Source organism: Poecile atricapillus, chromosome 1, assembly GCF_030490865.1.
Source record: "Poecile atricapillus isolate bPoeAtr1 chromosome 1, bPoeAtr1.hap1, whole genome shotgun sequence".
Lineage (NCBI taxonomy): Eukaryota > Metazoa > Chordata > Aves > Passeriformes > Paridae > Poecile > Poecile atricapillus.
In genome coordinates, this window is record NC_081249.1 from 128,365,384 (window position 1) to 128,437,472 (window position 72,089).

General features: G+C 42.5%; 2 protein-coding genes across 3 annotated transcripts in view; one reads left to right on the top strand and one right to left on the bottom strand.

The window, feature by feature from the left end:
• LTO1 (LTO1 maturation factor of ABCE1) overlaps positions 1 to 970 on the top strand; it is a 4,630-nt gene extending 3,660 nt beyond the window's left edge. Inside the window, exon 5 of the mRNA XM_058840625.1 lies at positions 1 to 970. This exon is cut by the window's left edge and continues 472 nt beyond it. The gene's annotated coding sequence lies outside the window, so the exon portion shown is untranslated.
• Positions 971 to 8,891: 7,921 nt separating this feature from the next.
• CCND1 (cyclin D1) lies at positions 8,892 to 25,779 on the bottom strand. 2 transcript variants are annotated; one of them, XM_058840605.1, is made up of 5 exons: positions 25,194 to 25,779; positions 23,278 to 23,493; positions 22,683 to 22,842; positions 17,456 to 17,604; positions 8,892 to 12,402 (listed from the first exon to the last, which is right to left on the bottom strand). In XM_058840605.1, exons 1-5 carry the CDS (start codon positions 25,389 to 25,391, stop codon positions 12,247 to 12,249), a joined length of 879 nt encoding a protein of 292 aa, XP_058696588.1. In that variant the 5' UTR covers positions 25,392 to 25,779; the 3' UTR covers positions 8,892 to 12,246. The 2 variants fall into 2 exon arrangements, with proteins under 2 accessions (XP_058696588.1, XP_058696597.1); XM_058840614.1 differs by lacking the exon at positions 25,194 to 25,779 and adding an exon at positions 24,578 to 25,187.
• Between the last annotated feature and the right edge of the window lie 46,310 nt (positions 25,780 to 72,089).

The window sequence follows — 72,089 nt, forward strand, 5'->3', positions numbered from 1 at the left end:
TGCAGCCTTTGCAGCAGGAAAGAATTATGTAGGCAGGGGATAGAATGATAAAGGAGGTCAGAATGCAGAGGAGAAGGATGAAGATAATCTGCTCAGAATATGGAATTTGCACCTGGATTTTCCAGTAGTTTTGCAGACTGATGGAGGGAAGGGAGCAAACTCCACAAAATCTAACCCCAACAAGTTAACAATTTAAATGGTGGGTGAGATAAACATGACTGCCAGAAGAGTTATGATTCTCATTGACTGCATTTATTAGTACCTCTTACAGAGACCAGCATTTTATGTGCCAGCCTTGTAAAGTGACCTCTTTAGTTTCATTTCAAATCAATGGATGCTGCCAGCTGCATGTATTTAACTGTGTCAGTTGAGAGAAATACCTGGAACAGGCTTTGTCTTGGGCTGCTGGATGTCTTTGCATTTCAGTTCTGTAAGGAATTCCAGAATTCCTTTATCAGCTGTACCCTGTGTGTGTCTGGCTTTGCATGCATGGCACAGTGCAGCCTCATAAAGACAGATTTGAGGTTTTTGGTTTCTTTAATTGTCTTACATGTGAATTTTGATACATACAGGCAGTGTCAGAGCCATCTAGTGGATGTGTGGGATTGTAGGAGCTCAAAAATATTTGTATAGGTGAAGTTGTTAAAATAAACAGTACAAAACATACATGCTCATGAGAATTCTAATTATCTGGAAAAATCCTTTGAAAAGAGTAACACTGAGATAGGAATTCGTTTGTACTTGTTTCATCATTTGCAAAAATGTCTGTAAAAGCAAGGACAGGGTTGTGAGAGCTCCAAGTAGAGCATTTGTTTAATAGAAGTGTGTGATACGTGAGTGACAAGCCAAGGTGCTGCTCCAGAGATTATATCAAACACAAGTATTTTTGTTCAGCTCAGGAGAGAAAGGGTCTTTTGCAATCAGTTGGTGACTGTTTTTGGAAAATTGGTTTGGTGGCAATAAAATAAAGCTAAAGCAATACAAGAAGATTATCTTGTATTGCTTTAGCTTTATTTTTAATAAAATTATATAATAAATTATTATATAAATACATGTGCATATACTGAGCTGTAAGTATTGCATCAACCAGGATTTCCAGCTGGGATGTACCAAGTTCAGGGTTATCTATTAGGTCTTTAATTTTTTAATTAGGTCTTTAATTAAGTTTCATATGTGTGTACACACTGATGGAATCGCTTCTCCCATGAGTCTCTATTTTTCTGACTGTCTGCTGTTTCACACCTTGTGTGGGCCTGATTTGGTTTATTAAATGAGGCAGAGTTCAAAACTCTGTTGGATGTTCAGTTGTGTGCTTTCTTCAGTGCCAGTGTTTTTGTTTCCTGCAGTGAGTTGTGGGGGTTTGTGTGCCGTTCAGGGCTGTGACAGCGGAACATTCCCCGTAGCGTTGCGCACGGGTGACAAGGTGACACCACCTTCCCAAAAGCACCTCCAGGGAGGAAGGCATCTGAGCAGGTCAGGAACACACTCACACTCACAACACACCACAGGTAGCTGCTCGGTGGCGGGGAGTCAGGAAGGGTCTTTATGTGGAGCTCCAGTGGGGTTTATTGAAGCCACACACTGAAGTGGTCCAGGGACAAAGAAGGCTACGCTGAGGGTACAGGATTATATAAGGGTCCAAGGGGGTGGATCAGAGGGTCAGGGTCCAAGAGGGATAGAGTGAAGTGGTGCATAGGAGGGGTTAGGGAGAGGGAGAACCAATGGGGTGATAGGGGTGGAACACTGTACCAAACTGGGGCCAATGGGGAAACAGGGGAAGGGAGGCTTCTATAAAAGGTGGAAAGGGGTGGGACGGCCAACAGGGTATATAGAACTGGGGTACATTAAAACGGCAGTGCAAAGAGCTATGGGGGAAGGCTTTTTTCTTATTATACCTCGGAGGCTTCCCTCCATGCCATCACTAACCTTGACTCTGGAGCCTCCACAATTCCCAGCATTCTGTAGAGGTGTTTTTTATGTCTGATTTACAGCTGAGGTTTTGGGTATGCCTGATTTAAAGCCCAGGTTACATCAAGAATATTAATTTGTCTTTGTCTCAGGGTCAGAAAGATATAGAAAAATATGCAGCCTTGTACATTATGATATTGGTTATTAATAAAGCAGGACATAGAGATTGTGGCTTGGTGCTGATTGTCCAAGAAGTTTGAAATTTTGCACAAGACTTAAGAATATTATCTCTGTACTCATTCACCACTCCTAGTTATAGCTCAGTAGTTAGAGAGGAATGTTTGAAACATTTCACTCACGAATTTCTGACTTGCCTGGACTGCTTCTTTTGTCTCTACGTGATCATCTTTCAGCTGAGCCTGTGGAATATGGATTTTTATTAAATAGTGGATACACAGCTCATTATTTCTAGGCTGCTGAAGTCATTACAGTCCAGAAGAGTTGTAATTTTCCTTTCTGCAATGTGTGATGAGTACAAGATATAGTGAATTTTGAGGCATCAGCAAAGAGGTAAACTTTGAATACCATTTGGTTAAGTTCCCAAGTACAATTCTTGTTCTGTCTTAATTAAGCAACTTCCTTTCCATTTCTTATCAACCGTACTAAAGGTGATCAATTTCAGCTTTGAATGAATATCTGTAATCAACAGAAATGGGTGAAATAAATCAGCAAAAAAAAAAAAGAATCTGGGTGTGCAAGTGTTTGTTTCAAAACCAACCCTGTGGAGGTACTCTGGCTCGTTTGAATCCTATTTTTATGAAACAAGGTTGTGATAATTTCCATGTGAGATTAAATTTGGAGTTTTAATTTTCCAGTAAATCAGTTTCAATGTTTATATAGGTTTGGGTTTTTGAAGAGATGCAGGACAGAGTTTGAGCCTACCCTGTTTTTAGGAATGCTTATTTACACTTTGACTGGAAATACAGCTTCCTGCACTGGAATAAAGAGAGATCCATCTGTTAAAAGTCTGCCTGCACTCTAATATCCCACAGTGCTTTAGAGTAAGAACTTAATATTTCTGGTAATGTTCTAGTTCTTTCTATTCTTGGTGCCTTTTGAATAGGTCCTTTGCAACTTATGACCATGGCTTCTGGTCTAATTTTAGCCTAAAACTTCAGCTTTCATAGTTTGGCAAGTAACCGTGAAGATTCTCATTTTGCAGTCTGCAAGAGTTGTTTTTTAAATGGATAAAGTTGTGACAGTACACATTCCCACAGAAATGGAGATCTGGGAAGTGTGAGAGGAGTTCAGCAGGTTCCCAGTTGCAAGTTGTGTCTGATCTGCAAGATGTGTAAAGGCCAACTGTAGCAATGTACTGCTGAAGCACTTCAGTGTGTCCCAGGGTTTGGAACTGCAGAACCAGCCTAGCCTGGGGTGATAATAAGAATAATAATAAAAACTCTGTGTGCTATTTTGAAAGCTTGCACAGTGAGTTCATTTGTAGCTAATCTGAATATCTCTTTGACATCACACTGTGAATGCTCCTACCTTTATCACTGGAGTGTTTATTCCCTAAGTGTGATGATCAAATTTTTTCAGCATTTTTTGTGCTGGAGTTCTTTAGTACTACTTATCAAATGCTGCACTACTGTGTGGAAGGAGATATGGTCACTAAGCTCATCTGAAATGTGTGAGACTTCCTAAATCCATGGAGTGTATGAAAGGTGAAAAAAAATCAGACGTTGTTCCACTTGATTCCAAAGCAGCTTGCTGCACAATGTTTTAAGTTATTTTATCCTACTCTATAACCATAACTAATTGAACACTAGCACAGCATTTTGTGTATCTGGTTTTGGGAAGATTTCTGAATAGGAATAAGAAATGGCATAAAACTTTTGTCTTGGAAAAATTAGCTATGTTCTAGTTGTATGGAATTTGTTTGGGTGACATCTGAAATAGTCACCCAAACAAATGTCTGAAAGAATTTAACTGATGCTTGTTCCTAATAAAACCATGTAGTCTTATTTTAGCAAAATATTCAGTAGGAGGTTGATTATTCAGTCCCTGCATTCTGACTGTGCATCACACAGAATCAACTCCACATTTGTCACTGTCTTCCATACCTGATTTTTAGCCCCCTATTTCACTGCTTTACCTCAACACTTTTTAACTTTCAGCATCTTCAGGATTCTGGGGAATAATCAACACTATGTGGAATCTTGATAGTAGGAACTGTGAGTCAGCAACCCTTTAATTTTTTTAGTTGCAGCCATTGTTCCAGCAGCAAGCTTTGCTCCTATTGTCCACTGTTTGTCCAGCTCACGTTTACTGGACTGTGGGAACGGATTAGGGTTTCAAGGCTTTTTTTTTCTTCTTGCATAAACTCTTGATCAAAGACATTCCTTGGATGACAAAACACTGTATATACTGTGTCACACAGCCCTGACCAGACTGCACGAACAGTAGTTTAAAAACACATGCCTACATTGTTCTCTAAACTGGCCTGCTTTTTTTTTTTTTGCAATGTATGTGCAGACATTGAACTTTTGAGACCCTGTTTACCTCTTTAAAAAACACACACACATACAGAAGTTACTGTTAATAAGCACTTGACAGTTTCTGAAATACAAGTGAAAAAGCTAATTACTCAGACTAAGAACATACAGAATAGAATATTATTTCTAAGCAGAGCTAGGAGTTACATCTGCAGTGTATTTCCTTCCTGAGGAGACCTTGGTTGTGGGGCAGGTAGTCAGGTACACTGGAAACCCAAACCCACGTGAATTATGGCATGATTTGATGTGTCATAGCCAGAATACCTGATTAGGGTAGAGAATGATTGGACCACAATTTGGGAGTTCATTAACCTGCTTCACCATAAGTACATTGTTAGAACCACATTTTGAGAACCTGGCTTACTATAGCTTTATATCTTGGTCTTTTAAGTTCTCTTATGCAGTAGGAGGTCAAATTTCAGAAAATTCCAGTAGCATCATTATTCCTCAGACTAATGAGAAAGAAACAAATGATGTTAGAGAAAAGCATGGAGACACTTTTCCAAGGAGCCTTGCCTTCTTATTTGCCTGAAATACTCCTTCAGCAGAAACATGGGGGAAAGAGATTCCTGAGAAGGTTTACAGGGGGATTTAAAAGTACCGGAGAGCTGAATTTTGGTGGTTGGAAAGCTGTTTGTAGAGGAGAGAAACAATGTTGCACAGGCGTGAGGCTTTGCATTGTTTGACTCTGCAGCACTGTTGAGCACCATCATGCAGAACTGAAGGCAGATGAAACTTCTTTCACTGACATTGAAAAATCATATCCATAAGGGAAGAACCCTTCTGATCCTTTGCAGTCCAAAGGTTTCCATGGAAAGAGAAACCCAAAAAGTATGTGTCTGATGGATATGTTGCCTAAAAGGAATAAAATGGTCAGAGTGAGTGACTGAAATGGCTACAGAAATACTGAGTCAAATCCACAAAATAAATGTATTACACTTAGAAGAAATAATGTTTACTTATGAGTAAATAATTCATTATGTCTTCTGGAAATTTAACAGTATACATTGCTTGAAGCTTTGCTCTTCATATGTTAAATAGCCAAATGTAAAGAACTTTGGCCTGTGGGTGTTCAGGGAGGAAAGCAAACTGTTAAAAATAACACCCATACTTGAACAATCTGGAGTGATACAATCTAATAAAGGGGAGAAATGAAACATCAAAAAGCTCAATTGCCCATTGCAGACAGCTTGCCCTCAGAGCAGTGGCTCAGGACAGGAGGTCACTGCCTCAGGCTGGCTCAGGTGTGTTGTCATAATGCCCTGCTGGTGCTTTCATGGGCCCTTGGGTGAGGATCTGCCCCTCTCAGCCCAGCTGCTTGGAGACTGCTGCTAATGTCACAAATCACATCCCAGCCACAAGCAGCAATGCGGTGGCTGTCACGGGAGACCAGGCATCTATGGAATATGGCTTGTGAGGGAATTAAGCCAAGTGTCACAAAGCTGCTGCCAGGTGGGATGGATGAAACAAAACCACTCTGCAACACAGAATCTAAAATCTATTTACTCAACAGGGAAGGGTGAGTGGGTAGCAATTTCCATTCTGTGATGCACATGCTACTAGTGTGACTCAGAGCTCTAGACCTCTGCTCCCTACACGGATCCAGAGGAGGATTCCTTTTCTGGTCGGTCGACATGTTAGGTCCTGGCTTGGAGCTTGGCCCCTGCATGGCACAATTCCTCCTTTGGTTCAGCATTCCTGATGCTGGTAGAGATCCGTACCTGGAGCTCTCTCCAGCCCTGAGGATTGCCCTCTTAGCCAGTTCTTCCATGTGTCTGTCAGCACAAGCACTCCCGGGCCATTCTTTTTCCACACGTGGTGTCTTGCCCTCTTGTCCTTCTGTAGTCGAGGTCCTGCACCAAGCAGAGCCCCCACAGAGTAAAAATGCTGCCTATGTGCCTTATTCCCCATTTGCCATGGACACAGCATCCTTCTGCTAGTAATTCCTTCTTCATGAGAGAGCCCTCAGGAAAATGATGCCTGTGAATACTTGGTGAATTCCCTGAAATATGAGATGTTTGAATGCCTGGTCTTCAGACAGGCAGAAGGGAGGACAGGTCTAGGTAGGGCTCTGCAGGTGCTATAGGATCAGCAAGGAACTATTTGTTTTCATTCTTATATGTTTATCACATTTAAGACGCAAAAGAATAATTTTTGCCTTGTTCCTACATTTGGTCCTGCTTGGCCATAAAGAACAGAATCAGAGGTCTGGCAAATGTCACTGTGCAATCAGTGCAATCCCATTGACTAATTTTTAATCCCTTTCTCATCACTTGATTGGAATATGGTGAGGAACTCAGTCAGAAGCCACATGGAATCTATGCTGGCCGTGCCAATGCAATTACTATGAGCAATTGTATTTGTGGGATCATAAAAGTACCTTATTTGTCTGAAGAGATACATTTCTCATAAAATGATGCTGACAGGAATTCATTAAAATGTCATAATTTATAGCTTTACTGCCATTGTCCCAGTGTAAGAATCTCACAGTATGTAGCCCACGTGCATGGACCATTCCTGTGACTCGTAAATTAAAACAACAGTTCCAACCTTCTCTCTCTTTCTCCTCTATCTTCTAGAGTTTTCTGTTACTTAAAATGCCAGCTGTACTTGAATGCAAGTAGATTATGAGTTTTTTCATTTGCTAGTTCTTGTTTATTCTTTAATAAAGAGCATTTGAATTTTAAGTGTTCATAAAAGGTCCAAGATTGTCAAATGGCCTGAATGCAGCAATGGAACTGGGGAGGTTTTTGGGAGGCCTGTTAGAGGTTTTTCTTCATACATGTCTCAGTTTGATACAAAAAAATACAGCAGTTTTCCCTTTAATAAGCTATAGCATAGCCTAGCTGAATGTGAATATTTTTTACAGCCTATAGTAAATTGTTTTTCTTGCTACATTCTTGTCTTTCTGCCCTTTGCAATGTGAGTAATACTGGCATAGCTCACCCAACATTCAAGTTTAGGAGTCTGCATTTAGAGATGATGTTCAGAAGGAAAATGTAAATAATAGAGCTGACTATGTGGGCTTAAACCTACTTAAGTCACAACACTCAGTCAGCTTAACAGCATTTGTAAGAGATAGGAATGGCAAAACCTACTTAACACATTCAGCCAAACACAGGTTTACATTTCTCAATGAATCACTGCAATGTTTTTATCAGCACAAGATTTTTGTCAGAGGTCAACATCCCCTGTGTCTTCACTTGGTTTTCAAACACTTAAGATCAGAGGGATGAGCAATCAGCCATACAGAAGTAAGCTACTTGTTCCTTCTGGGGTCTTTGGGGTTTTTTTTTAATATGCTGGGAAAAATGAATAATTTTTGGGCCAGAACAGTTTAAGCTTTGGCTTCATGTGTTTTTGAAGTCCTTGTGAGTTTAGTTCAGGTCATCTTTCAGTGTTTTACACCTCCCAGGGTCACTCACTGTACAGAGGAGCTGCCCATTTCAAATGGAACAAACCACACCCCATTTGTACTGGTTTTACTTCACCCACCTGATCTGGGATTTTACAGTAGGCCACACAGGCTTCAGGTTTCTGGCTGAAATGACTAGGAAACCACTGAGTTCATACAAGCTCATCTGGGATTCTTCTGATGCAGGTGGTTTCCCATCTAGTGGTAACTGCCCTGAAAGGAGCTTATTCTGCACTAGACAATGATTAACATGTTAGAAGTTAGCTCTGGAGTTTCATTTTTCATTTCCTGTACTGCACTCGCTGCACAGAATCAGTTGTAACATGAAGTTTAGTCAGTGGGAAACTCAGAAGGCAGATACTGAATTTCTAATTCGTGACGGGGAGGACAAGCACTTGGCCTTTTATATAGATTTTTTTAAGGCAGAAATAATTTCACAGGATAAATTATTTTGGCATGTGTATTAGAACACAGGCTGTAATTTTTTTCTCATTTTACTTTGTAATAATATATAATTCTTGCCCTAGGTCCACTTCTTTCTTTACATACTTTTAGTAGGCTTTAATAATTCCTTATTATCTTAGCTGTAAAAGCTGTGTCTAAGGGGAAGACACAAAAACTTCCACTGATGAGAAAATACCAGCAAGCATTCTGTGCTATCCAACATATACTATGTTTTACCCTTTATTCACGTGAACCACCAAAGCACATTTTACTCTGACTAATTTCCTTTGATCTTAAAAAATAAAGTCTTCAGGCAGGAAAAAAATATTTTTCTTCTTTAAAAAGACACGTTGGTGTGACAGGCAGACCGTTACCTACCCACAGCTCAAAACACCCACAGTTTCCTAAAATAACAACAAGAAGTCTTCAGCTTTTAAAATGTGGAGAGTCAAACCTAGAAAATGACATGTGCTTTACTCACAGCACCGGGGAGTTGCAACCATTCAGCATTTTCAAGGCAATAAAAAAAAAAAAAAAAAAAAAAAAAGTAAATTAAAAGACTACAACAGTTGGGTTTTACCAATTTTATTTCTAGACTTTAGATTTTTTTGCTGGAAACTTGTCTGTTACAGGTCTGTTGGTGAAAATGTGCATTTCAGACCAGTGATGACAATAAGTACAATTAAAAATGTACAAATCTGAATTGCTTTTGCTTACTACAGATTGTTATAATAACGTGACAAATAAAGCATCTCTGTTGGCACATGAACCCACTTATCTGGATTTGGCCTTTTTCAGTACATACAATATTTTAAAGAAATTTGCAGTACACACTGCCACTCAGTGTAACACATAATAAAACCAACAAGCACTACACTCAATAATCATGTTTGGTTCAGAGACACAGAGATGCCACGAACAGAAGTGTTTTATGAGGTAAGCAGTAAGAAATGTTCCTGAAATTTGGACAGAATGTATCCAGTCCTCCTGGGTCCTGCGACTGCTAGTAGCATTGCAATGCTTATTTATGAACTATGTAGGATCTTAACTGCATTTGCCTCAAAATGAGTTTTAATTCTGTTTTGGTTTAGCAGCATACAGGCAACAGCTAGATTATTCTTCAGCATACAACTCTGTTAGCTGGCTTATTTATGAGATTTACAGGCTTTTTTTAAATTAGCATTATGCTATAATTAAAAAAAAAAAACCAAAACAAACAAAAAACCCTAGTATATCATAACAGATTAAACACACAAAATACTTAGAGTTCCAGAAGATAACCTATCATACCAAATGATGTGTCCCAGCTGAGGGAGAACCACATCAGGTGGCACACAAGAGTTATATTATAATGCACCTTTCATATATCAATGTGGCTAATAACACAGCTTAAAACTACTATGATAATAAACCCCAGATCAGACAAAGAATCCAGCTTTATAAAATGCATAATAAAAAAAAAAAAACAAAAAACAAAACCACAAAAAAAACCAACCAAAAACAAAAAACAACCAACGCTTGACATTACTTGATCTTCTGAAATGTCTGCTGGTTTTTAAATTAATGCAGAGACCCATTCAGAGCAATGTTCGATGCATTTCCATTTGCAGTAGAACTATGAGGCACTGTAAGAACATCAAAACCTGGTCTAGACACGGGTAACTGAAGTATGAGGTATTGTGAAACAGGAACCTTTTTTGGAATAGAGCAGTAATCACATTAAGTAAAAATTGATCACATAAAAAAATCTACAAAAAAAATGATGTCAATAATATAATTTTCTATGAGAAAATTAAAACCTATTACATGGCAGTATATGACATTGTATAACAAAAAAAACCAAAAAACTGATCCACAAAATAGCAGCAAAACACAATGACAAAGATACAGAAAAGCAATGTTAATTTTTTTTCAAACCATGCTGGGAATTTATCCATAGCAGCTCAATAAAAATGGAGCATCCACTCCTTTTATCTTTTTCTTTTTTTTTATCTTTTGATTTTTTATCTTTTTTTCTTTTTTTGTTCTTTTATTTGTTATTGTTTTTTTTTACAATCAACACCTTAGTGGCAGTTTTCTCACATACATTTCACCATCATATTCTCCTCGAGCATCAACTTCAACAGCTATGTCCACGTCCCTTCAGCTACTTTCTAAAATAATAATAAAAAGATACATAGCCAAGATGTGCAAATTTTCTATTTGTAGCTAAATAAAAAAAAAAACAAAAATGGGGCATATGCTGGAATAAGAACTTCTTTCAAGTACTCCAATTTTCATATCTATTAACTATGGCGTTTTTTCATGGTTAGACTGCTTTTGTAAATGTATAGGAAGGGGCCAAATAGACTGCTTGGTTTTGGGTTTGTTCTTTGAAGCGTGTCCTTTTTTTGCTTTAATAAGCTGGGTTAAAACTGCAACATCAAGGGTAGAAAGATTTTCTTTTTCAAAAGGGGCGATTGCATTAATTTACAAATGATACTGGCCTTACGAACATCCTCTGCAATAAATATTCTTTTTAGCCTTAACTATAAATTATATATTTTAGTGTTTAAAAACCTTCAGTTGTAAAAACATCTAGCGATAATCCTTAAAACTATGTGTCCTATATGTGAACCTTTAAGGCCCCTAATTTATAAAGATGAGTTGGCACCAAAGGATTCTAAACTTCAAACTTTTCTATAGAAAAGGAAAGGAAGATATCCTGGCAATTTGTGAATGCAATTTTCTCTCACTGGAACACAACCTTCGGAAAAAAAGAATCACCTCTCCTCTAACACCATAGTTAAATGCACTTGCTTTGCAATTCCAAGTTTGCCAACAAGCACTTAATATATTTCCAAACCATTCCATTAAAAAAACAAACAAACAAACAAAAAAAAAACCTCCCACACAATAAAAGAATGTATTTCCTATATCTAATGGACTGAAAGTGCTTTGAATGGAATGGTTTTAGAATATTACAAACGAACGAAAAAAAAAAAAAAGACTGAACCGTGGATTGAACCTGACCATAATTAGGCTGAATATCTGTGGGGTTAGACCAGCATTTTTACACAGGTAACTACAAAAATAGGAAGATTACAAAAATATAATATATTATGTCACTATTTCGGTTTCTCTTTATAATAGGGTCCTGTATGAGTAGTACATTGGCCTTTCCCAACCACGCTAAGCTGGAACCCTACAAATGCCTCAATGCACAGGCAATCCACAGGCACAAAAAAAAAAAAAAAAAAGATTAACATATAATAATGCTGCATACTAACATACACTAACTTATGGGTTATGTTAACCATTTATAAGGTGAAGAGGATAAAAAAAACCCTAAGGAAGTAAAATAAACATTTACAGATGAATTATAAAGTGACTAAATGCATAAGCAAGCAAGATATAGAAAAGCCTAGAGCTGCGTTAAAGCTATGCTTTTTAAAGAAAAAGAATATTTCATTTACTAGCTAAAAAAAAAAAAAAAAACAAAACCCTCTTCTACTTTAAAAATGGTTGGTTGGTTTGTTTTATATGTAAGAAATCAAATCTAATACCTCCCCTGGAGACATTTCGTGTGTTAATGCCTATTTTTACAACATACAGACAAGAACACTTTAATATAAAACTAGTTGATTATTATTGTATAAAATCCTCTATTTTTGTAGCACAAACCCCTGGGGGTAATGCAAATACTATTTTTTTTCTATTTTTAAGACAGTTTTTGGGGTATTTTTTGTTTATTTGTTTGTTTGAAGTCACAGATGGAAGGGAGAGCAAGAAAAAAATATAACAAGACTGGTTTTCCCTTCTGGTATAAAAATGTCCTGGAGAAAAGGGTTTCTGGGGGGGAGATCCTGATGCCGATTCCTTCTCAGATGCCCTTTCTTTGTCTGCTTTTCTTGCCAAGCAAATCCATTTAAGAAGAAGTCCTCTTTAAATGTTCACGTCTCGCACATCAGTAGGTGTGCAGGAGAGGTCTGCTTCGTCCTCTACAGTCTTTGTTTCTGAAGATACATTGTGCTGCTGTGCCTGGCGTAGACTGGACTCGAGGAGGGACTCAATCTGTTCTTGGCAGGCTCGTAAACAATCCTGCAGGAGGGTGCAATGGAAGGGGGGAGAGAGACCCAAGAGTCCTTTAGAAATATCATAGGCTAAAATACCAGTTTCTTGACAAAGCAAGAGAAACATTATCAGCTTATCTGGAAGAGCAGAAGGCTGGAAGGGAGGGTGGGAAGAGCAGGAGAAGCACCCAACAGTGAAAGGAGTGGATGAGCAAGCCTGTTTTTCTGCAGATTGTACCTTGCACTGCTGTTTCTCTGTCTGTGCTGTTAACCGTTCTGTACAAGCCCATTGCTCACAACTGTGATTTCTACATTTACTCCAGGAATCCTTCAGCAGTAGAGTCTGCTAGAAGTGATGCTCACAAACAGTAACATTTGTTCCCCAGGCTAAATTCCAGTAACAGGAAGTTCTTAGAAATGCCATACATATGTTGAGATGCCCATGCCCTAAGCTGTCTGCCAGCTGCTGCAATATCCAGCTGTGGGCAGCTGATAAATCCCTAACCCTCAAAGCATCTCCAGAGACCGACAGAACGGGACTGTACAACCCCAAACTGGAGAGGTCCCTCAGAAGCACCACGAAGCACCTCCCTAACCATGCACTACCAAGTCCATCCAAGCTTTCCGTGCGCTACCACATCCACCTGGAAATCTCAGTCAGGGTGAGAAGTTTTTCTCTCACTTCCAAAGTGTTTTCTCCAAGCTGGATGTGCACACAATCCTTTTGGGGGTTCAGGAGGGAGCATAGGGAATTAAAAAGCCATAAAGAACTAAGATCCTGTCTGTGGTGGGGAAAGGCAACTTCCCCCAGGCATCATGCCATACCATGAGGAGATATATCAGATTCCCAGCAAGCAGAAGGCCTTTTAGCTCAACCTGCACAACTTCCTGCAGGGTGTGGAGGTCTGTACACCCACTGCAGTGGCACAGAAATGGTGCCATAATTAGGCCAAATAACCCCACAGCATTTTGCCAAAACTCTTCCAGCATGCTGTTTACCCTTATCTTTATAACAAACATTGTAAGCTTTCCCCCCCAACATCTTTAACTCCGTGTATTAAGGACTTTGAAGTTTCCTTTCAGCATTGCCTTTTCTGATTTAACCTATGACATGTGTTAGCCCTTGCGGTGAACCCAGTCTTCCATGATAAATTGCCGTCAAAAGTGTTAGGATGTGCATGACTGAGAATGAATGTTGTTTTCCTGAGAGGGTGACCTGCCTGCTGTTTTCTTTATTTCCCAGTTTCAATTCTGCCTTCATTCAGAGGCTTCTTGTGTGATCTACCAGCTTTTCAGTGATTCCACTACCACAAGAATCTCCTCTGCCACCAATAAGGGCACATGGCATTTGGGGTAAAATAAGATTAGAAATCCAAGCAAACAATTCCCTGCAAGTCCTTTCTGAGAGAGAGGGAGGTTAATCCTACCTCTAAGCAGATCAGACCATCAGTTACAGCTCACTGAAAACACATAACCTATGACCTTTCGTGGTTTAAACCCTAGTGTAATATTTCCTCTTGACAGAGACACATAGTGTTTTAAATGACAAAAAGAAACACCTCATATCCTAAAGTCATCATGCCTTTGGCTCCTGCATACCTCTCACTTCCACAAAAAGGTCTCTGTGAAGTCCCTGCACCCAGCCCTCCTCCAGATATAACAGATCAATCCTGACTGTAAGGCTCCCTCTTGTACCACGAACCTCCCTAGCCCTTGAAGTCAGACACATTAAAGAGGAGCACACCAACACAGTTTTAGGTGTTCCTGGCTTTACAAAGCCACTTCTGAGGATAATTCTCTTTTAGCACGTTCAGTGTTCCAAATTGAATGCGTTTTTCTTTTTCAGAGCAAAATTAATCCTCTTGGGTTTTGTTTTGGGGTTTTGTTTTCAGGTAAGACTGGATTTTATGGTGAGTTTTGATGAGAACTTTGTGGGTTTTTTCTCTAGTCCTGACCATTTGCATATAGTATGTCTGAGCTCTGAAAACTAAAACCATTCAAAAGAATTTCTATAAATATCTATTCTTCTCCCTCTGGAGTCCAGTTATGAATTATTACATAGGACTATGTACTTTAAAGGTACTTTTTGCCCACATATTTTTTTTTCATTTAAAATTCTCAGAGTGCAGCTTGCTGTAACATTTAAAAACAATTTTTACAATTTATTATGAACAGATTGTCTTAAGCTACAGTTGAATGGAAAGTTTTTTTTACTCTTTAACATATTTTGTCCATGTCTTATTCAACCTGACTATTAGATAAATAGTTTGCCTGTAGGAATGTGTTAGAGTTAGCGAAAAACAGCTGCTAAACATAAAATTCACTGTGAACAACCTAACCAAAGCTTTTTTCATTCTCAGTACTTCCCAGCACTGAAAAGCAAATAAAAAACTTGTGCATTATTCTGATAACTTCTCCCAACAACTTTTCTGCTTCACTACCCAAATTTTCAATGCCCACAAGTTTGTTCAAGGTCATAAACCTTTCCTGGATTAATTAAGCTCCTCAGTGGAAAAAAAAAAAAAAAAAAAGAAAGAAAAAGAAAAAAATACTTGGTAGCTTAACTGATGTGGTCAAATACTTTTAAGATCAGACTCCAGGGTCAGATAGGAAAGGAAACAAACAACAACAAAAAAGGAACTGCTTGGAAATCCTTTGTTCCTGCCTGACCTGTTCTGGATAACAAGCACATGTTTGAAGGTGCCTCTGAGAAGTGGCAGGCAGGAGGCGAATTCCAATGCACTAACAGACAGCATGGAGACCCAATCTAATCTAGTTTAGCAAATTTCTGGCCTGGAAATGAATGTCAGGTAAAATTCCATCTGTTTGAATGATGGGGTCAAGAATAGAATGATGGAAGACAGCCCAAGACTTCTAATTGTGATTATCTGATTTCTAATTACCCCTGACCAAAGGCAAAATGGGAAATTGGACTCCTACCAACATATAAACATGAACCATGAAGGAATTCCAATCAGGTGATATTAATTTTATTTTAGATTCAGTTTTCTTTGAGACTAAAGGTAAAAAAGTATAATTATGTAACCTGAAAACCAACAGATCTGCTGCTCCAGCATCAGGGGGAATACCAGCCCTGCTCTTAACATTCCAAGACTATCCAGAACATATCCAGTATTTATATCCAATATAAACATGCTCCCTAACAGAGGGAACCATCACTGGAGCATAACACTCTTCATACAAATCCCTGTGAAATGGGATAGCAGGAATGGCATTTGATACCATGGGTTATACAGATAGGTATTTTGGGAAAGTCTCCCTGCAGGGCAATCATGCTGTGTAGGAAACCGAGCAGATTCCTCTCTCAAAACAACTGCAGTAGAAGTTGCTGTTCCCTTATTCCACTCCAAACACAACAATATACCTGTACATACACAGAACTTTATGGATTGCTAATTTTCTGTAGCAATCCATTCAAAATCCTTATTTCTACCTGACTCATGAATATATTTAGCACTGGAAGCTGGAGGGGAGTTACTCCCTTTTCAAGGTGTTAACTAAGCCCAGGTTAAACACTGAAAATCACTCAGGCCTTGAAGTCACTCAGGACAATTAAAATGAAATAAACAAAAATCCTCTTTTTTGCTAAAGCAACTTTTTCAAGAGCTCTGTCATCAACTAATTCAAGTTACATAAGGACAGGCCTTTCTGCACGATGTGAGAGAATCCACTTGAGTGCCTGGTATCAGGAAGTGAATCTTGTTTGAATCAAGATGCTGCCTGAACAGATAGCAAGTATTTCCCCTCAGTACCTGCTTCAAACATCTCAGCCTGGACAGTGGCCAAACGCACACTGGAATTATCTGCATTGTTCACAAACTGACAAAAAGCATCACATACCAAACTGAGCAGCCCATTATTTCAGCATTTTTTAGAGTATTCAGCATTTCAGGTTTTTAGAGAATGTAACACTTCCACACTGTATTACCTCAGCTGCAGTGACATAAGTGGCAAAAATAACATGCTCAATACTGAGGTACTGTTCAGTTGATCAAAATAACACAATGAGATACCACATTTTTCAGCAATTGTTTCACACAGTCTATCAAAAGTAAAATATTATTTTGCAAATAATTAATTGCAATGCATTCATCTTTCCAGAAACCACTCAGTCCTCTCAACAAAGTCCAATTACACAAATCCAGTTTTGGACTGGGACAGTTTTCTATGCATTTAAATTATTAACTTGTAAAATAATTTAACAGCATCTCCAAGATTCTGCACCCTAACCAGTTGTCTTTATTTGACTCATTGTCCAGCGCTTGGAGACCTCACAAGAACCTTTTTAAAGCATCTATTTATTGGTCTCCCACATTGTTACAAAACAAAGCTCAACTCTGCCCCAACTTCACACACCATTATGACATGGATCATTGACTTTAGGTCTTCCTTGTAGGCTCCCTTCCTGGCCCATTCACTTATGAAAGGTTTATTGCCCACTAGTTACTGATGTGCATCTCCTGGAAGCTGCAGGGCAAAATGAAGAGTCCTATGAGGACCATCTACCTTGTCAGAAAGTAGTGGGACAAGCATTTGTTCCAAAAAGGAATTCAATACCAGCTACTGTGCTGGTCTAGCACATAATAAACCAAATTAGATCATTAGAACTCTTTTAAGAAGAGCTTTTTCACACCACTTGGCACAATAAAAGCCCTCAAGAATGGTCAAAGATAAGGTCAGAGATACCACAAGATCTCAGTAACTGTTTTCGGGTCTTATTCCCCAAATTTTGTTTTAGCGGGGCTCCTGGTTTAATTACCCCCAGCCAAACACAGCCTCTGCCACATCCTAAGGCAGTGCAGGGCTTCCTCCTCTCCCAAACACCAGATCTGGATGTGCCATTCCCATCCAGGAACTGCAACAGCATCATCACACATCATCAGTGGGCATCACGACAGCCGAACAAGCAGGCTGTGCACAAGAGAACACATTGAGAACCCCCACTCTGAGGCTTGACCTTTCCCAAGATTTACTGTCAGATTAGCTCCCATGCAGTAAGCAGGCATTCATTCTTAAAACCCCTTAATGCAGGAGATCAACCGAGAGAAAGAGTCACTTACCGGATCACATTTGATAACTTGTGATAGGAAATGTGTGAGGCATTGATAGGAGAGGAAAGTGTTAGTGTTCCCCAGATGCAGGCCTTGCACAGCTGCTACCACACTGCCAGCTGCGATCATGGAAGGTGGGTTTGAAATAAATTTAATATCTGTATGAAGAAAGGAGAGAAAAAAAAAAAAAGGGAAAAAAAAAAAAAAAAGACTGAAATGATTGCTTTAGGAGAAGCCTGTCCATACCCATACACTCTTTGTACCAGCATGGCTTTCAGGTGCCAACTATTGCATCCGAAAAGGCAGGGAAAATGGTGAGCAGAAAGGTGTCTCCTGCTCTAAAACTCTTACAGGTCCAAACCTGCAAACATTTATCCACGTGAGCAACTGCTCTGCAGAGACTGGCCCTTCCTAGCACTGGACCTGGGAGGCCATTCATCACTTTGAGGTACTTTTATCATAAGCAGGGCCCCCATTCTTCCAGTGTTAAAATATTTTGCTCCTGTGAATAATTCCACGGAGGTCAATGGCACTGCACATCTGAGAAAACCTGTTCACATCCTGCAGTGTTTTGCATGGTCAGATCCAAGGTGCATTCTAATGATGAGTCCTGGGGCCCTTTAAAGCAGAAACCTTTGCTCTGACACGCAAAGGAATATTGCCTTAATGAACAACATCAACGAAAAGAAAGAAAAGAGAAAGAATGCTTAACCCTGTCAGGAGGCAGATAATCCATATTTAAATTAAGGTTTCATCTTAAAAATGCTTTGTCTCAACCTAGTCTCTTGTCAGTGACTGCCATCCATCCTGGCAACAGGGATTTAATGTAAATGTGGCATAACTAAGTGACGGGGGTCCCAAGAATTGGCGGACAATCAGTTACATTCTGATGTGACACCATGCTGACAAGAGGCTGGGCCCCCTTCCAGACTGCATTGCTGTAGGTCTCTCCACAAAGCCACTCCCAGGATCCCTTAAGGGGCTATCTCTGCCATTTAGCATGTTTTTCCTTTGGGTTTGTTTGGTTTGGTTTGAGTTTTTCTAATTTTTTTTTAATAATAATAGTCGACATTTTAATGATAAGACTCTTTTATACTGAACAGGAATGCATTTGATCTGTGGCAGTGAACACCTTGGAGGAGAATCAGGAACAAAGATAGTAAGTGGCACAAGTCAAGGTCCAGTTTTGTGAGGGAGAAAGGAAAATGCCACAATGTACACCAGAACCTGAGATACATTCCTTCAGCTTTTATCAGAATAAAACTTCCTCTAGGTTGGAAAAATATAAACCATCTGTCAAACCCCTGAATGAAATCAAAGGAATGGACAGCTTAGAGGGCTCAGTGGAACAATTTAAGTATTAAATCATGCATCTCCTTTATTATGATAAAATAACTTTTGTGTAAATGTTTTACCAGTGGAACTAAAGCCTTCAAGACTCTGTGGAAGTCCTGGCTCTGAATCTGTTTATTCAGACACTTCTGACACTCCACTGTGGCCCTGACCAACACCCACCTTCAAAGGGGCACTTCACCCAGCATCCTACAAACCTCCAAAATTAAACTGATACACAAAATTCTGGCCAAACTTTAATGATGCACTGCCAGCGAAAAGGCAAACTCGAGCTAAAGTAATTTAATTTATGTCAAAATAAACATATCAAAATAAATTTGGTTTTCCCCTTTTCCTAACCTGCCCGTTTCCAGGCAGACATAAACACACGCATCTTCTAGCAAGCTGCTGTCATTCCCAAAACAGAAAAAGCAGCAGTCCAGACTGCTTATTGGCACTGTACCCATTCCAAAGCCAGTCCTGAACTAAAATACTGACACAGAGCTGCAGGTGGACTTGGGAAACGGGGGATTCCCAGCATGGATCCCACCAGGATGGGGTTGCTCAGAGGGGTAGGGTGGCAGTGCCTTTCCGACACTGTTTACAGAGCTCCACAAACGGGACATGACCAAAATGTGTCACTTTAATGAGCCCGTCCTGACAGGATCACGTTTGGGATTAATATTTGTGTTCTTCTTTTAAATGGAGCAGTAAACAAGAACATGAATTCATAGTCACACCCTCATTCTTTCCAAGGTGGAAAAGTGATAATGAAGTTTAAATGACCAGTTTGTGTCTGTCCCTATAACCACTCCAGACAAGCAGCATGGACTGCCTTTTTGTTGCAACTCAACAAGGAATTATTTGTGGCAGAGGCCACTAATTTCAGCATATTAATCAGGGGGCCCCTCTAGCCTGTAATTGGATGCCCCCAAGTGAAGAGTGTGGCATCATTGTCAGCCTCCATCGCCTCATCTTGCGCTATTGAGCGCTCAGGAACAAGGGGGCTTCGGTGAGATGAATTAGACCTGACACAGCCACAATGGGGTAGGGGGCCCCATCAATTGAAGCACACATCCCCAGTAGCCTATCTGAGACTTCATCCAAAAAGAATAAACAACTTCAGCGTTGTTAAAAAGAGAGAGAGGGAGAGAGAGAGGAGGGGGAGGAGAGAGAAGAATGCCAGCCACCCTGAAGGGAGGACAAAGCAGGCATATAGGCGCTGCAGCGCTTTAAAAAAAATTCCTAACAAGGCGAGTCACCCCTTTTCCTTTTTAAATGGAGCAGCAATTCCATCCGTCTGGAGAGCTGGGGGCTATGAATGAAAATCTTTTCATTGAGGCAAATCAAAACTGTGAACATAAATCACTTGCTGCAAGATGCAACAGGTTCCAACTGGTCACATACCTTGAGACTTCCAATTTTATAAAGGCTGGAGAATGGGAGAATTGTAACACACTCTTTTCAAAGGGGGGATCTTTCTTTCTCCTTCGGAGAGGACCAAAGCAACAACAATAATAATAGTAATGATGATGATGATGATGATGATGATGATGATGATGATGATGATGATAACAATAATAATAATAATAGATGATAAAAAGGAGCCTGGTATGTTTTGATAACCAGAGAAACATAATGAAATGCTGAAGCTCCAATATTTGTTGCTATTCATTGTTATGCTTGTATAGAGCTGCAGTTCTCCCTCAACACTGGTCTTAACTTGGGCCAAAAGAGGCCTGCTTCCTTTTGAGCTCTCCCTGCCTTGCTCAGCCATGCCAGAGCCCCATTCATTAAGCTCAATTATGTGTTAACTTCAAAAAACCCCGGTAATTTTTTTTCTTTCTTTCTTTTTTTTTTTTTTATTTCTTTTTTTTTTTTTCTACTTTTTCTCCTGAACCTACCACAGCACAAAGGCATCCTTTGGTGAAAATGGATTTTTCAAAACCAAACCAAATCAAACAAACCCACTTCTACTAGCCAGACAACTGGAGAAGGAGCTTAGGAGGAATTCCCCTCAACTTCACCTTGCAGCGTAACCTTCTTTTTCTGGAGCAAACACATACACCCTCACCTACAAACACTTCCACAGCCTTCACCTTGGTAAGCCAACTGGCCAAGGGTTTGTTTTCTAAGCAAGCACTATTTCGCAGTCTCTTCCTATGAGAACCTCCTTTACAGAAGAGGACACAGGCAAAGGAGAGACTGCACTTGCCCCTGAGGCCACTTGAGTGATCTGTCAGTGTTTCCAGTGGACTTTGGATCAGGCCCCACAGCATCCAGGCAGCACAAGGCATTTGCAGTCCATCTAGGTTCATTTTGGCAAGGGGAAATGCAGCACAACCCAGCAACAGCAAAGCAAAGTCCAGATGCTGCTTAAGCCACATGTGATCTTCACTAGCCAACAAAAGAAGTCATGAGAAAAGCGAAAGGTAGAGAAACCCCTGACATCCAAAAATAACAATAAAAACACAGAGCCTAGTGGCAGCCTTCCTGAGAGCTTTATATTCCCCAGGCAATATTCCCAACTTCAGTAGGGAGCTGAAGAGGGCCTCAACTCTGGTGAGCTCAGCGCTGGTTTTTTTATAAGCTAAGTAAAACTCCCAGAACATGGTTCTCATTTACTGATCCATTCTCCAGCTGTGGTGTGTAGTAGTGTTAAATAAAGGCTCTGGATGTGCTTCCTAAAAGAAACATAACAACATCGACAGTAGATCAAAGTACTGGACTCTTAGCAAGTCTCCAACCTTTGAACTACTCTTGTTTTCATCCCTGTCATTGCCAACACAACAACCCAGGTTAAACATCCCCACATCCAAAGGGGAGCCCGGGTGGCCGTCCTTTTTAGCTTCAAACTTAGCAAATCATGCCTCCAGAGTTGCAGCAGCCTCGCAGCTGGTAGAACCTGGTGTGGAGGGACATAGTGGACTTTCCCAAAATGTTGCTGCCGGTGGTTTGAAGGTTGTGGCGTTCCCAGCACCAAGCATTACTCCAGGCAACCTCACCTATGAGCTGCCCCTCATGCTGATGTTAGGCCCAAGATGAAGAGCAATGCCAGTGTTTATAAACTTCTCTTTTATGGCTTGGTTGTTCTATCTTTAGGCCTTGCAGTGGGGCCAGTTCTGTGAAATAAAACTTTTTTTTTTTTTTTTTTCCTTCTGAGTGCGTGCCATCTTCCTTCAAATTTTATACCAAATCCAACCTCTGGAAAACAAGCTACTCGGCATTAACGGGTGCTACCGGCCGCACACATCCCACCGAAGTTTTGGAGCGTGGATACCACGACTCTTTGGCATCTTTGGAGGCTGGCCCTGCTCATGGCTCCAGCACAGCACGTGGTCAGGAGGGTGCAGATGGCAGCGGCTAGGTCCTGTGCCAGGAAAAGCCTCTGTGCCGCGTGGCGCGCCTCCAATCCACCAGACACTGAGGAGGGGGCCAAGAGGCAACTTGAAGAGGGAAGGTTTAAAACCCCACGCAGTGCTATTCACAGGGAAAATCTCCCTCCACCTTTAAAAACTCGTCCTAAAGAATGAATCCACACGGGGAGGGGTTCCCAGCATGGGCAGTAAGCCTTTTGCAGCCCCCACATAAACCCGGTGTGAGGAGGGGAGGAAATCGTGCCACGCTGAGCTACAGGCGGGGGAGGGGGGGGGAATTGTCCCTCTCCCTCCCTGACAACCACACACAACTCCGACTCAGAAGCGAAATATCTTCTGAAAAGAAAAACTTACCTCTGGCAAAGTAATCCACCTTCTGCAAACAAGGGGCAATAATCGGGGCTTAAACTACCTCCCCGCAGCTCTGCGAGCGCGCCTGAGACCAACAGCTACGGGAAGCTTTACAAGCCGGGGGGTGGGCGCGTGTCGGGGAGCAACGCGCTTTGCGCAACGTGCAGGGCTCATACCTGTAGCGCACAGAGCCACAAAAGTCTGAGCATGTTTACGGATGATCTGCTTGGTGTCCTCTGCCAGAGGCATTTTAGTAAGGAAATGTTCAATGAAATCGTGGGGGGTCATTGCAGCCAGATTCCATTTCAGCTTATTCACCAGCAGCAGCTCCATTTGCTGCAAAGAGAAGAGGGAGGGGAAGGGGGAAGGAGAGGAAGAGGGGGGAGCGTAGTTAGAGCCGCTCGCACACGGTGCCGGGGGCGCAGCGCAGTCGCGGGGTCGGGGCGGGCTGCGGGATCCCCCCGCGCTGGGCAGCGCCCGCCGGGGCCGGCAGGGGGAGCCCGCGGGCCGCCCAGCGCCCCGGGCCGCCCGGCGCGGGGGGGTCCCGCTCCCGATCCCGGCCCCATCCCGGCCCTCTCCCAGCTCCCGCCCGCCGCCAGCAGCCCCGCAGTCACCACCGGCGCTTCCCAACGTGCGGGGTTGCCGTTCTCTTTTTTTTTTTTTTTCTTTTTCCTGTATTTTTTATATATGTATTATTTTTTAAAATGTTTGTTTCGATTTTTTTTTTTTTTTTTTTTTTTTTATTCTTGAAGTGATTGAACATGAAATTACCAGTAATTCGTCGGGTCTAATGGAGTTATCTGTATAAATGCACAGTTTTTCTGCGGTCAGAGGAATAGTTTCCTTCATTTTTGAAGCCACAAACATGCAGGTAGCTCCGAGCAATTGCAATCGGCTTTTCTTGAGGGGTTCAAACGACAAAAATCTGTCCAAATAATTCATAGCCAAGGGGAAAACTTCCTCTTCGCACTTCTGCTCTTCGCAAACCTGCAAGAAGGAGAGAGATCGTTGAAGAGTAATTTAATTGAGGCGAAAGGCAGGCTTGTCCCGCTGCTCTCGCCCTCCCTCTCCCCCAGGCTTTGCAGGGCAAGGTTGAAGGAGACGAGGAGGAAACGCAGTTGGGGGAAATGGATAAATATGGGAAAAGCAGCGGCATCAAAGAAAATGAAAGTCACGAGTGATAAAGTGGGGGGAAATGTTGCGTTAGAAACCCGCAGGCGATTCATGGCAAAAGGGGAGGGGGTAATCGAAGAAGAGATCTGTGCCCAGTTTTCCAGCCCTTAAGAACAAATTTTTAAAAAGGGAAGAAAACGAAAAGCGGAGGAAAATGTGAACCCCCGTGGCTGGTAACGGGGTGCAGAGCCGGGCTCGGCCCCGGATTTATTTATTTCGCTTTTATTTTTTCATCTAATTTGCCGTTGTGCTGCCGATTCCCCTCTCTGGTCGAGACACAAAGGTGGCGTCCAGCCTCATTTCCCCAGACGTCATCTTTTCAAAAAATATTTAAAAATATTTAAAAAATTATTCGAGCTCTCAAAAAAGGCTGAAAATGAAGCGGTGGGGGTCCTTTACCGAGCCTCGTGCCTCTGGTCCTTCTGGGGGGCTCCAGGGGGATCCCCCGAAGTGAAATTCACCGCCTCCCTCTCTCGCCCTGAAGCACAGCCGGGCGCAACATTTCCCAGAGCAAGGCAGGGCGCTGCGGTTTCAAAAATTAATTAAAAATACATCGCGGGCACCCAGAGCTTCCGAAAAGGCATGAAAATGTAGCCCAGCTCCTGGGGCTCCCGCTGAGAGCCCCCCCAGACGTGTCCCGCCAGGGACGAGGCCCTTTCCAACTGGCTTTTCCCAGGCGACCTTGCCGCTCGCCGCCGCAGCACAAGCGTGCCTTTGAGGGGTGACCGCAGCTCCAGCCTCTCTTCGCGCTGAACAAAGAAACTTTCACCCTGCAACTCCCCCAGAAACGCCGGAGCCCCTCCGGCCGGTCCCCCTGCCCGCAGCCCCAGCGGGGTCCCCCGGCCCCCGACCTTCCTCCCCCGGCCCCTTCCCCCGCTCCCCCCTGCCACACACACACCCTTGGCTTTGCTCCCCGGGACTTTCTTCGTTTTTCTCCCGATTAATAAACACTTTTGCTTTGCAAATAAAAGAACAAAGATGGCGCATAATACTGGCACGGGCAGCCGCTTGCATACGTGTACAAGGATATTAATTTAAAATAAAATCCCCAGAAAACACGAGCTGGCAGGGGCAGGCGGCGGCCCCGCGCGGCCGGGGACTCGGCGGCCGGGCCGGGGCCGCTCCCCGCCGGGCCGGGGGAGCCCCGGGCCGGCTCTGCCCCGGCTCCCAGCGCCGGCACCGCCTCGCTCCGACGGCCGGAAAAGGTGCCGGGCACCCCCCGACCCCCGGGGCCACCGGGCAGGGGCGAGGGGGGCTCGAACGCCGCCCCTCGGCGCCGGGACCCGGCTGCGGCAGCGGGGACACGGAGCCGGCGACAGCGGCGGCAATCACCGCCACCTCGGGCCGCTTGCCCTCGATCCACGCGGGCGTCTCCGAGGGCAGGCAACGTGTGCCGCGCCGGGAAAGCGATCCCGGGGGAGAGGGAGAGGGGGCAGGAGACGGGGCAGCAGCTCCCCGGATTAATTCGTTTCGGTGTCGGAGCTTGCAAGGAAAAGTCCCCGAAAAATACAAACCTCCAGCATCCAAGTGGCAACTATTTTCCTCATATATGGCAAGATTTCTTTCTGCACGCACTTGAAATAGGAGACGGAGGGCGAGCAGGTCTCCTCCGCCTTCAGCATTGTCTGCAGCACCCTGTCATTGAGGAGGTTGGCGTCCAGGTAGGCTCGTCGGATGGTCTCCACCTCGCAGCACAGCAGCTGATGTTCCATGTCTGCCTTCGTCGCCTCGAGTTAGTTCTCTGCAGCAGGACTGAGTCAGTCGCTCGCTCGCTCTCTCTCTTCCCCTTCCAGGAGTCCCTTGGATGCTGCTTCTGCTACTGCCGCTACAGCCCTCTGGAGGCTGCAAAACTTTCTAACTTCCAACAAAACTCTCCTGGTGTAGTCCCTGTGACGTTACTGTTGTTAAGCAGAGATCAAAGCACGAGAGAGAATGAGAAAGAGAGAGAGAGCCAAAAGCAAGGGGCAGAGCCCTAAAGCCATCCCATAGGCTTCAAGTCCTTCCCCTTTGCTTAGCTTATAGAGAGCAGGGTTTTAATGCAAATGAGACAAGGGCTCGCTTTCTTCAAGGGCAAGGGAGAGGTGGGGGAAACCCAAATTGTCTCTTCAGTGGATCATGCATAATTTTAAAAATGGAGCGAGTTCTGCACTGGGAGCCAAATGATGAATGGGGCTAAGGCCACACACAGACCCTAGGGAGAGATATGCAAGGAGACTTAGTATTATTTTACGGGGGCACCGGGGAGGGGAGCAGAGCAGCACCAGTGCCTTACTGTTTGATGATGATGATGATGATGATGATGATGGTGATGATGGTGATGATGGTGATGATAATGATAATAATAAAATAATAATAATAAAATAATAAAATAATAAAATAATAATAATAATAATAATAATAATAATAATAATAACAACAACAACAACAACATTGCTGTCACCAGCGCGTACTTGCCATACTGTCCTTTAAAAAGGTGCACTCCCAATCTGAACACCTACTCTTTGTAGCTGATCCCAAGGGAAAACCTTTCTCCTGTTTCCTCAGTCCTGTTTTTCCCAGCCAGGATGGTTTTGCTGCACACCAAAATTTTTAAACAATTGGGGTTTCCACCCATCTGCCAAGATGGTTCTTTTTCTAATTTTTTTTTTTTTTTGTAAGGTCTTTCCTTTCACTTTAAAGGTTTCACCTTCCCAGAGGAGCACGGAGGTGGCAAGGGACAGGGCGAGAGCTAATCCGAGACGCAGCCGGTGGCAGCACACACCGGGGAAGGCCACGCTTGGCACCCCACCCCCACGGCTCACTGCCACCCAGGAAAAATATCCCAGCGGAGCAGCAAAATGGTGGCCAGGGATCCCTCCAGCACCTATGGGGAGACGAGCTGGCGGAGTGGGAGGGAGGTGTCGGCAGCTGCCGGAGCCTGCAGGGGCCTCATCCACATCTCCAGGACATTCTGTCCACGCGTGATGGGGCCCGGCCGTAAATAACTCCCGCTCCCCGCCGAGGCGCCTGTACCTGAGAAGGCTGTGCATCGCGCTGTTTTTGTTAAAAAAGGACATCTCTTAAGGGCTCCCTTTCCGAGGGGCTGACAGCGCAGCTTGAGGCCCGCTGGGGAACACCGGAGGTGAGGCGATGTGTGGGAGAAGCGATTTGTCCTGCACTAAAATGGCAAAGGGAAGAGCGGGAAGGCCAGAAATTGTGGTGCACGGAGTAATCTCAGCCTCAGTGCTTTAGCATAAGCCGGGTGCTGCCTGCGTGTCTGGAATACCTGCCGGTGGTGCAACACTGATGGCATAAACTCCAGCTGGTGGCAGGGGCTGCTTGCCTTGGAGGACACAGCATCTCTCCTGCGTGACCCGCGGGGAGAGCAGTGCCAAAGATCACAGGGCACGTTGTTGCACATTTGTGTGTTTATGTAATCTCTTTACATGGACCGTCTGCCCATCTTTCTCGTTTACTCGTTTGCTTGAGCATTTGTCTCCATTTTGTCTCCGTCTGTCAGGAGGAGGAGGAGGATGTCGGAGGCCCCGCGCTCTCAGTTCCCCTTGCACGCCACAGCCCACGGGGTGACTCCAGAAGGTCCTTCAGCGAGGAAGCTTTCCTCTGTCCCTCTGCCTGTCTGTTGTGCTTCACGCACGGGACGTGTACTTGTGTTTTCACAGCTTTAGCTAGCCGGGGAGGTTTTAATATTAAATGAAGAAAGACGCGACCCTGCGCTCCTGGGTCGAAATAGGACGTGCCTCTGATGCACATCCGGGGGGACCCTATTCAAATAATAACCCTGCACCCCCAACACCTTTCTGGTGAGCAGCTGGTTTGGGGATGCAGGGCGAGCCCTCGGGGCAGCCGGTCACATTCCATTGGATCGTGCCAGCTCTTTCATTCCAAACATTTGTTCCTGGCCACGCTGCCCAGGCACACGGGTCCCTCTCCCTGCGCGGCGCAGCACCCACGCCTGAGCATCCTCCCGGTCGCTGCCGCTCGAAGCGGGCTCTCCGAGCTGCCTTCCCCCCGCTCGGAGCACGCGGCCACGGCTTCATTCATAAAAGCAGCGCGGCGGGGCGCGGGGCCGCGCGGCGGGCGGGGCTGGCGCGGGGCCCGGGGAGCCCCGCGGGGCGGCGCGGCCGCAGGAAGCGGCGGCGCGGGAGCCAATGGGGGCGCGGGGCTGTTACCGGGCGGGCCGGGCAGATCTCGGCCGGGGCTCGCCCGGTCCCGCCGACACAAAGGGGACGGGCCGGGCGCAGCGCCAGAGCCGCCGCCGGGCCGCCCCCGCTCGCTCCGGTGGCAGCGCCGGGCGGTCCCACACCTGCCCGGGCCCGGGGGCGGTGCCGCCCGCTCGAACCGCCGGGACCGCCCGAGCCGCCGTGCCCGCACCGGAGCCCCGGGGCGCGCTCCGTGCCGCCCGTCCCGCTCCCGAGCCGCTCTTCCTCGGATGCGCGCTGCGGCCGCTTCCGCCGCTCTCGCCCCCGGGGGCTTCCGACGGCGCTTCCTTCCTGCCCGCTCTCCCCGGCTCCCTCCCTCTCCCCCCTCTCTGGCTCCCTCGCTCGCTCCCCGCGGCGCCCGCCCGCTGCCGGCGACGCCGGGGCCGGCCGCCACTTTCTCATGATGTCATCTCACCTCCGCCGCTGCGCGCCGCCGCCGCCCGGCCCCGCCGCGGGAGCGCGCATTCCTGGCGTGCCGGTACCCGCCGTAATGTCGCGAACAGCGGTGTAGCGGGAGCGCCGCCGCGGAAGAGAACACCTCCCCCCAAAAATCCCGCTCCTGGACCGGACTCCTCTGGACGAGAAAGAGAAGGAACTGCTGGAGAGAGTCCGGCAAACGATGACGGATGTGGAGCAGCCCTCCTGTGAGGAGAGGCTGAGGGAGCTGGGGTTAGTCTGGGGAAGACTGCGAGGGCATCTCATCAATGCCTATAAAAATCTCCAAGAGGTGCCAAGAGGAAGGTGCCAGACTCTTCAGTGGGGCGCAGCAGCAGGATGAGGAGCAATGGCGGTAAACACAAAACACAAGAGGTTTCACCCTAACGGGAGGAAGAACTTGTGTACATTGAGGGTGGCAGAGCTCTGGAACAGCTGCCCAGGGAGGGCGTGGGGTCTCCCTCTCTGCAGACGTTCCAAACGCACCTGGAGGCGTTCCCGTGTCACCCGCGGTGCCCAAAAACCCAGTGCAGCTGTGTGGGGCCCGTGAAGTGAGGAATTTGATGGAGCAAAACTCAGAGAGGGTTTCTGTAGGGGAACCATCACCAAACTGGGGAGAGGCAGGAGTCCGGGTCGAGGGGAAGGTAGGGATGGCTGCGGTGTCCCGAGATGAGGAGGTGTCACTGATGGGACCAAACAGGCAGGGACAGACCCAGAGCTAATGGGATTTAGCCCAAATTTGTTCTGGGGGTAACAAAACGCAAAAGGCCTAAGTGAAGAGGGAAAAAAAAAAAAAAGGAGGGAGCAAGATTTTCTTTCCGCATCGAGGGAAACCTCCTGTTAGGCCATGCCAGAAATGAGCCAGTGGAGGGAGAGGCACCAGAGAAAGCCTGGCAGACAGTAACAAGGTGAATAAACAATGTATTTGAGCACCAGCATCCTCAAAGTGAATGTATTTTAGTGGAGAACATTTTGATTTTATAACCAGCAGCTACAGTTTCTGTTTTGCTCACTGACAGTATGTTTTAGTAATATATCAGCATGCAAATGGCCAACACAGACAGTGGAGTTTGATATGGATACACAAGGTAAAAAAAGCACATCTTGGCCACCTAGAGCATTTACACTTGATTTACAAAGTAAAGAAATATTTTCTCTATTCCCCAAACTGGCGCTTGCTCTAGTAGCATGGCAAGGCTTCTCAAAGGCATGTAATAAATACCATTGGAAATTTGTTGTTGAATTGCTTATTCAGAAGGTTTTGTAGTATAATGCTATTATTTTTCTTTAAAAAATAAAAACCCAAACAAACAAACAAAAAACCTGCCAAAAATCCCAAACAAACAAAAAACCTGCCAAAAATCCCAAACAAACAAAACCAAAAAACCAACAAAAACAAACAAACAAAAAACCACAGGGAGATGCTTTGTAGCAATTTTAGGCATAATTCCCCCATAAGTGAGAGTAAATCAGTATGGATCACATATGCTGCAGAAATGCTCTCTCAGAAAAGATGGTTTCTCATTCTTTCTGTTGAGTTAAAGTGAAGTGGTGCTGTTGGGAAGACGCTGGAAGCTGGGTTGCTGTGGTCACCTGCAAGATGTTTGCATCCCTCAGACGGTTCTGAGATCCTCAACCACACTGCTCCTTGGTTGTGGATTGGCACCTCCCTGAAGGACAAGTATGCATTCTTTCAAGCTTTAGTAAAAATAATTTGGCTCGGAATCAAGTCTAAAACACTTGATTATAGTTTTGACCTGAAGCATAGATGACAAAATGATAAATTTGCAAAACTCAGGCATTTTTCAGAGCACGTGAATTCAATGGGAGTAATACCACCATCTTCAAAGGGAGCAGGACTGAACCCGTAATGTATAGCACTAATGACTACAATCAAATAAACTCACTTTGCCTGGGCTTTCTACCACCATTAGCCTCATGCATGTGTGCCTGTGCACTTTTATGTTTGTGCCAGAGGAATGGATTCAGGGTGCTGCTACCTCAAACCTGTGGCACCCGTGCTAAATTGATGACAATATAAATAATTATGCAGGGTGACAAGATCTGGGGACTCTGGTCCACTTGCTTCCAGAAATCAGTAAAGGAAGTAAAAAACTGAGAACCTGGAGAGATGAGATTATAGTACTAATGAAGTCTTCAGAAATATTTATACTTAATTTTAGCTGTTTGTGGCAGCTGGTATTTTCTTATTTACTTGAGGTACAGCCCAGTTTGGTTAAAAGTGAGAATGGAATAGCATATATTTGGGGAAAATATAATCTTAGAATTGCATCTTTGTATCCTATTTATTTTATATTCTTTTTGCTGTGTCTGGAACACTACACAGTAGCTGCTTTGTCCCCTCTGGTTGGTCCTTAACCTGACTCACTCTCCATGGAGTTACAGAAGAGGATGCAAGGTATGATAATAACCCCCTATTTAAGTCAAGTGAATTTCTTATGTTGGCTAATTTTCATTTGTGTTTACATCATTGACCAAATTGCTCAGATTTTCAGCCTTGGACTGTGAATGCTTCTCTTCTCAGAGAAGAAAAATAACAAGAGGAATTGTCTTTCTGAGTGTGTATTCCATTTCAGAGGGTTTAAAGTAAAATATATATATATATATATATATATATATAAAGAAGAATGTCAGTTTTGATCAACAATTACATTAACCCAAAATACACACAGAGGTCTCCTCTAGCCACAAGCTGGTGGTGTCATGGTGTGAGTGCTGACCACCAGCATGTCTTGAAGTGAACAGGTAATGTCCCAGAATACTGAGCTGGGAAAAAGGAGGATCTGGAAAAGTGGAGTGACTGCATTTTTGCTTGAAGTGCACAATAAAGCTATGCCCCCACCTTTTCTCTCCTCTTTAAAATCTGTATGTAGTTGGAGCATATTCCCTTCACAACCAAAGTATTTCATCAAATCCCAGCTATGCCTTCGAGTTCAGGCTGGAAAAGGAAACCGGTTAAAAAAACCAAACTCCCAGCCAAATGTTGGTACAAAAGCAGGAAATTTTTCTCAAGAGATTACCAAGAGTACTTCTTCCTATTTCTGCAGTAATCAAATGATGTAGCACAATGACTTGCACTGATGGAAATGAGGCTAAATTGTGGATAGTTCAGAAGCTTATTCAGGGAAAAAACTGAAACATGTGCCTAAATTTAAATAAGTAAGTACACTGGAATTACTCATGTGCCTAAAAATTAAAGATATGTTTAAATACATGGCTAAACTGGAGCCTAAGGGTATAGTTTAAAGTTAACACTAAACTAGTCTAGACAGTAGCTGTTGCTGAAAGTGATCGTTCTTCTCCTGGTTCACTGCCCTGAAATGCCCATCCTGGAGTAAAACCAACACAGCTTGTTGACAATAACATCTACTTCCTCAACAACTTTGAAAAGCACACATTTCTCATAAAAATGAAACTAAAAGTCTCAGTTAATGCTGAAATCCATGGATTTTAGCTAGAGTCAGCTTTTGTGCTAACATGCAGCCCCTGTTTGATTTCACAAGCTCCAGCCTGTTGGAGACAGAATAGAGGGGAGCAGTTCTCATGCCAACTGGGATGCTTTTATTTCCTGTGCTTGTGGGCTCTTCCATCCTGCCAGGGATATCCAGGGGTAAAGGAACAGCAGAGAAAATGTGTCAATGAAACCAAGCCGGCTGCAAAGCAAGTGAGAAGAGACAAGGTGCTTTGAGATGCTCGTCCCTTTCACTGCGATGCAGGAGATGCTGGATGCTCACCCCTGTCTCCTGAAAGACTGACTGTAATTTCTCCAGAATAAAACCACTGAGGTTGAAGGGTGTTGACCTGACACAAAGGCATGTGGCCTCTTGGAAAGGTTGAGGCTTCCTTGGACACACCCCAAGAGGTCATGGGCTGAGGCAGATGATGCTTGCAGAGCTGTCTGCATTCTTAGGGTGACAGTAGAATACCTTAGTCTCTCACTGCAGACACTGAAAGGCAGCAGAGGTCTGAGGATCCCAGGTATCCTTCAGCCAGGTTTTCTGTGGAAGGACTTGGGGGCCTGTGGGTTTCCATCATGGACCATTTGTACTGCTGCTCAGTACTTGGCTGCTTGCCTGTGAGGGCTTTGTGATAAGACTCTGAACAAAGATCTAGCAGGTTTTTAATCAAATGTTTCCATTGGCTTTAATATGTTGTACCCATCAGATTAGAGTCACTCAGCAGAACTCCAGCCTTCCACACAGTGTCTGATTTATCCTTGTTCTTGCCATGTGCCCAGCTCTGCTCTGCTGACATTGGTTCTAGTTGTGCAGCCCTGTTGTGGGATTTTTTTTGGGGGGTGGGGGAGTGGTGCAATTAGCCTGGTTGAAGCAACAAGGCCAAGGAACATCAAGCAGTGAAATAAAGTCTTGATGACATATTTGAACTCTTGGAGACCATGGGTTATCTGATCTGCAAGGTCACTGCTGTTCTCTGGGAAAGTTTAAAAGAATCTGCTCCTGTTTCAAGCTTAAAGGGCCCTTCTTGATAATTGTAGGATGCAAATTCAGTTTTTCTGTAAGTATATGCAGTTGGTGAGAGTTTCAGACTATTTCGTACCTGTGTTTTTATTTCCTTTTCTTTTAACTACTCATCAGAAACAAACAGAATAGTTTTAATAAACAGAAGGAAAAAGTGACTCCAGTAAGGCTCCTTCTGCTACCAGAACTGAATGAAATGCAGAAAAGAAAATAACAATATGAAAATGAGAAACCTACAAAGAACTTAAAAATTCCTTTTAATCATTTAAGCTGTCATCAGTAGCTGAAATAAGGAATTATATTTCAGACATGACTTATACCAGGCATGCATTAAAAAGAAAAAGGCAAATTGATAGTGCCTGAAAATTCTGTGCCTGGGAATAAAAAAGTTCCCTCGAAGCCAAGTGCCTTTTCCACCGTTCAGGCTGTAGAAGAAAAGGAATGATGGCCCTTGATCTTTAGCAGCTCTAACAGATGGACTTGGGGAAGCAGGGGGAAAATAACAACAGTGACAGTTTTGTCTTTCTGTATTTCTGAAAAGTCAAAATGTTCGAAGTTATTCTATTACAAAGATTCATTATGGGTATGATTAGCTTAACAGGGTTCTCCTGTAATACAGATCATAAAGTCCTGTCAGAACTAGGAACCAAATGCTAAAAACGTTGCATAATAACTTTCACAGACCATTAAGCTTTAAGGCTACAGCGTGGGAGTTTGTTACAAAGAGACCCTCTTACAGCAGCAGATACTTTAAGTGAGAGGTATTTCCCACCCCAGGCTTTATTTGCTGCCAAGTCTGATTTCTGGCTGTGTTTATGTTCCTATACGGGCTGGCTTAGCTTGGCAGTGGGGTTGCTGCAGTGGCACGAGGAGAGCTGTAGGAAGGGATTGGGCAAGCTGTTATTTTCCTTTCATGGGAAGCTGAATGTGTAAACTCCTGGCCATTTTATCCTTGCTGGCTTCGGCAAAGTATCCCCACTCTGTTTCCCTCCTATTACACTAACAGCATTATTCAGCAGGATGAGGTTCCTGGTGTCTTTCATGCCGCTCTCTGTGCTTTTGGGAACAAGGATAATGCACTCCCTTGCCTCAGGGACTATGGATTCAGTGTCCTTAAGGAACATGGAGTTTATCTACAGAGCAATGCACTGCTTGTGCCATAAAAATTCCTTATCACCCGGTAGGAATAAGGATTCAGATCTTTGGTTCTCTGTAGGTATTGGAGTTTAAGGAAGGGATCCTATTAACTTGCCATTATCTCCTTGGGCTTGTTTTACCCTGGTATAATTCTATGAAGCTGCTTCTGACTTATGTTGGGCAGATGGGGAATGACTGAGTGCATGGACTTGATGAAGTTACAGTGATAGCAAAATGTGAGGTGGAGTCTCTGGTGGGGAAAATCTTTCCTTTTCCATTGACAAAAAGTTTATGATTAATCTCTGGCTTAATTACATTATCCTTTAATTAAGCTTGCAAATGCCAAAGAATGGGGACTTTGGTGTGCTTTTCCTTTGCTATCTCCTGATCATGGCTCTTCTGGTGTGATTTTATGGAACCACAGGATCATTTAGGCTGGAAAAGATCATCAAGTCCAACTGTTAAAAAAGGTCTTGCAGTGATTTCCCCTTACTGTAAGGCTTCCCAGGAATTTAAGTCATATTACTCCCTGCTGATGCATCCAGCTGGAACTACCTCAGTGGAAAGCAAAAATATAGGTGAAAAAATGTATTGGTTTGAAATCTTAGGATTTTCTTCCACAGAAAACTGCTGATTCTAAGCACAGATCTACAGCTCAGGCAGCTGATCCCAGCAGTTTATGGTAAACTTCCTCACACAGGATCCCACTGCACCTCACAAACTCACCAAAAACACCAGCACTGAGTGCAGGAGAACCAGCGCTGACTGTGGCAGCTCCTCAGCACAGACTGTGTGGATCAGGATAGTTTCATCCCAAGCCACAGTAGCCAGTTCCACCTCTGGTGAGACGTCCTGGGAAGAACAAGAGACAGAATGACAAAGGGAGAATTTTAGTTCTTAACACAGGAACCAAAGGAAAGGCTGGGTGCCGTACTTCAGGAGGGCTCCCTCACAGAACTGCGGGAAGCCTCAGCTGCTTTTGTCCTGAGGAGGATTTGGTGGCTGGGCTCAGTTAGGAATGGCCATGGGACAGGGTGATGGAAAGAGAACAAACCCCCTCAGGACTGGGCACCTTCACAGTGCCTCAACCCACATAAAAATCCAAACTTTACCTGCTTTCACAAGTCATTCACTGCCTAGAGGGACAAGCAGTCCCAAACCAGGGTAGACTGAGACCTTTGATAGTATCAGCCTAAAGATAAGGAGGAGACCTGCCAAAACAGATGTTGGTTTCACTGAGTGCCTTGCAGGCAGCCCCTGAGGCATCCACCCTTTTACAAGTCACCAAATCACCCTCAGGAAAAGTCACTAAGATTCACCCACAGGAAAGTGCAGGCAGGAGTTATAGAGGGCAGGGATCAGGCCACAGGTCTGTTACCCCTCTCTGAGTTCAGCATTTTGTCACTGGCAGTGACCATAGGGGGCTGTTTCAGACAGCGCTGTCAGACTTCCAGTCCTTACTCCAGTGGAGCTGGCTGGAAACACCAGTCAGACACGGGTCTTTTCTGCTCCAGTGCATCTTTTTAGCAGGAAAACTATATTCTCAGCTCAGGCTGGATCTTCTTTCCTGCTCTTCTGACAGAAGAGTGTTTAGAAGCCCTCTCTACCCACCTTTGCTCCCAAGCTAAGGGAACTCAACCAGCTCAGGGCCCCGGCTCCATTCATGGCATAGTTGTCTCATATGTCTGGCTCAGCTGATTGGGAGAAAGATGCAATTACACCCAGGTATGTAATTTTGGACTAGTTTAAATGATATCACGCAATAATAGCAATGATAATGATGATAATATCTTATGCCATATGTGAGAAAAAATAGCTATTGTCTCAGAACAGTACCTGACAAGCAGCACAATGCAGTGTTACGTACTCAAGTGGGAGAATACAAGTTACTTCACTCATTTTCATCCCAGCCTAGGGCTTAAATCCGGGAGACAGAATGATCTGCATGAGAAATGTGGCGTGAAGCATCAGCCTGGGCTGATAGGAGCTGCAAGCTCCCACACAGCCCACAGGAAGATAGCACTATCAGATGGAAAGGGGTTATACACAACGGTGTAGCTTTGCAGCCTCAGCTGAGTATCTTTGCAATGGTTTCCCACATTACTTAACAGCTTGTTTAACCTATCATGATTAACCAGCAGGCTCTGCAAGAATTTCCCACAATCAGTAAAAATGAAGCAGAAAGCCTGAAGGACCACAATGGAGGGCAAACACAATGATGGACAGTCAGTGCATGCTCATGCCTCTCCTGAAAAGTACCCACAGCTATCTGGGTTCTAAAGTGCTGTAAATTCATTGCTAGTATTTTAGTTTCAATCCTTTCCACATATATTGCAGTCAGGTTCAGGAAAAGCAGCAGAAATCTTGATCATTGAAGTCCTCTTATGTGTATAGTGGAGATTTGCAAAGCCACAGTTTTATCTCAGGCTGCACAAATAATCAGTAATCTGTGATTCTCAGAAAAAGACTTGATCATGAAGTGATTGAAGAGAGGTCTTTCACTTGAGTGTGAAAAGACTTCTATAAAATGTGACAGTGGATAAAGGCCTAGTCTGGTATGCCAACTTGCTTTACATTAAGATCACCTGGAGAAAGACAACATGTTTGTTTTATGATGCTTTTCACCTCCTTTTTGCCGTGCACCTTTGCCTATTTACTCCTTTGCAACGTTGAGCAATTGGTAATGGAGGTGCCAAGCATGCAAGCTAGAAAGTTTCTCTCTCTGTTGTTAAGACCAATGGTTTCCTCTCATTCTAATTGCAAACCACTTTCTTTATAATGAAAATTTTAAATTTCCATAAATAGATACCCCGAATTCTAAGTGAATGCTAAACAAAACTAAAAAACAAAGTGAGAGGAAGTACAAAGTGCAGAAATAACCCAAATGCATAGCCTCAATTATTTCAGGAGTTGCTGAGCACCCCTGAGAGCTATTTGAATTGATAAAATTCAGCAATGGAGCTGCAAAAGCATCCTACAAGGCCTCTTTTAAACAGCCCCTGACAAGCCTGCTTTCTTAGATCAAAGTCCAAAGCTACACTCTATCAAGCCACAAAACTTCAGTCGCAGAGATGCAGGAAGAGCTGGCAGATGATGATGACAGATAGCAGAAGTGTTTCTTAGATGAGAATTCTAGTTACTTAAATGCTACTCAGCTTAAATATTGCCTTTCCATAACTTAACTCCTGGAAACCCAAAAACATTATTCCATCCAGAGAGCTGGTGCGGGGAACGTCAGCAGTGATGTAATATTGACAGACAAATACAGCCATTGTATTCACAAATGTTCTTCTTACAGAGCAAAGAGCGTTGTGGCAGCATATACTTACTGCCAGCATGGTAGACTGCAATGTAATCAGTGCCTTGGATGCATTGGGAACACAAACAAAAATAGATTAGCTAACAACCAAATTGTATTTGTCTTGCTTGACAGGGCTCGCTCAATAGTGAGTCACTTTCTGATCTAATGGCGCTGCCATCCCGGGAGCTGCGGGCAATGGTTGCTGCTGAGAGGAGGAGTTCCAGGAGTTCCAAAGCCACAGAACCAGGAGTGTTGGCCTGCCTGAGGCAGCAGCGGGAGCAATGATGCCCAGGAGATGCAGTGCAACATTCCCTGAGCTGGGAATGCCAGGGCCTTGGCCTCCTGGGGTCCTTACAGATCTCATGGGGCTTTTGTGAGAGTAAAGCTGTTTTTCCAGGCAGGATCACGGCTGCAGGCCCGACACGGCCTCCTCCTCATGCTGTCCATGCTCTGCTGACTGCAGCATCCCTCACCTCCAGAGTCTCAGGCAGGAAGAGCAAAATCCTTGCTCTGCTGACCCCTGGAGTGCTGGAAGCCCTGGGATGAAGCCAAAGGTCAGCTTCAGCCACTCTTCTGAACCCTGTTTTTATGTGCCCGGAGGTGAGTGGCTCCCAAATGCCAGCACAGGTATCGATAGATACATCACTAGAGCTCGGGACAGACCGATATCCCAAGGATTTCTCCAAGAGCCTGGCTGGTTTTGCTGGCCATAGTCTGCTCCACCCAGCGAGCTCAGACACACCCGTGACCTGCGTTTCTTTGGGACTCGCAGCACTGACCATCTGCTTGTTGGTAATCAACGGGGATGTGCAGGAAATTGTATCTCCGAGCACCGCTGCTTTGAGGATTAAAAGCGCTTCGCGTTCATAATGAGAGTAATTAACTTGTTTGAAAATAGTTGCCATCTTAATGTTAAATAAGAAAGCTTTGCTGCTGAGTTCATTCGGGTTCCAGGTGAAAACGTGATATGGAAGACAAATATTCAAAGCAAGAATGGGCATGAATGTGATTTGGCTTGGTTCTGATCAGGTTTACATTTATTCAAAGGCCCAGCCCAAAGCCTGTGAAAGTCATTTGGAATAAATCATCTGGAGTCAATGGGATTACCCTACTGTCAGCCCGGTATGGGTGAGATCAAACCCTAGATCATTATCTTTTTGTGTTTGTCCTTTCCGCGCATTGAGAGGGAGTTGGTGCGAAAGGCCATTGATGGTTTTGTAAAACATCCTTTGGATTCGGGGGGAGTCTGCCTGCCTGCAGGATATGGCCCATAAAGGCACCGGGGTGGTGAGGATTTCTCCCTGTGGATGTGTCGCATCTGCTCGGCTTTGCTGCCAGAGGTAATCAGAGAGTTAACTGGGAGCCCAGCCAGGCACTAAAACACAGCACCAAAGGATGAGTTAAACCATCACATTCTTCGGGAGAACGCTGGTGGGGGACAGTTGCCTCTTGCTACCTTGGTCTCTTGCTCTTTCATCAGAACCAATTACTTAATTTCTCTTTTTGTGCGTGACGGTGATGCTTTCACAGGAAACAAGTCTGTGGAAATACTGAATACCGGTAAGTCAGACGAAGGGAAGGATGCAAACCTGCAGTTTTCCCATGGCCTGAAAATGACTCCCTCCCTGGCTTAGGGCAGCCACAGGTATGCTGTTAATTTTAAGTCCTTTTGCCAGAAGGCTATAAAATGTCTTTTCATCTTATGTTACATAAGTATCCAACAAATAAGAAGACTGTTATTACAAAGGCAACCACACCGAAAAAGGTTTCATTTACTCTGAAAACCTGCATTAAAGACTTCTGATGTCTCTGTGGAACCTGTAGGTTGCTGAACACAGTTGGAGAGGAAAATCCGTTGGATTTTTTTTTCTTTTTTCAAAAAAGAAGTAAGTTTGATGCAACATCAAATTGGAATGCCATGAGGAATCAACTGTGTGATAAATTTACTGTTAATCATGGTGATAATTTGCTCTCGAAGACAATGAGCTTCTATATTCTTTTAGCTTAACAGGCAGCATTCTGGAAAACAGTGCCAATATCAAACACTCTCTGATTAAACATTTCAGTGATCCTTCTGAACAAGATAGAAAAGTTTGATGCATGTCAGGAGTGAAAGCTGCAAGATGCTAAGCAGATCTTAAGACACAAAACCACAAATGAGTCTGACGATGCTCAGGACTCAGGAGAAAGTGCTCAGCAGCTGCAGGAAGGGTCTTCAAAATCCTTCTGCTTCTTGTCATCAAGGAAGTAATTGTGCTTGGCTTCACTGGGTGCTGAATGGTTGCTTTGCACTTTGACCCGATTTTCTCCAGGAAAGAGTGTTTTTGTGCCAGTAAGGCAGACATTGGGACTGTGAGGTAAGGCACAGGAGGATGCCTCTGTGGGGGCAATTCAGCACACATTCAACATAGCTTCCAGCAATTCAGACGTTCTTCCTGAAGCTGTTTAGTTGTGTTATACCCTTCTACATCTTCACAAATCGATTAGCATCAGGTGTATTCGAAATATGTCCTAAGTCAGTTAATTTTCAGGCAGTAAGGCATCCTCACCTGCTCATTTCACAGGGAAAAAATAAAGCCCCAAACAAAAGAGAGGTCCATGTGCATGTTGACATCCTGCTTGTGAAGCAATATTGTCACAAGCAATAGGCTTGGAGAGAACAGGCCAATCAATGAATATGAACTGATTTACACTGAGCTAAAATTAGATCCAATATCCCAGTTGAAGTTATTACAATTAACTAAATAAACACACAAGCTCAGGTAATTAAGTTTGTAGTGTAATGATGCCTAGAGGACACATGTGAGACTGAGAGACATCTGTGCTAAGTACTGAAAATGCATCCAATAAGATACAACCTTGATCCTGAACAGCTTAATTTTCATTTAGACAAAAGGAACAAAGGACTGGGGACAGAAATTTCATTTTTTATTGCCTCTGTGTCAGAAAAACTGGCCCAGAGAAATTGAATTGTCTTGCCCAACACTGTATAAGAATTATTTGACAGGAATGAGAAGCAAATGAGGAACATCAGTATCCACTTCACAGGTCTGCCCACCCTCACTCTAGCACAAACTTTTTTTTTTTTTTTAACCAGGAGGCTGCTCAGGCACAAGACAGCTCTGGACTCTTGTTTCTTTACATTACATTACTACTCTTTTCAAGCAAAACAGGAGCTTTTGGTTACTGAGGTCTTTGATGAGCCTGTGTCCTGTCCACCTCACCAGTATGAAACACACCTCTGCTTCCTATTAACCAATTATGTTTCTTCAGCAAAATTTCAAGGCCTCAAATGCACAAATCCATGAGCACCCACATCTCTGCTGACTGCTTTCACTTGGTTCAAGAGCTCCTACATAGTCTTCCTTAAACCTGGGAGCCCAGCTTTGCCTGCTTTGTATACATTTGGAAATCGGCTGTGTAGAGAAATCTTTGCAAATCTCACTGCAATGGGGAGCAAATGTGTTTTGTAAACCTTACAGTGGCATCTTCAAGTGTTACAGACCTAAATCCAAGACATTTGCCTTGGCCTTTCTCCTTCTACTGTCTCTCAACCTTGGTTCTTTCAAAATCAATGATAAAATGATGGAGGCTTTAATTTAATCTAGAATTTCATCTTCTTCTCCAGAAAAGCAGTGCATGGTTCTCAAAGTTTCTTTCCCTGTTTTTCTGCAGAGAACAAACCTGAGAATAAAGCTGAAAATCTGAGGTTTCAAAAGTACTGTTCCTATGTCTTTAACCTCAGATTTGTGTTCCAGACTTTGATAGATTCATTTTGCAGTCAATCAATTATCATTTGTGTCTGAGGAGGTTTGAAAAATTGGCTTGAAATAAATAGTCTGTTCTTCTTGTGATCTTAACTATGGAAGTATTTGTAGTGATTCTGTAATGAAGATTTCTGTTTCCAGCAGTTTAGCTATAAAATATGACTTTATGTAAATCATTGAGTCCATCTGGAACCTCAACAAGTCAATGTCCATGCCGTCTTCCTGGCCATAAAATTATTTTCTGCCTCTTTGCCAGGCTGAAAGTTCTAGGAAATGTTTAATTGACAAATTATGGAACAGTACATCGTACAATAATTTTTTTTCCCACATAGCCACATGTCTGAAACTAAATTTTCCTTTGGGTAGCATGGATATATAATTTGAATGCATGCTTATTTCCTAGTTCTGGAATATTTATTTACCTGAAATCAGGCAGCTGTAAGAACCATATTGTGAACTGAAGACAAAGATGGCTTGGACATCTCCCTTTTTGATGCCTCCTGGCTGAGAAAGTGAAGAAAAAAACAGTCCTCTGATGCAAGAATAAGGTTTCCAACCATGGAAAAGCCTTCAGAGACACAAGTGAGGTTTTGATCCCTAACCCCAGTGTCATCCATCTTGGAAAACCTTCTGGTTTTATTATTTCAAACAGGTCAGCAAGAGCGAGGTGGTAAACTGCAGTTTCAAAATAGGCACCATTGCAGTGTTTTCACCAAAACAGCGTATGATTTCAAAGGGAAATCTAATATTGGTCCTGGACCCCTTGCAAATTCTTTCAGGTCCCAGCATCTCTGCCTGTCCCAGTGGTTTGGTGCTCAGACCTGGAGCACGCAGCTGCCCCACAGGTTGTACATGGCCACAATAACCCTAAACCCAGGGTGCCACTGCAAAGAGAAGTCCTCAGCCATGAATGAGAGATATTTTCCATTTTCAGCTCCATGTCATATGAATGGAAATTATGCAACTTGCTCAGGCTGGTGCAGTTTGGGGCTGTGCATTTGCTGGTGTGAACAGGAACACAGGAGCTGTTTTCTGTTTCCTGTGTTTGAAAGTGGTGCAAACATGATCCGGGCTTTCTGTAGTGCTACTCACTGAGACACTCTTTCTTTAGAAAAGCAATTTGGGAAGAACAACAAAGAATTCTCCCTTGTAGAAAAGGTTGTGGTTGCCTTGCCAGCTCTCAAAATTAAAACTATGTTCCAGTCAAAAATGCCTATTCAGGCTGACATCAAAGAGAAAAATGCAAGCAGGTCAGGGAGTTTAATTTCCATGGCACTCGCATTTGTGATTCACGTCGGGTGCAGTAATGACTTATATGCCCGTTGGCAATAATGGAACAGAGGGCCAGCACAAGCACAAAGGGAAAGGATCCCGAGGTAGCAGTGACGGGAAGGATTCCGTGTTGGGTGGGACGCACGGAGCCCCTTGAAGCTGGGTGGTGTTACTTGGAGCACGGGCTGCTGGTCTCTCTCACAGCGGAGTTTCCATCAATGAGAACCTTGTGAAGCCCTCTGGCCTGGGTTGAGGCTTTTGGGAATGATGCTCATGGGGGGCCTGATGCCAGAGGGCTCCTTTTCACTGTTGAGAGACCAGGTCCTTTTAAATACACTGAACATAACAGGTGACTCCTGAAAATCTGGGTCTCGGGGCATGCTTTCTGAATCCTTTGAGGTGTGGTTTCATACCAACTTCATAACTTCTCAAAACCTCCAGTCCAGGTGAAGGGCTGTGTCATGAGGTTTGAAAGCAGGAGGTATGCAAACTTTTTAATAGTGTCTGTATATTCTCCTACTACTCCTTATTTGCTTTTCTCATGGGATGATCCAAGTAGGCATTACACACTGTTGATAAATAGATTTTCAGCCCATTTCATTCAACTATTACTGCATTTCCATATCAAAGATTTTACACTTGGCATGCCCAAGCCTATTTTATTTGTAATCTGTTCTTAAATGAGGAGTTTGGAATGTTTTTTTCATTATGTGTTTCATCTGCAATGTACTGCCCTCGTGTTATTTTTTGAGATCTTATACACTACCTCAAGTCATTCTACAACTCATTGGCTCTTATTTATTCTGGCCTCCTAATCTAACACCATTTCTATGTTGAAACTTGTTGCTATTTTTTTCCCAAGGATACACCACAGGATGTTAAGCATGTGCTCTATATCAAAGTGCAAATATAAACTGGTTGATAGTCTCTAGTCACACCCTGGATAGGTGTGGCATTTGGGAATTTTTCACTTGCTGGCTGGAGATCAGAATGTGCTTAATATGGCTCCACACGCAGGATCTTGGCTGGGAGAGAACTGGTTGGGATTTTTTAGGGTGGCATTTTATTTTATTTTATTTTATTTTATTTTATTTTATTTTATTTTATTTTATTTTATTTTATTTTATTTTATTTTATTTTATTTTATTTTATTTTATTTTATTTTATTTTATTTTATTTTATTTTATTTTATTTTATTATGTTTTTTGAAGAGTTGGGAGCTAAATAGTTATACTGTTTCCAGAAACAGATTTTTACATGTTTGGCTATATTCAGAGCTGCAATTGGGAGATTTGAGGGTATGATAATCCAGTGCCCCAGTGTCTTCCCTTTTCTCTTTGTGATGTCACTTTGTGATGGACAAGTTTGATTCTAGTGTCAGCCTAAGGCATGGTGCGGGGCTGCATCACTCCAAGGAGGAAGTATGACTCAGAGAGCTGCAATTCCTTCCACAGTTCCTCCTTGTTCCAGCCAGGGAAGTAAGTTACTTCGTTATTTGAGCTGCTAGACTAAAGCTTGCTTCTCCCCTGGTGTTCACAGCTCTCAGCTTGCAGGACAGAAAGAAGCAGGATAAAAAAGGGCCAGTGCCAGGATGGGGTGCCACCAGCCTGTGAAATGGTGGGACCACTCAAGACCCCCGTGGGGTTTCACTGTGGGCAGTCAGCTCCCAGCCACCCTCCTCTAATACCAAGAGCAAACCAAACACCTTTTTATACTTAGATCCTGGCAGAGAATTTGCAGGCAATCATTTTCTCACCAAAACAGAAACACTAATTAGGGCATTCCTGGTCAAAATGTTCAAAATCAGTATTTCCTCACTGGTAGTGCAACTCTGAGGCCTGAGGACATCCACTAATGTAGGATCTGTTTGCAAATGGTGCACACGACTCTTTCACCTGTCTGATATTCTGCTCAGCATCAACATGCTTTGGGGAAAAACATGATAATAACAACAATAATGAAATTCACAGCCTTTTTTTGAATATGCTTTTTCATGGATGACAGAAATGCTGTACTATGGAGGGACCTTCAACTGAACACTATTTTAAAAGAATTTTTAATATGGCAGTAAATTGCTGTGGTAACTGAGACAGTGTCAACTGAGAGCACAGATTAAATACTGAAAGATAAAAGAGGCCAGGAAAACAAGAGAGAAATTTATCCATATGCACAACAGCTAGATGATCCAGTTAGGAATAATACCTTGTTATTAAACCCTCTAGGATTACCAGGGATAAGTTTTCAGGAAGTATTTTGCAGTCCAAAAAACCCCAAAAACAAAACAAAAAAAAACCCCAATACCAAACCAAAACCAACAACAGAAAAACAACAAAACAAAAGCAGGAGCAAAAATCTGCTTCAGAAAACAGATCTCACAGATCAACACACCCTCATGTGGTGTTCGGCAGCACAGATACACACACTCACACTTCCTGCCTGAGGTATATCAGTTTCAAAAATAGCCTATGAAAGAAGATTCAGGATATTGGAGCAACTTCTGCTTTCAGCAAAGTGAACTGAAACATGGAGCTGAATTTATACTTTTACATGTGATTTGAGGTACCCACATATATAAAGCTCATCCTTCTGCTGTGTGCTCTGAATGATATCAGTGCTAATTCACCTGGGTACCTGACAGAGATCTCCAGAGAGATACAGAAAGAGAAACACCATTCACTTTAGCTGGTCTTTATTTCTACACCAAAAATAAATGATGTAAAGGAAGCCTGCAGTTCAAATGTGCAAAAGCTGCTTTTGTTTTGCATCAGTTTATTCAGGTATTTTAAACAGGCTTAGTTAAAATAATCAGTTGAGCCTTTCTGACAATTTTGCAAGAAAGCCTTATGTGGTTAATTCTTAAATACCATCAGACAGCAGGCTAATTGTGTCCGAGTGCACATTGTTGCCCCAGGTTGCAGATAACTTCCTGTGTTGAAACGATGAATTGAGAGCGATATCCTCGTAGACAAGGAAATATCATCTTCCAGTCCTGCTGGGTCTTAGAGTAATCTGTGAGAACCCTCTTCAGCTGTCTGCCTGTGCTCAGTGCCTGTGCCAAGTTATTAGGCACATTCAGGATGCATTAAACTCATACACCTTCTAAACTACTGGATGGGCTTGAGTTTACACAATCAGCTGATTTAGTCATACCTCTGGTGCTAACCAAAACTGAATACACAATATTCCTGCCAGGAATGTTGCCTTTATAGGTACATACTAAATGTACTTGGATGTGTTTAATCATACAGATATGCAATGGGCACCTTTACCACCTTCTGTAGCACCTATCCTTTTCTCAATGCTTAGCCATATCCCTTTTGAAAGGGGATAATACTTGGGAAGAGCAAACATTCACATTTCTGAACACATGATCCACCAAAAATATGGCAACGGAACTGGTAGTTGACCAAGGTGTGTACCCTTTTGAACAGAAGTAAATTCAAAATAATTCCATGAATTCAAGTCAGGTGAGAACTTACTCTCCCTGATAAGTCAGGTGAGAACTTACTCTCCCTGATAAGTAATATAATAAAATTGGCTGGATGTTTCACTGTGAACAGTTCAGTGAAAATATTATCTGTTTTGTATAGCCTTCCTTTTACTTTTCTCCATATTTCTCTTTCTCTTCCTTTTTTAGCCTTTTCCGCTTTGTGCTGCCACGTGGAGAAGACCTAAGAACCAGAGTGAGACAGCATGAGTGTTTGGAAAGGGTAAAAACAAGCCACTGCTGGAAGTTAGTATATTGTTGGAAGTTGGTGTATTAATATACCAATAATCCATATTGATATCTGACATGGCAGACAAATGTAAGGCTCATTCCTTGTATTGTCTGGACTCACAAGAGTGCACCTTGCCTGTTCCCTTGTACAATATAGCCCAGATAAAATGCAGCTGCAAGAGGGAAAAGGTGACACTTGATCCTGCTCTAAATAGGAGTCAATACTGTGCTCATCACTGCAGTGTCTGAAAGCAAGACATACTATTGCTGCTGCAGGACAAAGTTCATGGAATATCAAGTGTTGCTAGTCTGTGCTCAGAGTCTGTAAATGTATGTACAAATGGGTCACATCCACAGCTGGCATCTGTCTGGCTCCAGATCTGGTCCAGTAAGTTTCTAAAGAGTAGTTCACGACAGACCATTGAAAACTTCCAAAGAAATTCCCAGGGCACATGACAGAAATGGCCAAGTGGGACAGCACAGCAGAAGAAAGAAATCCTGTGCGTTCATTTCTTTAAAGCATAGAAGTCATTAATCATTTCTATTCCTTTCCATTTGAAACAGCTGTCTGCCTGCATTTGCTAAGTAACTGCTTTCCTAACCACACAGCAACTAAATTGTGGGCCCCAGAATGCTCATGCTTCCAGATATTAATAAACAATTTCCCTCCTTCACTGTGTCAATGAAAGCACGTTAACATTCTTAGCATCTGGTTTTGGTAGGAAAATAAAACGCTGACGGTTCCACACTTTTTCCCCTCAAAAATCTTTCTTACTGCTTATCTTCTCAAGTGAGGCTCCAGAAGTTCAAAAGCTTGGTCTGAAAAATCTCGGTGGCCTTCTACCTGTCACCTGCGATGCAAGATGTTGCTCATTATCAAATTAAGAAAATGATCTCTCCTGTCACGCTTGTCTGCTCCTCTTCTTGTGAAGCTGGGTGCCATTTCCCCCGTCAGCCCGTTCCTTCCACAGATCCTCTGTCATCTCGGCGGGCGGCTGCAATCAGCGGAATGCCAGCCAGCAGGTGGAGACGCATGAAAGCAATCCCAAGGCATGGACAGGCTGCCTTGACATCGCATTCCCATAGCCCCGGCCAAGCGCTCCGGCGGGCCAGAGCCAGAAAATATCGCCATTGGCTCCACGGAAAAGTTCAGAACTAAAATCTTGGATCGCTGACAGAGCATGTGACGGAGCAGCCCCGGCTGAGGAGCCGTCCAGCACCTTTCATGTCTCAGTGAGTCGTGGACGGGGGGAGGGACGCTGGGGGCTGACTCTGCCCTGACCTTGATTCATTCAGTTTGTTCAGCAGTTTAGAGCTGCCTGTCAGCGTCAGCTGTGCCGGGTGATGCAGGGAGCCACACACATTCCCTCCCAGCCCCGCACAGCCACGGGGCTCCGCTGCCCCAGACCCCCACAGGCGTTTCCACCCCTTTGCTGCAGAAGCGCAGCCTGGGATGGAACGAAAACAGCTCCGCTTCCTCTGTTCCTTTCATAACTCCTCCCAGCCAGTGTTTCCTCTTTCAGAGTGGAAACAGCATTGTGATGGCTATTTCTGAAATGTCCCAGCCAAGATCAGGAAGTGCGGAGGGATACAGAAGTGTGAGGAGGGGGAAAGGTAGTTTGGAGTTATTTTGGGAGTGGGGAAGCTATTTACGTGAGTTTGGGAGCAAGTCCAGGGATAATTCTGTGTCGTCTTCAAGCCAGGGGTTAGGTTTCTAGCTCTAATCTCTCCAGAAATGATAAGAAACCACAGTGCTGGGTCTGCAGAGTACCTGATGTGAACTGATTGCTTTCAGTGGAAATATGAACACAATGGGAGCCAAACCTAAATGCCATGCCACAGAACGCTGGCAAACCCTTCCCTTACACCAAAAATGATTGCTCAGGCTGTGAAAGACAAATTTTACATGACAGCACATGTCAGCATCCACATGGAGGTATGGAAAGAGGGAAGGAGATGGTATAAAATTAGGAGAGCTTTGAAAATTGAAAAACTCACCTGCAAACATTTTGAGAGATTTCAGTGTTTGAAGACAAGATGGTTTGTCAAATTATGTTCATTGTGGAGATATTTGAAAACCTGGTGTATTGTTTTAGAGCTCCAGACCCCTGCAATGCTTAATCATTTGTGCTAAGTTTATTGGAATTTTTTATTTTTCCTTTAAATGAGAAAGGCTCTTCAAATCTTGAAAATTCAGTTTCAGAGTTCCAAAAGAAATGTCTTTTGCAGCTTTTCCATCCTTTTGGGTTCTTCTCCTCCCCCTCCACACTGCCTCTTGCACTCTTGTCTTTGGAGAGCAGAGTTTAACATGCCTCTGAGGAGATAGCCTGCATGCAAAGTCCCTCAAACATAAACACACTTCAGGAACAGATTCACCCCAGTGTGCTTCCAAATGTGGAAACAAATTCCATCTGCATCCTTATCAGCTGGTCAATAGCTGGGATGTTGAATGGACATTCCTTAAAGTGAAGATTATGAGAACATACATTTACTTCTCAGCAGTGATTCACCAGCTTCTCACCAGATTCACCAACTCTCTCTGCCAAAGAGCAGTTGTGCTCAAAGTGGCTCATGCTGGGGACTTGGAGACTGTTGTGCAGGAATTTGCCACACTGAGCTGGAAAACTCTCTTCAGGTGACTTCTCTGGTGGTTAAGAAGCTCTGTGTTCATTCAACTCAGGTATTAGTCTGCATTTGTGGTCCTTTTAAAAGTTTGTTGTATCTTACCTTATAAATTATACATAATTATAAGCGCTGTTTTTTTAAACCTGTCTCTGATTTTCCACTCAGGTTTGCAGCCCTGTGACATCAATGACTTCTGGGCTGTCACCCCGACAGAAAAATCCGAGGCCATGTGAGCAAGCTTGTCACACACCCTGCCTGATGATAAGGCAAGTTATCACCATTATTCTTTGACCCATTTTTTGGCTTGTAAATGGCTGGGTCTGAATTCCCAGCCAGAGACTGAAGATATTGTTTATTGATCTATTGTATAGGATTGCCTTGAAAGAGTTAGCATTTGTCTTAGGTGACTCACAGATTGCTCTGATGATGGATGTGTGCTTTGGTTTGCTCTCAGTGCATCTGTCTTGCTCTCTGTGTGCATATATGTCCATAAATATATTATACATATATATATATATATATATATATATATATATATACAAAATAAATGGTTTTCTTTAATGGCTTACCCTTTAGACTGTTGATTTCTTTTGGGGATTGTTTCTTAAAGAGCCAGTATTAGTCAAGCAAAAAGTTACTGAGTCAGACAGAGAGGAGCTACAGAAAGTTTTTGAAACAGAGGACAGTTTATTATTTAGGGCAATGGGATAAGGGTGCAGGAAAGTGGAAATTCAAGTGCTGAATCATGTGGACATGCTTAGTATTTGTTGGTAAATTGTTTCATCTATGCTGTGACTCAGTTCCTTGTTTATGACAGAAGGACAAATCTTAACAGCCTTGAAAATAAAATAAAATAAAATAAAATAAAATAAAATAAAATAAAATCTATGAATCCATATGAATGAATATGGACTGTGGGCATGAACGTGATGGCAACTTATTCAGAACTTACCCAGTTTATCCCTCCCAGCCAGACCTCACTGCTGGATATAATTTTGGATCCTGCCTTAAACAATATTCTGTTGAAGATATCTTAAAATGTAAGTGTCTATGGTACCTATTCAAACTGAAATTAACCTCATTGGGTTGTGGCATAAGACAATGAAATTAAACTAAAGACATAACTGCAAATGTACAGTTCTTGGAAAAAACACCAAAGTAGTTGTCCCGGGACAAAATAGGTCTCTAACAGAGAAGTGTTTCCACTAATCAAATATATTAATGAGGGAATACAATTTTTTACAGGATCAGTCTGAAAGGTATTTTGGAAGAACCTAAATTTGCTATACAAGTACTGTTCAGCTGAAGGCTATGAATCCTTAAGATCTACTTCCAAAGAGTATCAGGTGCTATTTAACATGAAATAGGGGTTTTCTTTCCATGTGAAGTTCAACTGCCCTTATTTTCTCTATCCCATCCTTAGTTTCCTGAGTCACAAGGATGTATCTTGTACCTGTATATTAATGGCAACATTTGGTTTATGTTACAAACCTCTCTTCCCACAAGTACGTGCCGGTGTCGTGTAGAATGCACATTCCCATAATCATTTCATATGTTTTCAGTCTTAAAAATAAAGTTTATATAATGAAAATACAATATAATTATACACATGGGAGTTCTGGTTTGGAAGAGGTTCAGCAGAATTCTTTGATAAAACAAGCCCCTGACCACAAAAGCTGCATGCAGTGATTTGACAGTCAAACATGTATAATCGCTTACTCTAAATTAAAGGCAGTGTCACCACAGTAAGAGCAGTACACTGAAATCCCTTCTGTCACTTTTGGCCAACAAGTGACAAATACTGTAAACCTAACCGAAATGCATCCTTGAATAAACTTTGAGGAACTCTTTAAAAAGGTGCTTGGTGTTGGTGAGTTGGATAAGGAAATAGGAGTGCAAAAGATCTTTTTATACAGGGTTATTTTATGATACTAATTGAGCTCTCATCGACCTGGTCCTATTTTTTTTATTATTATTTTTTTGTTCTGCACTGATTTCTGGCACCCAGGAATGGGCAATATGAAGGTTTTCAGAGAGAAAAATCATCTCATTAGACAGAACAGAGTTGTCAAAATCTGTGACTTTCAACACGGTATGGTTTAGGTGAGATTTGCAATTCAGTGTTCCTGCCAAAATCTCTCCCCAGAACACATGAACCCTTTTTCACTCCACCAAAACTGCCCCTTTGAGCAGAAAGTTCATGGGCAAGATGCTCCATGGGGCACAGAATTTTGCAGCTCCACTGAGAGCAGCAGGATGATGCTGATTTACACCAGATACAGATCTGGTACACAGCATGTCTCAGTCTGAATTCACAAAGCGTGGAGTAATGTGAAACAAGGAAGTGACTTTTGTGAAAAGCATTTTGGAAAGGAAAACCAAAAAATGATGGATGTACCACTGGGGCAAAGGGAGTGGAGCCCGCCTCAAAGAAGACCTTGTAGAGCTGCCAACCTTCCCACAAAATGTGCTGCTGCCCTCAGAGAGGAGGGGTAGGTTTCCCCAGGACAAATACAGCCACACCAAGCACCCCAATAACCACTTTGTAGATATTTTTATGTACGGTCACATCAAAACCAGACAGAACTTCCAAACGTTTGAATTTGACCCATCACTGATTAATGGAAGGAGGAGAAGGCGAGCGAGTGGGAAGAATAGTCATTGTGAACTGCCATAACACTGGGCAGCAAGCCATGCTATTCAACAAATGAGACAATACATTAAAAAACAAAACTCTGTTTTCAGGGGCCTTCTATATATATCAAGAGCTTGATTCACAGACCACTGAAGTTAATGGGAATCTTTCTGGTGACTTTAAGCAGCTACTGGCTCTGCTATTACAAAAGAGGAGTTAATACAACTTTGCACTTACTCGGTGCCTCAAGATTAGAAAATTGCATGGCTGAATAAGACATCAATAGTTAGCTGCTAATCGAAACTAATGCTAGTCAGAATGCACACTCATTTTGCCCACCTGTCTGCAGTATATTTTTCTATTTGAGTTATTATTGGAGCTATGAACCAATAGCAGAGAAAAGATTTAACAAAAGACAAAAAATGCACATGATGATATGATGACAAGGAAATAGTTTATATATATAAAATAGTTATGTAACTATATAAAATAATTAATAATTTACGTTCTACCTGACATTTAAAGCTCTGCAAAGATATTTAGTTGGGGGGTTGGAGGGGGGAAATCTGATTTTCAAATATTGGATACCTTTTAATAGCTTTTTTCTGTTTCTTTCTCTCTGGATGCAATTAGCTCAATCATATTACAAAACTTAATGTCTTCAGCTGTGCAAGTGACCATATTGCCATTCCAGTTAAATGTGCAGCAGTGAACAGGAATGTGAACAGGATTGTTCATTTCAATAGGAGTTTAAGAAGGCGAGAGTAAATCATCCTCTTCCTGATCCAAACGTGCAAATGGAAAAGGTGACCCTCCTCCTTTTGCCATGACTTTGTTGGAGGTCCTGCCTCCACCAATCTGCTGTCAGAGAAGGCAGTATGAAAATTTCTAAATTACTTAGCTGTGCAAAGTTAAATTCTCAGTCTAATTAGGGGGATTAATTTCTCCTAGGGGCCGTAACAAATTTTACTCAGGTTAGCTCATCAAGAAAGACTGAACTGTGAGGATACCTGGGACAGCTCACTCTTTCCACAGGCAAAGAGGAGCAGTCACCAGGGAAACGGAAAAAAACTCCTCATTCCCACTTAAAGGTATTTCTTTCAGGATGTTCTTGAACCAAACTTCTGTAAATACACAAGATCGTCATTGAATCCATAGACCATTCAGCAAAGCTCTCTTGATCAAGTTTAAAGTGTGCATAAAACTCAACAGTTTTCCAAATAATCTTAACCATGCTCTTCCATTTTGCCAATGGCTTCCCTGCTATGGCTGGAGTATGTCCCACAGTATTGCTCTCTGACTTTGGGAATCTGAAGCTGCACCTACATTGATTCCACCAGATCAGCAGAAATATTTGTCTTTTCCTTCACCGATCACTTCTTTTCTCTCTTATATCTGTGACCTTATTAACAGAAAATCAATATTTAATGTCACTAAGAGTCAGGACTAAAGATATTTATGGAGCAGAATTTCATCAGTAAGCCAGTCACAGCTCAACTGAAATGATGTTCTGGTGTTTCTACAGTACAGGAAATGCTTGTATCTCTTTTCCCCTTCCTCTCATATGTAAATGCAAGCATACTTAATATTCTGGAGACTTCCATTTGGTAATGTTTTGCAGAAAGTGACACTGCTGACCTGAAGTGATTGGTCGACACTGGGATCAAATGGCAGCAGCAAATTAAGGTGGCACTAAAGTCTCTGTAAATATTGTCATTCTTTCTGTGGCAATATGTGCCAGTAAAGAAAATAATAATTCTCCTCATCATACTTAATGTAAATATCACAAGGATTATGCCTATGTTTCATCCAAGAAATGCCAGATTCAGCAATTTCACTGTAGAAGACAGGAACAGTTCACATCTCATTAAATTCTGCACTTACGTACCCCTGAAATACTGCAGATGTAGACACTGTCACTTTTTACTCTTCATGGCACAAAGGTTTTTTCTTTTATTTTGACTTTTCTGTGTTCCTGAAAGGATTTTTTTCACTCTCATTTTTTTAATTGTAGAAGTGTTTAATCTGTTTAATCTCCTTGTTTAGGGCCAGCAGTAGCTCCTCATCCAAAAGCCAGTGCAGAGGTGCTCACTATATCCGATTGACTTTTTTTCTCTTTTTCAGGTAAAGGTCTCAGCATGTACTGAAGTTTAAATACAAACTTTAGCTCAAATTGGGGTACTATCCAAAGTAAAATCCTAAATTACTCCAGCAAAGAGTTTTGGGGAAAAAATGTAAGGAGAAGCTCAGATAATTGCTGGGAAAAGTAAATCCCTGGAGAAAGGCAAACAACCTGGCTCCCTGTTGACTTTGCCTGGGTCACAGGGAAAAGTTGAGTCACTGGCTTCTGCTTACATTTTTTCTTTCATCTTATTGATAGCAGGAATATTAGTCCTGCTCTCCAAGGTTTTCTGTCCGAGTTCCTCCCTTTTCTTGCCTGCCTTCCCAAGACCAGTCCATTTCCTTTCTCTTATTTTAAACTGCAACTTTTAGCTTTGCATGTTGGAGGCTTGAGTTGCCTCTGTGCAGAGGTAATGGCTGGTTGAAGGAAGAGCTAAATGCTCTTTTATAAATGCATTTTGGCACATGAGTAGGTAAAAGAGTTCCAGCTACATTGCAGGAAAAACAGGCACTTTCATTCTTCCTGTTTTTTGGTAAGTCCTTGAAATAAATGATTTGATATTTGGAAAATAAAGAAGCACTTACATCTCTGTTTCAAGAACTGCCTGGATGGGAATGGTTGCTGCTGGTGAACTTCCTTGGAAACATAGAAGTTTCATGATTGTCTTATATTATTTAGCCTCATAATTGCTAATAATGGTCAGGGTTTCCATGCAGGAGGAAATGTTCAAGGCATCAGCAGGACTGTGGCTGAATGCCTGGTGCCAAAGCCGGGCCCTTCAAACCTATCACAGTTCTGCTGTGATGTTCCAGCAGGATCTCCGTGGCTTTCCCTGGGACATACGTGGGGCTGTTGGATGTGGAATCACTGGTGGAGGTGAGACAAGCTACTAATCCTGAGCAACCACCCACACTGCACACCCAGCCAGACTGAACCTCCAGTCCTCAGCCTTCTCCATCTGCTCTGTCGATCCCTTTTGACTTATCTCTTTTTTAAAGGCAGCGATTATGCGCAAATCAAATGAGTCTGTTCCTTTAGGTCCATTAATTATTACATTCCATTTACATTTTCTGTTTACTTTTTCCCTTCTCTATGGAAGCTATTGAAGGTCTGATGATTCAGAATGCTCTGGGAACACTATGTGGCTTTCCTTCTTGTTTGCCCATTGTAACAGAGCTCATTTTTCAGTGGAGGTTTCCCATTATTTCCAGGAAAAATGTGGTCAAACCCATGTACTCCCAAACCTTTTGATCTCCTGAATCCTCTTCATATCCCAGATAAAAAAGTCAGTGATTAAGACAGAGTTCCTAAAAGGACACATAGTCAGGTTTCCCTTTGACCAAAATGGTTTCCCAGTGAATCAAACCTTTCTCAGCTCAGGGGGGGCTCGACAATAGACCCTGAAAAGATGGATAGAGCAATTGTCCTGCTTAGTGATCCACGAAAGGAAAGGGGTCCTTAGTGAAGGGAGACCTACACTAAGTCTGACCTGACACTGCAGGAGTAAGACAATGAAAGGTCAAGGAGACTAACGAGAGGAAAAATGCAGACAATGGGTGCCACAGTCAGCACGCAGCTCCTGCCACGCAGACTATGGGGCAGCAGCGTTAACTGCCTCAGACATGTGAAGGGCAACTGAAGCGGAAAGAACTTGAAGTTTCCTTCTTAAGAATTGTGGCCCAGCATCTCCAGGATTTACCCAGGCCTCACAGAGAGGTCAAAGTGATGCAGCTAGGCCTGAGGTGAATGAAAAATAAAGATTATATAATTGGGGAGGAGAAAAATATAGACATATTTTAGACCGAACAAAAAGGGAAAATACTTGACAGTTGGGGTCTGCAGCAAGTTCCCAAGGCATTTTGTGGGAGGAACCCCACAAAAAAGAGAAAGCTTTTGCCTAATTATTTGAAAAAAAGCCCCGGCAACTCGATATTGATGTATGTGGGACTTGCAACCATCATATTTTAGTTCTGCATGAACAAAAGATTTGTAGTTTATAGTATCTGGGGCTCAACTGAATTTCCTTCAAGCACCCAGCAATTGTTTCTTTCTGTGTGAGAAAGAATCCTGGTCCTTGTCATCTGTCTGGAGACAAAAGGAGGAATCTCTGTGGCTTCTGCAGGCATCCCTGTCCTCAAAGGCATCTCCAATACTACTTCTTTAGCTGGGCCTTGCCATCCTGAAACAGCCCCTTCTTACTAAGGTCAGACCTAAGTACTATTTTTGAATGTGTACACCAACAGGACACTCTTTAGTTGACAAATAACATTTAAAAATCTTCATCAGAGGACTCAGAGAGAAAGTCTGCCTTAGTTATATTTGTCAAAATAGTTGAACGTTTTTTCCATTCTAAACCAATTTTTTAATCTTTTCAGCAACCAGATCTTTCGACAGCAGACACGAGCATCGAGGTTTGTCAGAGTTATCATTTCTGTGGTAGGAACTGACAGGTGGAATAGACATTTTCTTACCCATAAAAGCAAAATAAAGCAGTATTTTAATACTTGACAGGTTCAGGTAAGACAACTTGCTCCTCTTTGGTATCTTGCACAAAAATTGCACTTTCTCAAACTGCTAAAAGTAGATATAGCTGTAGAGAGAAGGAATTGGGATAGTAGTTTTGGTTAGAGGATGGTACATAGAAGTTAAACAATACACCTGGATTTTATTCCCAGGTCAATTGCTGGCTTGTTGTGTGATCCCAGACAAAGCCCTAGAGCTCCTTCTGACTCATCTTCCCTGCCTGGAAATTAAATCCAGTTTCTTAAGGATCTTGGGTTAGAGGTACAGCAGATTATTACTTTCACCTATGTATTCTATTCTATTATCAAAGGAAGTGAAAATTTAGGAAGTGTGTGTTGGGTTGAAGAATGGTGTGAATTTCAACTGGCATTAGGCAGTTAATGAAAATTACAATTGAAGAGTAAAATACTTTTCCTTATTCTAGGATGATGAATCAAACCCAAATTCTTTTAAAAGCCAGCTCAATTGGAAACTATTAGGTAATTTCTTTGGAGAATGGAGAAAGGGGTAGATGATATTCCTTCTACAATTACTGAGCCTTTTATAAATGAAATGATCTCTTTGCATTCCAGTGATGACCCCAGCCATGGATGAAAGCTGAGTTTCCCATCTGACCTCTTGTTTTAAGTTTCCACCTGTGTAACTATGCATTTTGGTTATTAACTCTCTAGGGCCTGTAGGTGAGCACAACACTGGGAGAAAATGAAAGATGGAGCTCTCCTTTAAGGAACTTGCAGTTTAAAGAATGTCATTCCCAGAGTTAACTCCATTTGTGCTGGAATTCCCCTCAAGATCAAATTCTAAAGTGGTAACTGCTTACAAAACCTCTGGGGTTACAAAAACCCGGACAGGGAGGGCAGTAAGTATTTCTGCAGCGCTGGAGGAGATAATTGCTCTGAAGAAAGAGAAATGAGTGCCCCTGAACGTATGGTTGGGCCACGCCAACGTGGTCTGGGGGCTCCTCAGGGGTTCAGGCTGGGCAGAAACACCAACAACTGAACTGTTGCTCTGAAGGCAGCACCTAAACCAGGTGTGAAGCCCAAGCAGATCCCTCATAGGCTGGCACTGGCCTCAGGCTCTGTCCCCAGATGCTCCACCCTGGGCCTTGCAGAGCGTTTTCCATCAGGTAGAGCCGTTCCATCCAGCCTTTTCCTGGTTGCTCAGCGTTAGGGCCAGGACCCAAATTTTAACTGCCACACATACTGCAGATGTGACTCATGCCTCCAAACATAAGGTAGGTGCATAACTAAGATCCAATCAATCATGTTGTGGTAGTGCCTGGTTTTTTCCAGTGACTTTAGCTCTGATAGAGGAATAAAGACCAGCTGAAGCATGGTGGAACAGCTCCCACAGCACATGCCTATTATCCCCATTTTTCAGATTATGTTTAGACACCTCACAAGATCTGGAAGGGGATGGTAACTCTTCTAATCATTCTGCTGGCCAGGATTTTACAGTGTGATTTTGTGTTAAAAAAAATAAGCGACGTCACACAAGTGCAGTTGACCTGTAAAAAAGAAATAAATCTGGGCTTCTTCTCTGTAGCTGATAAATACCCCTGTGAAGCTCCTTTCTGATCATCACAGGTTTTTAATTGAGTTTAATTAGCCATTAAAATAATCTCCTGATGTTTATAGCAAATTTTCTCTCACTAGAACATTTTAAATCAGGATGATATCTTTTTCCAAAAGATGTGGTCCAAATCAAACAGGGATTGATTCCAGGGGACTCAGGAAGCTGGTGTACTCACAGCACCCACATCATCCCTTGCAGCCTTCTCACTTCCAAGCAGGTAATGGGAATCACTGTGTTTTTTCTGCGCAGGATGCTGGGGTGAAGGAACAGGGTGGGATGAAGTGGGAGGCTCCACAGCCCCCAGACTGGCAGGATCACAATTCCTTTAGGGGTTTGTGTCAAGGAATGTTGTCAAACGTTTGCCAGAAGCTCAGAAATCCTTAAAATTAATGTACCAGAATTTTCTTTGTTCATTCAATGTTCATTTTTCTTATTTCCAAATTCTTCCAAGGCATATCATGCGTGAAATGAAGACCCACTAAATTATCATTAAAGGCAAAAAGCTACAGTCTTTAATACATTCCAAAAACTTGGTTACATTTTCACCAGGAAACATTTTTTTTGTTAATCAAAGTGGAAATTTGCTACATGGAGCCCCAATTGTAATATTTTATCCCAGTTGGATCTGAGGATACTGAACGTTTTGCTGTATTAAGTCATAAATTTGGGCCATATACTGCAATCAGTCTGCTTTAGACTCCTAATGATGTCAGTGTGAGTGCCATATCTAGGTCAGCTACAAAATTAGGTAATTTTTTACGGGAGATGTATTCTCTCAGAGTATATTATGATTTGCAGGGCTCCCAGAAGGCCGTACCCCAAACATTTAGTGAAGTAATGTGCAAATCAAATTGTGTTTCATCCAAAAAAGAGGAAGCAATGGCAGCCACGGAACTGACTTTGCAGTTCTGTTCTGGTGTGTAAGGAAACAAAGAGTGCAAGTTTCCCTCTTACTGAACACAGCTACAGTAATTGCTTCAATAACACAGTGTGCTCCACCAGCTTTTGGCCAATACCTGGCATTAATAACCCTGTCAGGATTACCTTGATTAATGAAGAATAATTCATGCCAATGAGACAGCCTGTGAGGTGGCCAGTGCCATATTAACCAGCTCAGTTCTTCTCAAATATCTCCTGACACTGTGGCCCTTTGTGAAAGGACAAGACCAAGCAGGACAGTAAAAATTGCTGTATAAAGGTTAATTACTCACATGCCTGCTCATTCTCACTGTTACCATTTCGTTCTCTTTCATCTCCCTGCTTGAATTTGCTGTTCTCTTTGCTCAGTTCTCAGTTTTCGCCTTCACTTGCTGTTTTTTCACCGTGTACTGATCACCTCTCATTACTGATCCACCACTGCTGATTCTTTAGCACCTTCTGCTTACTTATTTTGATATATTTCCTGTGTACTAACACATAAAATGCCTCAATAACCTCTCTGAGTAAGGATAGCTCTGTCTGCTTTTCCATGTAGGTCAGCTCCACTGAGCTGGGTTACAGTTCATGACTTGCCCAAGGTTACACAGGAAATGTGTGGCAGAATTCAGAATGGAAACCAGATTTCGCGCTCTCCTGCCTTAACAACAAGGTTATCCTTTCTCTTTGTGATGCTTTTGGGCAGTTCGTATGGATCTACACATATGTTTCAAATGAGTTAAATTTCCATGAACTTAGTGCTTCGAACAAAAGTGGGTGGATAAATGACAAAGGGCTAAATTATCGGAAAATGGCAAGAGCTGCTTGGAGATTTGCATACCTGGTCACAGTAGTTGTGCACATAAATAACTAATTGATTACATGCATAATTGTAGGAATGGTGCATGCAATTTTCTGAAAATTTAGACCCAAATTCACAGAAGGGTAACTGGAGAAAAGTTAAAAGTTTAATTTGATTCACATGCCTGGCGAGCATGGGCTTGAGCCACAGAGGATGCTGTAACTGGGCTGAGGTCTGGTGTGGGCAGCTCACAGACCTTGCTGAGCATGTGGTCACCCTGATAAACTACCTTAAAATGTATTCCAGTTTGCATTTTCCTTCACTGAACTAAATAGTGATTTGCCTCTCATGCCTTTAAAGAAAACTGGTAGGTATGTTCACCACTCTCTTTTGTGTGATTTTCCCATCTTGTCTTTTTAAAGTAAACAATATTAGGAAGTCTGGGGATTTTTAAGGTTCCTCCCATTTGCCAGGGGCTTGAAAACGGAACACCATGATGAAAACTGAACCCCAGGATGCAAACTGAACCTCCTGATGATTAGAACTTTATTAAGTGCTAAGAGATGAGATACTGAGCAGTGGCACAAAGACACATCCTCAATGTGAGCATCTCGTGAACAGCTCCACACAGAACTCTATATTCTCCTTGCCAAAATAGAAAGGTATGAAAACTTTAGAAAATTCCAGTGATTCCTGTCTGAGGGGCAGTTTCACGGACATCTTGTCCCCCAGCTAGAGAGTAGACAGGGTAATTGCCAAATACTCAGCTGGTGTAAATCAGGAAATGATGTGTGTGCCCCAAAACATGGTGTTTTACATCCAGGGAGGATCTGGCCTGTAGCTTCCAAGGTGGCAAGAGACCATGTTTTCATTTGCAGTGTGTCTGGGACAGAAAGAAATGTCTTTAAGCCTGAAGGTCTTCAGTGCTAGGTTTGTGTTTTTTTGCTTCATTGACCCCATTCTTCGCTGATTTGATAATGAGAGAAAAGTGTGCTGTTAACAGCTCCAGAGCAACGTGCTGCAAATTTAGGGAAATGAAAAATCTTTAACAAGAATTGAAAGGAAATCATTGATTTATGGCAGGAGCTTCAGCTAACCGTGGATTAATTAAAAAGCAATGCGAAGATGAGCACGGGTCAAGAAATGAGCAAAGATTGAATTTTGCCAGGAGCGGGACTGTGAGCGGACTCAGACACGTGGGTGGAGTGATAATAACACCTGGCCATGTACAGAGAGGGTGGAAAAAATCCTGTTGGCAAATGCTGAAATGTTACAAGTGAAATGCAACCAGCAAAGTGTCAGCAGCTGGTCTGGAGATGCTGCTCAGAGGGAAACAGCCATTCTCTTACATCATCCCCATAGGTGTGTTTTTGTCCTATTTATAGGGCTAAGGTAATTGGGCAGTGGTCCAGAGGCAACATATTTTGGGAGTTATAACAGGTATCTCCTGGCACATGGTAGGAAAACAAAATCCAACTCCAGTGATGGGAGCAGCAAGGAAGGGCAGCTCCTGGCAATCCCCAGGCATCCACAGCACTGCTGAGTGGTAGGGTGTGTTCAGGCACACACAGCTCCCAGTGGGATACACAGAGAGCAAGGAGGTGTGGATCATGCATTCCCACTCCAAGGAATGAAAATGTTAGCATTTTTGAAAATGTGGGTTCATTGTCATGTTACAGTGACAGTAGTTTCACTTTGTGGACTAAACATAGGCTTTCTTAATTACCCAATCCATCTAGTTTGTGAAGTGGAGGATTTTATGAAGGCAGATATTGTGGCTGTGCTGGTGAGGCAGTAATAATTCAGAGCCACAGTTATGAAGTGCTCTTTAGTAGTGGTGGGTTTAGATTTTTGGTTATTGTATGCATTTATTTTTCTTTATGGTTTTGTAATTATTCATATTGGTAACAGGGAGTTTGTGAACACAACTCCATCATTATGTTCATATGAAAGAACAATACTGTTTGCAGAACAATTATTTGAAAATTTTTTTCCTCTAAGCTACCTTGTCATTTAAACATAAACATGTAGGCTGATTGTAATGGGAAAACAGGGAATTACAGTTATTAACTAAGGACAAGGGATTGTATTTTACAGAGGAGAGAGACAGTGTGTTCCAGCTGTTCACACAGATTTCACACAGTGTTTGTGCACTGTTGTCCTCACTTCTCCAGTAGAAATCTATCATCCTAAGTCCCTCCACAAGCCCAACAAAAAAAGTGATTCTTGCATTTTCAACCCTTTGAACCCTGTTGTCTTATCCCCATGCCAGTTCCCAGCAGCTCCTGGTAGCTACTGGAGTGGTACAAACTTTGCAGATAAATGCCAGGATAAACAACTAGAGGCAAGAGATCAAAATCTCCTAAAAGGTGTAGAAGCACAACTCCCGGTGAAAATCACTGGGATTCAAAACACCATCCATTAACTGCCATGGAGAGATGCAACTCTGGATCCCCAAAAGAGGGACATTATCATCATGGCAGCAAATTCCTGGAGGGGAACAGTCCAGCCCTGTGGCTCCTCTGCTTCAAAACTTGCAGAAAGTTCAGGTTTCCCTTTGCCATGTCCTGCTGCAGACATTCTCCTTGGTGTCCTTAAAAAATATCTTCCTTTAGCCATTAGTCTTTTGCAATGACCAGGAATTGCAATGACACTTCAGACAGCATCAAGCTTCAGTGCTCTTCCTCCCCCATCCACAGTCATAAAGAACCAGAATTAGGGCTCTCAGAGACTGCTTTGGAGAGTATCATAATGGTGGGAATTGAGGGGGAAAATAAATTAAAGGGAAACTTTTTGTGATCAGTTTAACTCTCACTGAACTCGTCTTGAATATTTTCTCCTTGAGTGGAGGATCCCAGCAGTGGAAAAAAGGCACTTTTGGAAGCAGTGGAGGGAAGTTTACACAGATGGTATGAGAGAACTGGCATTGTGCTTGGAGATGTGGTAGGCCAGAGAAAAAGCTGCCCTAAATAGAAGGGACAAGAGGCTGGGTTTAATTTAGAAATGCTATTGGCATTTTTGTTACTGGAATGAAGGGAGTCATGAATCTGCAAAGGAAACAACCCAAACCCTTCACCACAACCACGGAGTGTAGCAAAAGTACAGCAGCTTGGCATTTGCAGGCTTTGATATTTTTTTCTTTTGTCTTGCCAGCTTCTGGAGTGCTCTCTCACCTATTTAGTTGCTTAAAGATAGCTTTTAAAGTACAAAATGTCAGCTTGGGCTGATGCTGTAAAGATTTTCCCAAAATTCCAGCCATTCCTTTGGTTTAGCAACTGTAAAACTCTTGCAACTGTTATCATTTGTGGTGGTCACAAGGAAGTGACATTGTCCAATAAAATCCCCACCACAAATCAAGTTACTCAGCAAGGACATAATTTAGACCTTGGTTTGACAGCTTTTTTTTCTACTTCATACGAGTTGACCAAGTTCAGTTATTTGTTAGATGCATTTGGAGCAGTTTGAGGTTTTATAAAAGTACAAGAGAAAGTGGTCCTCAATATGCCATCCTTCTCCTTGCTTATGAAAATACACTCTCATAAAACTACTGGAAGAACAGAGAAATATGGTTAGTAACTCCTTGATAAAACTGGATTAAGATTTTGTTTTATTTATGTTAGCAGTAATCATTGTGGTTTAGTGGCATTTGAAACAGCTGGAACCTTCTGCTTCAGCTGGTGTTTTGATATGTCATTTTTGCTTGGACTTTGGTCCCGATTTTCTGGTCTATGTGAAACAGGCAAACCATTTATGTATCTCAGTGGAGTGCTTTTAATTTAGGAATTTAGAGAATTATCAAGGGTGGTTATTTTAATCTCTGCCACTCAGTAAGGGCTAGGTCAGAAAGCAGATTTAGAAATATAAATTGGTACAGAAGTCAAATTCAGGTACTTTTCCTGTAAACTAATTCTAAAGCCCAAAAACCTTGTTTGAAGCCTCTGCATTTTGAAGTCTTGCACATGGCCAAAGGCACCTGGAGCTTGATAAAATTCAGTGAGTTGATCATGTGTATGTCCAAGTCCTCCCTTGGTGGAGGAATCCAGCTGGGAAGGGAATTTTCCATGCCAATGCCACTGTCATCTGAGTGAATGCCTGCACATGCAAAACTGAAAAATGTGTAGATGGAGCATCTTTAGCTCCAGTAAATTGGAGCTGCTGTAGAATAACCAGGGAAAAATGTTGCTAGGGCTGCAGGGACTTCGATGGCTGATTAGTTTAACTCTACTGGATGTTACAAACCCAAGCAGCAGATTAGATGTAAAGTTTATTGTACAGTGGGATAAGTTCCCATACTTTTCACACTATTCCTTATCTCCTGAAAGCACCTGCCCTCTGGGCAGGGCTTCCAGGGTAATTTGAGTGTGAAAGGAAAACAGCAGAAGCTGTGGCAAGAACTAGCAACTGCCCAAGCTAAACCTCTCTCTTGGCTTCCAGGTTGCAGAGCCCAGAAAACTGCACATTTCATAATTGAAGGTAAAATTTTTGAGGTTAAAATCTCTGGAGGTTGTTTTGCGGGGTAAAATTTCTTCTGAATCTCCAGAGGATCTGAGAAAGTCTGAAAACAGAGTTTGGAGAAAAGCAAGTATGACCCTATCTGGTGCTGTGCAGCAAAATGCCAGTCACAGTCTGTGATTTCAAAGTTAAATTATCTGGGAAAATGGGCTCGAGGAGTGCAAGCAGTAGTAGGAGATGCTGTGCATGTTATATCATCATAAATATAGAGTTTAATATTAATCATATTTTGTTTTCATTTTTTTTCTGTGTCTCTGTAATATGCTTCTCTCAACACTTTCTTGTATAAGGATCAGAGGAAAAAAAGAGACCGAAATCTCACCTCCATTGCTTGTGAAGGATGTGGGATATCCAATAATCCAAATAAATAATAATTTAAATTAAAAATCCAAAATAAAAATGATATAAATAGCAACAACAACAAAAATAATAATGTTTGGGACATTCAAAAGCAATAAGGTCTTAGACCTACAAGGAAGCAGGTTGGAATTCAAGCTTATATAGAGGTTTCCATAGAGAAATATGAGTTGAAACACACAAAAAGCTTTAGGACTAGAAAGAAATGCATCTTTACTTGCTTTATGTGTTATCTGGTTATTACAAAGGATTTACATGAAACATTAAAAGGCTCAGCCCTGACCAGGCAGAGGCAGAGGTGGCACAAGAGGGAAGCAACCAAAACGAAGTGCAGATAATGTCTCTCACCACTGATACCTGCGTCTGTGTAGATAAGCTAACGGACAGCACCCGTGGAGATAAGATCTCCCATACCAATAGAATTCCTTATTTTTGTGTCCTGCAAACGGTTTCCTTGTTCGGGTCCTTACAGCAGCTCTTGTCAATATCAGTGCTCTGCAGGGGAAGTGGATCCCCACCTTGATGCATTTCAGGGCTGCCTGGGGGGCTCTTCTCTCTCCCATCTTGGAGCCTATAGCCCCCAGTGTGTGGGTTTGGTTGCTGGAGGTGCCACTTTCAGATGCAAACTGGGGAACTGTTGCCCAAGACTTTGTCACCTTGAGATTTGGGGCAGTGAAGCAATCCAAGGTAAGGCAGAGCCTGCGGAATGCACTGGGCAGTGCAGATGGATGAATGGCTACACAACTGTTTTTTCACATTGGGAGCCTTAGGTCCAGTGGTAATTTATGCCTGTCCAGCCCCAAAGGCAGATAATGAACATGTGTTACATCTGCTGTGTGAATGCAGAGCTGTTAAAGAACAGCAGGCTGTAATAAAACTCTAGGAAAAGCCATATCCTGCTGTCATTTCATAATGGACATGAGGTTTCACCATAGCACAATGTGGGATGTTTGGCAACTTTTGCACAGGACTAGCTTGGAGGGACTTTTTGGATAATGCACTGAACATCTTCAGAAAGTGAAGCTAATGAAAAAATGCTCTAACCAAAGCCCCGTGAGATCCAGATTTTTCCTTCCCAGGGAATGTCCTATGGTTGAATTTGATTTCCATTCCTAATGAAAGCAATAAAACAATCCAGAAAGCTATTACAAAGCAAAATTATGAATACAGTTATTGTTGGTCAATCAAGTGATTTGTTAGAATAAAAGCAAAATATTTAATTTAGATGTCAACTTGAAATAGTATGGAAAATAGGGGGAAATGTTTTGCAATGTAAAATTGAAAATGTCGTTTTGAAAATGCAGTAACATTCAATTTTCAGCAAGCCAATTCTTTTGCTTTTCTCTTCAAAAGGAACATTAGTCAAGCTCATCACTGTTAGGCAGATGTTTTGTTTTCTTGAATTGGCAGTTTCTGAGAGTTTAAGTGTAACTGAATTGTATGTAAAATACCAAACGATATGTTAAAAAGGTGATGTAATCCCAAGGAGTTAAAAGTGTTGCTGAGAACCTATGCTACATACCAGAAATACCAGAAAGAAGCCTACAGGTAAAGGTTTGAATTTTTTTTTCTTGGTCAGAAATATTTGTATGGACGAAATTATAATAAGGATCAGAAAAGGATTAAACAATTGCACTGATTTTTCCCTGGGTCTAGAACTGTTTATCAGATGGTATTTTTTTACCAAAGTGGAATGAGCCAGAATACTGTGTCACTTTTATTTTCACAGGCTATGTCTAAGAAAAGCCCTAAAATATTTTCTGGTCAACTGAAAAGTATCCTAGAGGAGCAGGCATTTGTTGGTGAGGTAAATACTGTTTTCTGGTCAAGTCCAGCTGCAGCTGTTTGGCTTTTTAGCCATTGATTTGCATGGCAGCCTCGTGTAGCACTGCTCCCTAGTGCTTGGCAGCCGGAGAGAAATCAGTCCCGATGACACCTGTGGGAAGCTGCTCTTCTTGGGGCGGCAATTAAGCTCCATGGTAGCTTTTGGGAATCAATGGGAATTAAAAGCAGATAACAGGCATTAATGGAGCATTTATTGGAAATAATTTAAATGATGTTTAGTGGTGGCTTAGTTAATGGAAATTAACGACTAACTATGGTTTGGGTACAGGCAGAACTGCTGGAATGCGGCGAAAGTCAATACAGGCAGTTCCAAATGGCAGAGATAAGGAAGTGCTTATTGATATTACTGATCTTCAATATTTTCCATTGGAAAATAAATCTGATTCAGGCCACGTTGCTGTGGACTTCACCCAGAGCATAGGGGAAACAAATTGTTAATTATATTGTAAATGCAAAGTGTCACTAATCTAGTAACTTGCTACGCTGGGTATTGAAATAATTAATGCAGTAGATCATTCTTAATTATAGTCTTGTATTTACAGACAAACTGAAACTGAGGCTGGTATTGATTAAAAGAGGTGCCATATTGCAGACTTTTCTAACCCTGTAACCATATTGTTCTTGAATTTCATACAGTGTAGCTTAGATTTTTACATCTGATTTGAATTACTTGAATGTCTTAAAGATCTGTGTTCCAACCAGATGTGAGAAATGGCTTTGGTTTGGAAAGTTTCAAGGAAGGACCACCAAATAACGAGGGAAAAAAACAACTCTCTATTATTTTCCCCCTACACCTCAGTGGAAAATATAAAAAAAATAGTATCTCAATTTATTAATATGACTTGGGATCCTGTCAGGAAAATACCTTACCTGCAAACTTTCTTTATCTTTCTTTCCAGCCCAAGATTATATACTGGATTTGATAAACTTCTGTAACTGAGAGAATTAAACATTTCTACACATAGTAATACTATTTACTGTGCTTTATGCATGTTCTGTCATACAGCCAATGTTTTAACTAGGCAGAATTTCTCTAGTTAAGCACTGCTGGCTTAACTACAATAATTGGCTGTACTGAGAAAATACACATAGCCCAGTTAACTGTACTGAAGCCACAGGCTTTTTTTATATTTTCTTGTCATTAAACTTCTAGATATTTTTAAAACATATTTATTTAAAAACAAACAACCAAAAAAACAACAAAACTGAATTATTCAATTTAATATGAAGACTCCTCTTTAAAAGGAAGGTTTGTGTATAATTTCCTGTAAGGAATTGGATCATGTGCTACTTCTGCACTACATTTTGTTTTGTTGTCTCTACTTGTGGGAAGTACTTTATCTCTCAGAATGGATTTTCTTTTGCAAAGTTATGTGATAAAGATTAGAGACATTCTGTTTTCCAAAATGTTCTGCAACATGTGTGGAAAACTCTCCATTCCCATGAAATTCCCGTTGGTGAACTGGGAATGACTGCTAGAAACTGACCACAAAAGGAGTGTGAGTAAAGCAAAGTGAAATGATCTAGAAAGGGTAAATAAAGGTTGGAAATTTCTTTGGAAATACTTCCAGAGCTCTGTTGAACATGTCACTGGAAAACTGTAAGAATTACCTGGTTTGCTATGCCATATACAAGGTTTAATAACGGCATGAACTTCAAGCTAGTGGTAAAAACAAAGGGACTGTAATAAGCGGGTTACTGTTACCTCACAAAGATACCATCCATGTCTGAGAGAGCTCCAAGGAGTACAGAGACCACATTTCAAGTACTAAAAATGGCTGAAGAATATAATTTGCATTATTCTTTTTCATTATACTTGGTGATTTGTCCCAGGATTCACAGTCCTGCCCTTGATGTGCAGTAAACAGAGCCTTCATTTAAAAGGGATTAAGGCTGGTTATGTGTGATAACCCACTTAACACAAATGCTGTCTTTTAGAAGATGACAAATTATGGAACACCTCCCACCCATTCCATTGCCAGTAGCTACGACACTGCTTTGGAGAACTCCTCCTGCTACCCAGGGAAAACAAAGCATCCTATGGATGAGTCTTCCCAGGCTACAAACCCCTGTCTGACAAAGGCCATCCACAGCAGCATTATTTGAGATTGACAGGTGTGGTAGTGCTTTCTGCATTACTGAAGTTCTTGGGGCAAAGCATCAGTCAAGAGACCCACCCCAATTCAACCACCCTGAATTCCAGAGTCTCATGAAGGTAGAGCTTTGGCTTGTGATTTGGGCAAGGTCCAGCCCAGAACTGTGGGCTGACCCAGCTTCACACGGAGCGTGGCCTCCCTGGCTCAGGTGCTCAGGTCAGCTCAGCTCAGAACTAAAAAGCTGGAACTGCCTGTACATCTGTGGGGTCCCCCAGTGCGTGAAGTACAAACCCTAAGGGCAACCAAATGAACTAAAGAATTCCTACACACAGCTCTCAACTGAACCAAGTTTCCAGCATCCTGGTCCTGATTGTTGCTCCTCTCCAGCAGGAAATTTGGGGAAAGATGGCCATTTCTATGCAAATTCCTTCACACACACCACACATACACACACAGGGGGTTGTGAAATTGCACCTTTACAGAAGGTTTTGTAACAAGCCGGGTTAAGCCCTGTTGAAAATGGTAGGTTTAACCACTGCCCGCCCTTCTCTTCGGTGCTGGAGGAAACAGTTCAGCACATGTTCCTGCCCAAAACAAAGGGATATGTAAGGTTGCCCAAGAATTCCAAAGATCTGGGTGGGGAGCCTTGCAGAGTTTGTTTTGGGCAGGGATGCATGTGGAAAAAGACAGAGCAGGCTGAGCAGCAGAGACGGGGCTCGGAACAGGCTGGGGGGAAGGTGGGCAGCCTGCAGGAGCTGGGCTGGGAGGAGCCTGGAGAGAGGGATTTCAGTCCCCGAGGTTTCCTGGGGAACAACGAAACCTCCTCTTCCATGAGAGAGGAAATGCGAGTTAGCAGTGGTTCAAAAGTGGGCAGCTGTGTATTCAGGCCTGTTCAAATCTGTATACAATTTTGATTATCTCAAGTAACAAAAAATGGAATAAGCACACAAGAGTCATCAAGCAATCAAGGGTTTTGCTTGCCTATGTTCCTGGAAAGAATGGGCCAGAATATCTTGTCACTACCTCTAACCATTATAGAATTGTGAAAGCCTGGTTATTTTTCGGCCAAAAATGAGACAGTTTAAGAAAGCCCATACAGGTCCATTTTTATATTAATTGAAAGTCACAATCTGAACAAGATTATTTGAAGATTCCCTGACAATTCAGCCTCTGCTATGTAGACTATGAACAGTGAATTTTGTAAATTCTATATACAGCTGGAACAAAGGGTCTGAGACCTTCTTTAGTTAATAAATGTAAGTGAAATATTTGAACAATCTGATAAACACTGAGACAGGCCCCAGACTGCTTATTTAAGTCACAGTTGTAACAAGAGCTCTGGAAGATTTACCTGTGGTAGGACTGCAGATGTGGTTACTCAGAGATTTTTGGTTGGGTTTTCAAACTCATATAACTGTACTTTATTTCTGTATATTTCAGCTGGGGCCAGCATCCTTATCATTGCAGAAACATGGATTTACAGCCCTTTATTCCCTCTAGCATTCACCTTGAAGGCCACAGAGCCCTTGCTCCTAGACTTGCTGATATAAAGATAATCATCTTTGAAATGAACTTCCTAGGAACCAAGTCCTCCTCCAGCTGGAGGCAATGGAAATGCTGTTACTGACTTTGGTGGCAGTAAATCTCAGTTCTATCATTTTTTATGACACCTCTTCTTGTGCAACAGATACATTTACTGGAGCATTCACTACTAATTGCCTGCATTTTTTTCCCTCATGTTATTAAATGTGATTTGTAACATATTTCTCGTTTTTTAACAAAAAAAAAAAAATTAGCAACTTGTGGAAAGGAAGGACTGTCTATGTTGACCAAACCTCTTCAATATTGAACTTACCTAATTTGTCTTCCCTTTCATTATCCTTCCATTTAAAAGGAAGGTGCTTATGATGAGAGGTTTGGCAAATAGCTCATAGAAAAGGAATTTTATTTTGTTGAGATGCAGAAAGAGGGGATGGAGAAATCCTATCACTTCAGCAATCTGTTTTTCTTTTTCACACTAAGTTACAACTCAGCCTGAGTTGAAATGACAGATACCAATCCCAAGAATCAAGACTATCAGTGGAACTGCCAACTCAGAACACTGCTGTTAGTGACACCACTCTTTTACTGGAGTGAATCCAAATGGGTTTTGCTCTCAAACATTATGTTATCACTGTGCTAGTCTCACATAATTTATTTGAAAGCAATTGTTTCCCCTGATTCACAGCCATCCACAAGTGTGTGACACAAAACATTAAGGTGCTGTATTTTATCTACCCCTGGGTATCAGTCCACAAGGTGTTGATGCTGATGTGGGATGAGGATGCTCAGCACTTCTCTAAGCCAGGACAGATGGATACAGTGAAGGTGATGACTAAGGGCTGTTATAAATGCACTTTGGGGCTCTGGTGTTGCAATCCAGGGCTGCCCACGTGTTGTTTTTGCGGCTTACTTCTTCACAGAGAACCGCTGCTGATTCTGTCATTTGTCAATGTTTCCATGCTGAACTTTCTATACTATTCTTACTTGATAATTCTTGACCGAGGCAGGAGTTCTGCTTTCAGCAGAGCAGGATAAAGCACTGACCTCCATAGCACTGAATGTTTGTCCTATCTCCCTTTCTCATCCACCAAATTCTACCTTGTGATGTGGCACCCACCAGACACTGGGAATGGAGCTCTCCTCACCTAATGTGGAGTGAGATACACTCTGAGCTTGGTCACTCCTGTTCTCTGTGGAGATAACGGGAAGAAACAGAAACCTGCAGGCTGTGATTCGCCTTATCTCTCTCAGACATCTGGGAGAACTGAGAGCCAGCAGTGCCTGACACCATGGTGACCAGATCAGACACTTGTTCACACTGTGGATCTTCTGCTCAGCTGAACCCCTTGCCTGCTTTTCTTAATATGACCTTAAGCACAATGTAACTCTACCTCAAGCCATTTTTTTTGGTGATTTATACAAATTTCCCAAACCTTTTCTTTGTTTGTCTTGAAGAAATTTTGATAAATGGGTGCATCACAGGATTTCAGAAAATAACTGAAGTCACCACAGGACAAAGCAACATTCACCACATGCTAAAAGCTGTCCCTCTGGCTCTCACTGAAATGAATATTTTAGTATTAGCAGGAAGGAGTGTTCCACAGTTGGGATCTGGTAAGATGGTTGCAATCTTCTGCATGGGCTCACTCGTGATAGAGAAGGATTCTTTTGGAGACGAAAATATGTCATGCTGCAAACAGAAACCAAGGAAGTTCTTTTGTTACAAGATGTTAAGTGACATGTTTGGTACTTCTGCTGTGAGTGGTCTGGGCTTCCTTTAAAATTTAAGATGTGAAATTAGTTTCTTCCATCCTAAGAAGCTACAGAGCCTCCTACATTGAATCCTATCCTTCCAACTGCATTTTATTTTAAAAACCTTGCTTATCTGTAATTTCTGCATTTAAAGTGGCTTTAAAGCAGATTGCCCCACAGCTCTGAAAGGTGTCAGAGCAAGATGTAATTCAGTAGGGTTGGTATAATCTAGATTCCCTTTAACTGCTTAGTTTTGCTAAATGGGCTGCTCAAAATCTCATTGAGTACCCAAATCCAAACTTTGCAGACACAAACTTTTGCCACCAACCAAATAAACTTCTCATTTTGACTACAGTAAAATCTAACTTTCCATCTGAATTTTGGAGTCTGGGTTTCCCTCTACTTCCTGCCTGAGAGCATTGTTACAGCAACTCCTTGCAGAGTTCCTGTCTAATTGAACCACTAGTGGCATGCATATGTGCTAAATAAAGGAATGTCATAAAAAATTTATGAGTGACCTACACTTTGAAGCAATAAAGTGTTAAAGAGTTAAAAAGAACTTTTTTTTTTTTTTCCCTTTTCCCCCCTGCCCAGGTCCTTCTGACCAGGAATTTTTTGCAACACACAGAGCTCATTTGGGATCTGACCACTCTTATTATCATTCCGTTTTGCAGTGTACTATGTGCATATCTTTTTCAATTTCCATGAATATTGACAGGGATCTATGCAGTGAAGTGATGTGAAACTCTCTCGGTGATTTTCAAGCTATGCAACCCTAAAT

Bases quoted from the DNA above. Each gene is read 5' to 3' on its own strand.
- CCND1 (XM_058840605.1), bottom strand. From the start codon at position 25,391: ATGGAACATCAGCTGCTGTGCTGCGAGGTGGAGACCATCCGACGAGCC. The intron at 23,494-25,193 runs GTTTGTATTTTT...TCCTTCTTGCAG, and splicing joins TTGCCACTTGGATGCTGGAG to GTTTGCGAAGAGCAGAAGTG. The intron at 12,403-17,455 runs GTAAGTGACTCT...ACCCTCCTGCAG, and splicing joins AAGTTATCAAATGTGATCCG to GATTGTTTACGAGCCTGCCA.